Raw genomic sequence first — 72,089 nt, 5'->3', positions numbered from 1 at the left:
AATGTGGAGAACTGAACCAATGAATGGGAAACTGAGAAACTGAGAGAAACTAAAATGGACAGATTCACCAATCCCTATTTGGCTACATGCAAATGATGCTTGAGCAGAGTGACTTCTTGGTAGCAATTGCTTGCCATGAATCCATTTTCTAGTCATTCTACTTCTCTTTATGTGAAGGCTGCTTTTGAAGACTGTTTGGAAACTGCAGTTGGTACAAAATTTCACACCCAGACTGATGACAGGGACCAGACAGTCTAATAATACAACACCAATAAATTCTGGCTTGACTGCACTGATTTCCAATACGTTTCCTGGTTCAATAAAAGGTGCTGATTTTGACCTATAAAGCCTTACACTGCTCAGGGCCCCAGTACCCTACAGAACATCTCTCCCAGTTTGAAGCTTCCAGAACCCTTTGATCATGATCCAAGGCCCTCCCCTGAGTACCCCCTCTGACAGAAGTACAGAGGGATGTTACAAGACAAAAGGCCTTTTCAGTACTGCCCCCCAGCCCTGACTGAAGGTGGTCCACCTGGATCCAACATTGCTAGATTTTCAGTGCCAGGTCAAGACTTACCTACCTCTACTCCTATGTATGTGGTTGTTGAATTATATTCTCTGATAGCTTAGTTAATAGCTGTTTCATTGGTGATTATAATAATGCTTTATGTTTGGAAGTTTAAAATTGTTTTAATTTATGTATGATCAGTTTTAGTCTTGTGTTTTTATATTTGTCATCTTCTATGTAAATCGCCTTGAGACAATTTGCATAAGGCAATTTTAGATAGCCACATTTTTCTTTACCACACCATGGTGCAAAACTCAACTTCAGGCATTACAGAAGGGGAGGGGGATGCTTGGCACTGGGCCATCCTTTTCAGTGACAGCTCATATTTCATGTGAGTGTTGTGCTAAAATCTATACTCCAATGTTTTGGAAGTTATCTTCCTCTCTGAAAGACGCTTGCATTTTTCCACCTCATTCTCGGGGAATTTTGCAATTCCTTTAGAATTTTGATAGGTGCAGGGTTTTACCTTATTGCTGGGAGATGACCAAGTGTAGGTTATGTGTTTTTCTTTTGAGTAAACATTTCTCCAGCAGTTTGCAGCCTGCACTTCCTGATCTGAAAAAGCTCCATGGGAGGAGTGACCGCATGATGTCTCACCTCAGCTAAAGTGTGGGTACCCAGAAAGGCTGTGGAGTGCAGGTCACCAGTGAGATGATTGCCAGAGCTTGGAAAAGTTACTTTTTTGAACTCCCATCAGCCCAATCCAGTGGCCATGCTGGCTGGGGCTGATAGGAGTTGTAGTTTAAAAAAGTAACTTTTCCAAGCTCTGGATTTGTAGAATGAAATGACACTCACAAACACCCCTCAGCAATCTCAAAAGTAAGGTCTGTCAAAAACTTTGCAGTCCACACATGAGAATTTAACTGAAATTTTCTTTGCCCTTTCATAATTTTCAAATGCAATTTCTTTTCTCATTAATTGATGGAGAATGGCATTATTATTATTATTATTATTATTATTATTATTATTAATTAATAATTAATAATAGAAGAAGAAGAAGAACCTTTGGCACAGTATGATTGTATACCCTTTTAATCTCATGCTTAATATCCATAGTGTGTACTGGATTGTGGCCTATATTTTTCTGGCCTCTGTACATCACTTAGCAAGCTATGAGCACAAATTGTGCACATGAAAAGCAGCAGTGAGCAGGATGCTCCCTATTGTTTCTCACTTTTTGGCCACCCCAGTGCTGGCAAGCAGCCTGAGTGGAGTAGGCCAAGGGTGAATATATCCCTAAGGCCAACAAATGTTTAGCTACCACTAGTCTAATGAGCAGTTTTATTTATTTATTTATTTATTTATTTTGTTCGGCTTGAGCATGTTTAGAATGCCTTCCACAATTGGGAACAGTGCACATTCAAGATTCCCAATTGCAGGGAAGATTCTGTTTCTTTAGCGGAACATCTTTTGATTCCCTCTTCCAATATTTCTGCCCAATGCAGGAATGGCATCTGTGAGGTGGGTTAGTATGCATGGAGGACATTGGTGATGGGTCCAGTTTCCAAGGCCTCACATGCCCTTCCACAGTTTTGGCTATCATGTCTTATTTTTAATACCTGAATATGACTTGTTTAGATACTAAATTGCAACTTTCCTTCAGAAAAACATTTGTAACTGACTTCCGGGAAGGGTGACTTCGCTTGTGCCTGCTTTTTGAGACGAGCTCTCGTCTCAGAAGAAGCTTTTTCAGTTTTAAAATCAGTCAGAACGTTCTTTTTGACTGGTAAAGATTTTCTCCCGGGCAGGGAGAAACGTAGAGCTTAACCACAAAAGCCTGTTTTTGTTGGGAGGACTGGATATCATTAATTTATGAGAGAAGGTTCAGCCAGCAAATGCCGGACGGACTTCCATCAAGCTCTAACTGATTAAGCGACACGTTTATCTTTTCTTCAAAGAAAAATGGACTTTAACAGGGAAGCATCCTTCTTTCTATTTTTTTTTCACTTGGTTTAAATCGTTGCAGCAAAAAGAGATTTGTCAATGAATCAGCTATAAAGAATTTCTGGGTGAGTTATAACTCTTCTCTTTTATTCACGAAATTAAGGAGGAAAGAAATTGAAAAAGCTTATCTTTGTTTTTATTGCAAAAAGCTGTCCTGGAAGTGCATTCTAAAGATACCAACAGAAGAGGGGTTTCTATTTCGAGGAGGGAAAATAAATAAATAAATTTGATTTATGAACTTTGGAGTATTATATGTCCGGGACTATTTTCTTTTTGGTCTATTTCATTTTGACGAATCTACTTGTTCACGACGCCACTAACTGTTTTGAAGCTGGGAACTAAATTTGTTTTGTATTCCTGAACAAATAAGAGATAAGGCAGGCTGTACTGTCTACACTGTGATGTCATCAAGCCTGGAATATTAACCCAATTGTGGCTGAAATAATTTTTGTTTTTGTGGTTTTAAGAATGGCAATCAGGAAAGTGGCTGAGACCATGGAAGAAATTATGTTTCAGAAAATAATGGATGAGATTGAGATAACGAAACAAACCCTGAGACAGGGTAGACAGGAGATGAAAATTGAATTAGGCAAAATGACGCAGGAGCTTAAAGAAATAGGGGATCTTGTGAGAGAGGAGATTGATGAGATTAGAGATGAGAAAAGAAAAATTAAAGGGAAGATACAAGCCCTGGAGATTGGAACAAATGTGGAATTGGAAAAAGATCTGGAGTTTATGGATATTAGAAACAAAGTTTACTGTTTGGAATTCAACGTTGTCTCTGAAGAAATTAATGAAGATATTAGAGATAAAGTTATCAATGTCTTGGATAATTTTCTGGACTGGAATGATGTGATGGAGCTTGACATAGAAAAAATCTATGGAATTAACTACAGATATGTGACAATGGAAAATTCTCAAGAGATGAGCCAGTGCATTTTGTAAAAAAGAAGAACAGAGATATGACTTTACAACAATATTTCAGCAACATATTCAGAATTGATGGCAAGGAAATATTTGTGATAAAGGAAATTCCCATCAGACTCTTATTATATGACTATGGCTATGACAACAAGATTATTATGGGATACTGATAATGGAAGAATGGCTACTGAAATTACTGGACTTAACAGGATTATTGATAATGGAAGAATGGCTACTGAAATTACTGGATTTAACAGGATTATTGAAGATGGAAGATGGAATTAACATTGATAATGGAAGAATGGCTATTGAAATTATTGGACCTAACAGATTTGAACGAGATGGATTAATCGACATGTTTATTTGGAGAAAAATTGAAAGATATATCTCTCAAGGAATTGAAACCTCTCTTTGACTTTTTGTGGAAAGAATAAAGTAATGTTTATGAGATTTGATGATTAATTAAGATAACTACTGGAGGAAAGTGATTTTATAATATAATTTAAGAGACAGGATTGTTATATATTGTAGACCTATAACTGATCTGCGACAAATCGGAAGTCAACATTTTATTTTATTGTTTAATTATTTTTGTTTTGTTTCGTTTTTTGTCTTTGAAAATTTGAATAAAAATTAATGATAAAAAAAAGAAAAACATTTGTAACTGTACAGCTATTAGAAATGAAGGCTGAGAGGCTATACCTCCTTATTGCCTCAAAGCAAGAGTGCCAGCCCAGAAGCTGCCAATGTGCACTTTCTGATAGATTCTTCCCACATGCTTCCATCAACAGATGGAATGCAAATTGTGGATAAAATGAATGATGTGAAATCAGCCACCACTTCCAAGTTGGAGTTCTCTGATGAGATTGGTTTAGCACCTGTGTAGGGATGCCAGAGAATTCTGATGCAAATGGAACAGGAACAAAAATTGTCAGTGTTGTCCCATGTCTGGAACAGAAATCAATGCAATTAATCAATAGGAATACGATTGGTATTCGCTGTCACTGTTTTCAGTATGTAAACAATACTTAACTGATTACATTTTCCCTCGCCGTTTGAGCTGTATTTCCTTTGCATTGAAATTAATGGGGTGGAATAACATAATGACAATGTAATTTACATAATTAATTATGTAATTTATGTGAGTTACATAATTTTGGTGAAGCACACAGTGAGACAAATAACATAGCTTTGGGCAGAAGACAAACGGTAGAGAAATGGACAGTGCTACATGTGACGAACACACGGTGCAACAGAAAAAGATGCATTCTTACATCCCTAATTCTAAGATAAGTTAACTTAAGGAAGTTCACAAAAATCCCCCACCCGGCTGTGCCTGTTCAAAGGCTTTTCTAGAAGGTCCTCCTGAACCACATGTGATAGGGCATGGGGGGATTAGGTGCCATTAGGTGAGCTACTCTTGCTCACCTTCAGCTCCATGGTAATCTATTCCCACCACTATTGTTCTAGAGCAGGTGTGGGGAACCTTTGGCTCTCAAGATGTTGCTGAACTACAGCTCCCATCAGCCCCAGCAAGCATGAGCAATGGCTAGGGATTGTGGGAGTTGTAGTTCAGCAACATCTGGAGGACCAAAGGTTTCTCACACCTGTTCTGCTATGAGTAACATACATGGGAAACAGTGACATCCTATATAACAGTGGCCTGAAATATTCTGTCCAGTTTGTCTCCATTGTTGAGGGGTGGGATGAACCAAAAAGACATCGGGTGCTTCCAGATGGGTCTTAATTTGCAAATGGGTCATTATCAAGAAGTGGTTTTTTTTTTTTACATATTGGATTAAAGGTTAATCCAGATTAAATGGGGAAAATATGGGCTAGCATCATGATGTCAATGATGGGATGTGGATGCTGCAAAAAGACTGCATGTATGAGGAGTACTGATCTTAGAGTAAACACCCGTCTGGAAACATGCATGCTGAATGTTTGAAGGTGAGTTTTTTTAAAATAATCAGTAAAGTAGCCATTGGTACTTCTTCTGTGTACAATGTTATGCATGGAACAAAGCCACACCATGCCATGGTGTTGTTTTCATTGGGTCATTTCATAGAAAGAGCCAGTGACAGTCAGTAATGTATAGTGGTTAGACCAGCTTTCACCAACCGGTGTGCCTCCAGATGTTGTTGGACCACAACTCCCATCTTTCCTGACCATTGGCAATGCTGGCTGAGGCTGATGGGAGTTGTGGTCCAACAGCATCTGGAGGCACACTGGTTGGGAAAGGCTGGGTTAGAGTATCAGACTAGGACCTGAGAGACAAGGCTTCAAATCCCCGCTTGGTTGTGAAGCTCACTTGGGTGACCTTGGGCCAGTCACTGTCTCTCACCCTATCCTACCTTCACAGGGTTGTTATGAGGATAAAATTGGGAGGGGGAGAACCATATCTGGATGCCACCTTGAGCTCCTTGGAGGAATGTTGGGATATAAATGTAATACTAAAATAAATAAATGAATTGTCATGCTGCTGGACTGCCATGTGCACGTTCACTGCTGTTTGAAGCAGAAGCAACACTTTTTTGAAATAAATGAATGAATCTCTCTGTCATCTTGTCATAGCAACAAGCAATATCCTGAAAATGTTTAAATTTTAATATCCTGTGCCAAAGTGGCCAAAAATGCCCCACACTTTTATGAGCAGCCTCTTAAATATGCGTATGTGTGTGTTTGTGTTTGGGGGAGGCCTAGTGCTAAAACTTCAGGTACTCACAGCGATTGTTTCTTTTTTTATTTAAAAAATAGGAGTGACAACTGTCTGGAGATGGAACTTTCTGGTTTGTTTTGAACATTTTTTACCTCTCTCTTCCCCCATCATGGAAGTGAGAACTGCTCAGAGAAAACAAAGAGAAAATCCAGGCTATTGTCTCACCCTCCTTTACCCCTCAGCCCCCTCTCCAATATCTGCTCTTCCTTGCATGTTATTTTGTGTGTGGATTTTTTCCACTTTAAAATTGTTCTACTGTTTCCACTTGCACAGTGCAGCCTCCCCTTCCTCTTCTTTTCCCTGCAGCCATCCTCTACACCCACACCATCTGCCCTAGAACAGGGGTTCCCAAACTGTGGTCCGCGGACCACCACCGGTCCATGATCTTCATTCAGGTGATCCACGATGTGTCTGTAAAAATAAAATAAAAAACCATACACTACAACTGCTACAACAGGCAGTAAAAACATGAAGTCATCCTCCAAGCCCCTCAGCGATTTTCAAGTGGTCTGAAGGAGGGGGTTGGGAATCAGTGCCCTACAGATTTGGGGACCCTCTGGAGCAGATTTTGGAGTTGCATGGAGAGATGAGAGGAAGGGGAAGTCCCTTTGCATGAGTGGAATACTATTCACACAAGGGTTAGATACAACTCATCCTTATATTGCATATTGTGGAGGAGGGGTGCTTGTGGCTGAGACAGAGTGGCTTACAATACTCCTACAATGAAGTCCACTGTTAATATTGCAGGTCAGATGTGGGACTCAGGCTCATTTGGATTTCCAGCCAAAAGTCTTGCATGTAGAACATCCTTCAGCTTGCAGCAAAGGTCAGTCAGTTTACAAAAAAACCTGCTCTTTCAGGCCCCTCTCAGCCCAAACTCAGTGTTCCTCTTTGTAGAAGCATACAGACAGACAAGCTGTGCTTTTAAATGTTTAAAAGCTAAATATTCTGTTGGAAGTGGTGCAAGAGCAACTCCTGTTTTGTTCTTTTGTTTATGTTCCAGAAGGGAGATAGGGTCCTCTCGATGGATAGGCTTGATTACCTTTACCTGTGATGCTCTGACTAACTTCGTCGTTAGACTGATATGTCTTAGGGAAGCTTATCTGCCCATCCTCCTTCCACCCTTTCCTCTCTTCTCTTCCTCAACTGTCTGGGAGAGAGGAGACACCTTTGTCTCTGCTCTCTCTCTCCTAGCCATGAGGTCAACTCCCACGCCTGGGCATTGTGCCTCTAACTTAGTTAGTTAGAACTAGGTATGCCTTTCTATCTACTATGTATTTCTATAAAGAAAGTAGCTTTTCTTATTTTACTAAGTCTTAAGTCTCAGTGATCTCAATGAAGGGTAAAAGCCTGCTTTCTTAGGTAAACACACACACTGGCGCACATGCACTTCAGACAGTTGCCGTTCTCTGCTAACAAATATACACATTTACACAACAACATATTCCACCACCACCATCCCTCACACATGAAATAAGACCTGAGCTCTCTCTCTCTCTCTCTCTCCCTCTTAAAACCCCGGATTCCCCATGGTATCCATTGGCACCTCCCACTTCCATCTTGGAGGAGACCCAAAATGATGCCCAAGTGAACCAAGGAACTGAGCCATCTAGCAATTAAAAGTCTCTACATGTACTAACCAACAACAAGAAAAAAAAACATACATTTTCTGCACTCCCTTCCTTGTCAGTCAGAGCTCTGTTTATGTTCTTCTGAAAACCTTAGCTGAGAAACAGCAGCGTTCAGGTGTGTTCATGCTTGACCTAGCTTTTCTACTTCAGACACTTCAACTGACTTCTTAAAATAAGCCATTTGAAGGAAGGGGAATCTCAGACCCAATTGTGAGATTTCAAGTTAGTTCAGTCTTATCTTTAAGCCTGTGAATACCAACCCCACACGTTGTCTCTTTCACCTAACCCCAGTTCCCACTCACCTCCAATGATTTTGACCCTGAACCCTAAAGTGTACAAGGAAAACAAAAGAAAAACCCACAGTGATATTTTATGTTCTAAAAATGGCTGAAAATAGTTTGCACTGTTATAGTAAATTCATTCATTGTGTTTTTGTTTTGTTGGCATGACGCGTTAGTATCAGTGCCAGAGGTTTTTTTTAAAAGTCACCTAAAAGTCTTAAGTGTGTCAAAGAGGAAAAGCACCAAACTACATGCAGAAAGGAAACAGAAAGCACTTTCATGCTATGCACAGACATTTGTTGAGGATACTGTAAATTGAGGACTACTTGATTTAGAATGCAATGCTATATGCACAAATGTGGGAGTCATTCATTCATTGGCAATCACTCATGGCCGAGTAAGATTGTCTTCCAGGGTAAGGTCTTTAACAGTGGGTCCGTAAGTGACTGTGGAGGCCAATTCTGGATCCACACAGCCTCCCACAGTGAGGACATAGGTTTCCAGATGGAGGATGGTCACGATGAGGATTTGCTTGACGTGCCTTCTGCTTAGCTTGTTTGTCCCTTTCGTCCTGTACTCGTGCTTCTTCAAAGTCCATAGCACCTTTGATAATGGCCGACCTGCAATTGGGACGCTGATGGGCCAAGGCTTCCCAGTTCTCGATGCTCATGTTACATTTTTTAAGATTAGCTTTGAAAACATCTTTAAACCTCTTTTGCTGTCCACCGATATTCCACTTTCCATCCTTAAGTTGGGAGTAAAGTAGTTGCTTTGGAAGACGGTGATCAGGCATTCGAACAGCATGGCCGGTCCAGCGAAGTTGATGTTGAAGGATCATTGTTTCAACACTGGTGGTCTTTGCTTCTTCCAATATGCTAACATTAGTCAGCCTATCTTCCCAAGTAATTTGCAGAATTTTCAGAGGCAGCATTGGTGGAATCTTTCAAGAAGTTGGGAGTGGCGTTTATAGATGGTCCATGTTTCACAGGCATACAGTAAGGTCGGTAGTACTATGGCTTTGTAAATAAGCATTTTTTGGGAGTAAGCCCTATTGGACACAGTGGGACTTACGGGGTAGACCAAAACGATCACCTTCAATTTGGTAGGGGATTGCAAATAGTTTTAGTGGAGATGCTGGGGAGCTTAGAATTACAGAATGTCAAGAGATTTCCTGATTTATTTATCTAGTTTGCTTGTTTCCCATCCCTTATCCCCATTAGTTTGTTTACAGTTTTCAAAGCCACATGCAGTGGTGCATGAGCACCACTGAACCTCTGGCCACTATCCCAAGAGAAAGGGATGGCAGTGGCAGCCAGAGCTCCACTGCTGCCGCCAAGCCACTACAGCCACTGTCAGCTATAGAAAAAAGGGAGAGGAGAAGAGAGAAACAGAAACAAATATTGCCAATGGGGGTTGAATTGTGGCTGAGGTTATGTAATGAGTTCATGGCAGAGAGGTGAGATTTGAACCTCTCCATACTGCAATGGAAATAGGTCTCATAAAAACCAGTGAAATCCCAGGTAGGCTAGTGGGCATGCAAGGCCAAATTAGGGTTCTTGGGTCCCTGGTTGAGTTCCCAGAATAGCACCCCGTTCCCCAAAAAGTAATGCATGAAACAGGAAACCAGAAAATACATCCTGAGATATCTTAAAAATTAACACATTTATTATTATATAAGCTTTCATGGACTACAAAATATACCCTGAGCATGTGCAATTTCACCATTCTCAGCAAAACACAAACAAAAAACATTAATAACCTTAATAAACAAAAAGAAACTGCTCTGAGCCTGTGCATTTTACACTCACTTCTCATTGTTTTTGCTTACTTCCTAACTCGGGCCAGTCACCAACTCTCAGACTGACATACCTCACGTGGCTGACATGAAAGAGACATAAAATGTCTGCAGAAGGAGACTTACTGCTTATATGATTGGCATCAATTTTTGGTTCTTTTAACCAGAGTGATGTATCTTTGTACTATATTTTCTGGATAATCCACCCCTGCAAATTAGTATAGCCTCAAGGCTTTGACCAGTCTTAATCTAGCCCGATTATTGCATGTTTTACCAATGCATACGTCCTACTTGTGTTCATTTGGACAGGGAATTGATTCCTTAGAGGAGTTATCTTGTGCCTGTTGCCACTGAGGGTAGGGTGGAAAGGGTCTGTGGAAAGAAGAGTGATGTACTTTAATTACTGTATATTTTTACTTTCTACTATTTTAATTGTATAGGTAAAACAGTAAGGAGTCAGTATATTTCCTAACTGCCCAGTGCAAAAATAAAACTTGCTCCCATTTTACAGTGTTCTGCCCCAACAACAAACCGCTGAGACAACTAACAGGATTTTTGTTATTGAAATATTTTATTAATACTGAATTAATTGTGTTAAAATTATTGTTGATTTTATACCTGATTTATAAAATAATGTTTTATAACTGCCTGTATTGAAGTTCTGTTTGCTTTGTACATTGATACTGACTCCCTCACCATGAACCTTCTGCTCCTTCCTCACAAGAACGCCAAGGCTACAAGCCTGTACTATACACTGAATTCTATATGTTGCACTATACATTGACTTAATGACTGCCTGGACTTCAGCTACTTATTGTGCAGTAGCATTTGCAGAAAATGATCTGTAGGAGAAAACCACCAGAGGAAAGATGCACCTTGGCTGCTAGAAAGGAAGGAAGGAAAGGGGGGATTCTAGGAGGTCTTTAAAATGTGAAGATTTCAAGGACTAGAAAACGAAACAGAAGCAGGAGGAAAACTGCACTAATGGCCTGCCTTCAAGTCGATTCTGACTTATGGCGACCCTATGAATAGGGTTTTCATGAGGCTGAGAGGCGGTGACTGGCCCAAGGTCACCCAGTGAGTTTCATGGCTGTGTGGGGATTCGAACTGTGGTCTCCCAGGTCATAGTCCAACACCTTAACCACTGTGTCCAAATAACTTGCTCATCAATCAAAGTTCTTCACTCATTAGCCAAAAACCCTGAAAAGCAGGAGCAGCAGGCTTAGAAGGGTCCCCACATATTTTGCTTTGTAACTTTTCTTTTAGTAGAGCTAGAGGCATAATTTTTATTTTTAATGCAAGGGAATCTCGGCTCCCTTGTAGGCATGGGTCCTGGTAAAAGTGCACCATTTGCACCATTATAAATCTGGTTTGCACAGGACAATATTTCATACCTGACTATGCTGACTATGTGGACTTTCCATTTTCTTCTAACCAAGGCTAAGGGATGGTTGATTCTCAAGTTCAAGGCTTGGGAATAAAATAAGCCCCCCACCTCCATACTTGTGCTTGCATGTTCACTGAACAGATGCAGAGCCATGCACTGCTGAAGCAAGAAAATCAGAGACTGCAGGACACCACTGCTTGCTACATCTCTCTCCAAAAAAGGAATGTTGCCTAAACGGAAAACATGAGCAAATCTTAAGGTGAGCAAATGATCAAGTAAAACTACTTCCTTAGATGACCATTCCCCATGTTTTCAAAGTAGTTGCCAGGAACAGACATAGAGTGACTGGTAGACAAAGACCATTCAACAATGAATATGTTTGCTTTGCAGTTATAAAGCAAATTGTCACAATATACAAATTTGGCCACTGATGGGAGAGCGGAAATATGACAATCCTAAATAAGCCAGTTACTATTTGTTATGCACAACCACAGGTACTGAAAACAAGGGATTAATGTTTTTGCAAACAGTATTGTTGATACATCCTGGGTCATGTTGCTTTTTCAGAATTGTAGCAAGAAACTCTTGTTTCTTGTATGTCTGAAAGTCCGAATTACAATGTGTATTGAAACATCAGAGCAGACAAAAGGCCTTCATGTGAGAGAATGAGAAAAGAAATTAAGTCTCTTTCACAGGGACTAGTAAGATTAGACAAATAAAATGAGAAACCCTGGGCAACCAGTCAAGTAAACACCATTAATCTTTAAGCAGTATTTCTTTATGGGAGCCAAGAATTGAGGAAGAGACAAAGAAGCACACATTTTTAAAGACCCTGCAGATGGCACTCTTACACCATGCATTGTTTGCAGAAGCTAAATGTGTTATTATTTTTCTGTATCAATACATATTCAGCCTTCAGTTTGTTTACTTATAGGGTTAATTTATCCAGACAATGAGTTGAAATGTAGTGAATTCCCTTCAGTTAAAATAGTTTCATGTAAGGGCCATGGATTCATTCATTCAATTGACCTGAGAATTACACATAATTGTAAAGGAATAGACAGCAATTTTTAATTTAATATATTATTATGAATTTGACCAAGTACTATACAAAGAAGCTTTAAAATTATAGAAATTAGATGAAAAAAATTGCACTGTGCAGGTATTTCCATGCCACTGTTGGCGGTTATTGCAATTTTTTTTTTACCAATTCCTCTATTTAATAGAATCTGTGGTTTTAGGCATAATAATAAAAGAAAGCTGTTATATCTCTTTCCGGGTTAACAACTACACCGGTGTCTCAGTGAACGTTCTGTAGTGTGTTGTCATCAGCAAATGACACAGAATAAACAATTCTTTTTTTTTTTTTGTAAAATGCCAAATATTTTACAGGTGAGAGCTAAAAAAATAAATAAATCAACAAAACTGCACAGTTCTTTGAACATGGATTCTCTTGTTGGAAAAATATAACAAGGCAGCAGACAGAATAGACATTCATTCTTCTAGGTTTTTAACCACAAATAAAAGAAAAGAAATCAATTTTGTGAACACATCTTGTCTGAAAACTATGCCACTGAGTTGAATATATGGTGGGCCTAGTAATACATTCCCAATCACTGCCCTACTTTATCACAGGCAATTAGATCCGCAGGGTAATTTGGGCCACAGTAACTTTGTGCATTTACTCCCAAATCTTGTGCAGGGGGTATGAGTAGCAACCCAATGACCTCTTGTGCTGTCCAATAATAGTTTTATTCTTTACAAATGATTTACAGATCGTGACAAATGATGCAGTGGAGAGGAACCCTGGCTCCAATTATGAAACAAGATAAATTCCTGATTCCAGTGACCCACATACGTTAGCTTCCAATCTTAATAGCTCTTTGTCTCTAGGCTTTCTACTCTAATGCGGTTTCCTTCACTGCAGCTATAAAAATCCTGCAAAATGTTAAGCAATTCATTTCTATTTCAGATTTCAAAGGACAGACCAGCTCCAATTATTACTATGTATATATGTTATCCCTCTCAGTGCTTTGTAGCCTCTTTTCTAAAGGCACAAGGCAAGAAAACCTTAACAGTGTCTGTTCTAGTGTTAACATTGTGTTCTTTCTCTACTTTTCCTGTTATGCATTGTGATATTTTAACCAAGGTGCACATAGGGCTAGATTCTCCACAATCTTTCAAGCATCCAGCAAGAAATAATCCCCCTTGCGAGCAATATGAAATGAAAGTTTAACTCTTTGGCCATGACTAGCTGTAACACCTGTTAGGCCTATAAAGCTCATCGGTGTTAAAAGAATATATTGCTATTGTTATCTGATTTATTACCCACCCTTCACCATAAGATCCTAGGCCAAGTCACAGCAATTTAAAAATACAATATTAAAAATAGTATTAACAATGTAATAAGGCTAAATACGATATCCAGACTTGTGACAATCAGAATACTGGCTTGAAGCAGTTGAGCCAAACGTCCTTGCTGCTAGAATAAGATGCCCATGCCAAATTTCAAGAAAAGAGAAAATCTAATGATATGGAGCCAGAGAAAATGGGGCAGGCATATTTGTTTATTTAAGACCATTTCTAAACTGCTTAATAGGAAAATTCTCTAAGCAGTACAGTAAAACTCAAATGTACACTAAAACCATCAGTGTACACCACTAAAAGCAGCAGCAGCAGCAACTACTACTATGACTACTACTAATAATGTTGCGCGCCTCCCCCAATCTCCAAGTGGTGAGATTTCGGGGGTCCCTGTGCCCATCCAGGGTTTGGTTTCCTTTGGGAAGGTCAGCAGAGACTGCAGTGTCTTTATGAAATATGGTTTGTTTATTTACACATATTCCAACCTGAGCTTAGGATGGAGGGGTTCAAGGCATCAGCAGTCCAATATCCAGCTTTTCCATCTGGGTGCAGGGGCATCATATAGCCATGATGCAGAGGGATAGCCTATCTGCATACTTGCAGCCCCAGCCATTCTCTAGAACACACACTACAAACTCCAAACACACTTCTGCCAGCTCCCAGGAGTGGGGGGAGAGACTCTCCTCCAGTAGAGTTTAAAATGACAAAAGGATCTTCCTAGCCCCTTTCACCAGTTGCCAGGGCAACTAAATAGGCCCATTAACTACCTGGCCACTCTATTTGATTAACAAAGGAGATTCATCTGACTAGCAGAGCCAGCCTCCCGGGCATAGGATTCCAAATCAGAGGCTGGAAAGGTGACCCACAGAAATCATCCATTCCAACCCCCTATGCTCATAACAATAATAATGCCATAACATACAAGAGTCCTGGGTATAGAGTTCATCTTATGTAGAACCATTGTGCAAGTGGAAATCTTTGTGCTGACAGGAAACGTTATTTGGATACCACCCTAAATATATTGGTGAAATCAATGGGTCTACTGTGAATATGACTAGCATTAGATATCACCCATAAAATATTTTGAAAAGACTAGAACAGAAACTCCATCACAATTTAATTTAAAAGACCATGGGTTTAAGAGATATACCAAAGGAACAACTGTTCAGGACCTTTGTAAAGGATCAAATGTGTTCACTTGAGGAATGGGTGAGAATTTCACTGAATTTGGATTTAGCACTGGATTTTTCTGTGATCCACATATTCTTCATATTTGTGGAGTGATCCTATTTGCTCTGAACTTCAGTGACTTTTCCCAGACACTGGATTTCCCTCCCATGAATATTCCCTCGAATATATTGTTCTTTTATTGATTTTTTTGAACAGCACAGCTGTAGATCTCTCTCTCTCTCTCCCGCCCCCTCCACTTGAATAATCCAAGCTCCAAGCAGAAGGAAGAAAATCAGGTCCCAGCCACATTAAGGGCTTGCTCAGGAGAAGGTGGGGATGGGGGGCACTGACAACTGCTTTCCTCCTTACCTTTCCAAAAGGAAGCCAGTCTCTGCTGCTAATGAGAAAACTGTTCAGCGCCAGTCACAGCGAAGGAGGAAAAAGAGATGGCAAAGCCATTTTCCTTTCCTTTATCAATATTTTCTTATATTTTCTTTCAATATATTGATTTTTTTCAAACAATATATATTTTCTTTCATTGATCTATATATCCTTTCAAAATAATATTTTGAAAGATAATGTTTATATTAATATCACTATTTGGGGGGAAGGAAAAAAAATCTGACCGGTAAAAGCAGCTGATAGCAGGCAGAGAATGAGCTCAAAACGCTATTGCCTGTTATTTTGACTGAATACTTTTGAAGTGGCACTGGCCACCGGATCCCATCCCTAGTGCAATTTGTCAATCAGATTTGTTCAGTAACTCCGGTCCCGTTGAGCCATAAACCTTGAGCTAAGGACACCACTCTCCTATGCCAAATTGTAACAGTCTATTCACAGTTTCCAGTAGCCCTCAGACAAGGCAATTTTATGTGGGAGCTCAAAATTATAGTGGCTCAGAAATGCCTGAAAATAATGCATAATTCCAAAGCAATATACTGAGATTTTAAAATGTAATATATAGTCATGAATTGTATGGAAAGACCATTTCATACAAATATTGCCTCTATGTGATCTCAAGATCCTGACATAGGATTTATTGAAAAGCATGAACTTCTAATTTTAGGAGAACCTCTAGTGAATTTTCCATCTGCTCTAGAGCACCAAATGTAAGCAGGAGAAACAGGTAATCAAAGATTTAAAGCCAACACTGTGCCATTTTAACTTCAGCCACTCACTAAAAGTCAGCCAAAATTTAGAATGTCTTTGCAGTATTTCTGGAAGATAAACATGTGTTTTGCTGGGTTTTCAAAGGAAAAGAGTTCCCTTCAAACCTGGCTTAATTGGACATAAGTTCCCATTTAAAAACATAGATTTCATTTAATTATGAGTAGTTTCATATTCATAACCACAGATTTGCCTTAATTGTGCATTATTCCCTATTCATTGTTTCTCATGCCAATTTGAATTATTGTCTGCATACCTGTTGCCTGTCCTTAACACCAATCTGTGACAGTAAATATGCAGTTTTCACAATGAGAGCTGAAAATCACTGATATTCATGGCATTCTTACTTGAGGTCACTCTGCAGATTGTCAATATGGAGATGTTACCCAATTTATTTAACAGCTAAAGGATATTGTGATTCAAAGGTATGCCACTTTTTGCTGTTCTTGTGCTTTTATATTATAAATCCATTGTAAAACCCATTGTAGCCTTATCTACAGCAGTTTTTCTTACTGTCTTGTCAGAACAAAATGTAATGTTAAGTCAGTAACCAACTGTGGTGTTATAAAGTACATATATGGCAAATCTTATATTTCTTTTTCCATCCTAGGTCTATTACATACTGAGATATTAGGTGTAACCATTTATTTACACATCCCCCTTGTTGCTTTTTTTCAGGCTATCTGGCTACTGACTGTAGTTTTCTACTATGCAACTCTTATTTATCCTAATTTTTTATCTGGCTGTTTGATCTGATAGTTGCTATTTTCAGAATAAGCAATATAATGTGAGCTTAAAAACACACAGCAAAATAAGGCGTTCTAGGATATTTAGGTTTCTGCTAAATTCTAGCCAAATTGGGCCTCTTCAGAGGCATTTGGGCCTTGGCCAAGTTGGGCTGAGATAGCCCTATATCTCTACTGGTTGGGTATGGCAGCCCAGAGTGATCTGGGACTATCAGGGGATGGAGCATCGGGCAGAAAGGGCAGGCAGGCAGGCATGGGAAGGAAGAGAGAAAGTGGGAAAATGAGAAACCTCTTTGCAGGACTTCTCCTGCTTCCCACCAGGCCTCCCCAAGCCCCATGCACCAAATCCCCTTTGCAAGCATCTTCCCTGCATGCAGGGAAGATGCTCACAAAGGAGCAGCACCTCACAGTAGACAATCCTCTTGCTCAACAGCTGATAAGCGGGAGGATTCATCCTGTGCAGTGCTAGTCACTGCTCGTTCACAGATGGCTTTCTGGCATGCAGAAAAGCTGCTTGCAAAGGAACAGCAACTGGCAACATGCAGGATGGAAAGCAGATTGATTCTATCCTGCACAGTGCTGTTAGTTGCACCTGCCTGCTCTCAGTTGGGAGGAGGAGGAAGAGATGTAGCGTCTCCTTCTTCCCTCCCCAAACATTTTTTTTTAATTTTAAAAAAACTCCTAGCTGTGCCCCCAAATTCCTTTGGGGATGGATCCAGGGCAGGTGGTTCCCTCTTCGGGGTATTTTACTCCCAGTTCTTTCATTCAGTGTTCTTTGACATATAACACATCTTAGGAACATAGGAAAGCTGACTTATACTGAGTCAGACCACAGGTCCATCTAGCTCAGTATTCTGAGTATTGTCTACACTGGCTGGCAGTGGCTCTCCAGGATTTCAGACAGGAAGTCTTTTCCACCACAGCCTGGAGATGCTGTGGATTGAACCTTGGATCTTCTGCATGCAAAGTAGATGCTCTACCACTGAGACTCACTTAATTTACCTACTGGGCAATGATGATGAAAGCAACACAAGGGTAATAAACTCACATTTGCAAGGACACAGGAATAAAGACACACAATAATAGAACCATAGAATAGTAGAGTTGGAAGGGGCCTATGTGGCCATTGAGTCCAACCCCCTGTTCAGTGCAGAAATCCAACTTAAAGCTTACCCAACAGATGGCTGTCCAGCTGCTTCTTGAATGCCTCCAGTGTTGGAGAGGCCACCATTGTCATGCCACTCCAGCAGGAACTTTTTCCTGATGTTCAGTTGAAATCTGGCTTCCTGTAACGTGAACCCATTATTCCATGTCCTGTACTCTGGGACGATCAAGAAGAGATCCTGGCCTTCCTCTGTGTGGCATCCTTTCACGTAGTGAAAGAGTACTGTACTACCATATCTCCCCTCATTCTTCTCTTCTCAAGGCTAAACATGTCCAGCTCTTTCAGTCTCTCCTCACAGGGCTTTGTTTCCAGTCCCCCGATCATCCTCGTTGCCCTCCTCTGAACCTGTTTCACTTTGTCTGCATCCTTCTTAAAGTGCAGCGTCCAGAACTGAACACAATACTCAAGATGAAGCCTAACCAGTGCAACTAGTACTTTACACAATTTAGAAACTATACTTCTGTTAATGCAGCCTTAAAATAGCATTTGCCTTTTTTGCACCTACATTTCACACCTCATATTCAGCTTGTGAGCAACAATTCCAAGAGCCTACTTGCATGTAGTATTGCTGAGCCAAGTATCCCCCATCTTATAATTGTGCACTTAGTTTATTTTTCCTAGGTGTAGAACTTTGCACTTATCCCTGTTGCTTTCAGCCTAGTGCTCCAGTCTATCAAGATCACTTTGATTTTTGTTTCTGTCCCCCATGATATTAGCTATCCCTTCTAATTTTGTATCATCTGCACATTTGATAAGCATTCCCTGCACCTCCTCATCCAAGTCATTAATAAAAATATTGAAGAGCACTGGGCCCAGGACTGAGCCCTGCAGTACCCCACTTATTACCTTCCCCCAGTTTGAGAAGGAACCTCTGATAAGCACTCTTTATGTATGCTTCTGTAGCCAACTGTGGATCTACCTGATAGTTGTTCAATCCAGCCCACATATAGCTAGTTTGCTAATCAGAATATCATGGGACACTTTGTCAAAAACTTTGCTGAAGTCTAGATATATTATGTTCACAGCATTTCCACAGTCTATCAGGGAGGTTCCCCAATCAAAACATGAGACAAGATTAGTCTGGCAGGATTTCTTCTAGACAAATCCATTTTGGCTTTTAGTAATCACTGCATTATTTTCAACGTACTCACAGACTGACTGCTTTATAATCTGCTCCAGGATTTTCCCAGGGATTGATGTCAGGCTGACTAGTCTGTAGCTCCCAGGATCCTCCTTTTTGCCCTTTTTGAAGATAGGGACAACATTAGTGCTCCTCCAGTCATCCGGCACCCATCCTCCACAATTTCGCAAAGATTAGACAGCAGTTCTGAGAGTTTTTCAGCCAGTTCCTTCAATACTCTAGGTTGCAGTTCATTGGGCCCTGGAGATGTGAACTCATTCAAAGCTATTAGGTATTCCTTGACCATTTGTCTATCAATCTCAAGCTGCTGTCCTGCCCTTTACTTTCATATTTGCCAAGAGGACCATAGACCCTCTTTTGGAAGAAAACTGAGCCACAGTAGGAATTGAGCATTTCCTCCTTTTCTTTGTCATCTGTTATCTTTTTGCTATCTGCATTGAGTAGCAGTGCCATCATTTATTTTATATGTCTTTCACTATGCATGTACCTGAAGAAGGCTTTTTTGTTGCTGATGGCATCCCTCATTAACCTCAGCTCATTCTCAGCTTTAGGCTTCCTGAAGCCATCCCTACAGTTATGTGCTATCTGTCTGTACTCTTCCTTTGTGGCCTGGCCTTCCTTCCATTTCCTATATGTGACCTCTTATGTTTCCAGGTCATCTCTAAGCTTTTTGTGAAGCCACGTTGGCTTCTTCTGCTGCCATCCTTCTTTTTTCCTTGTTGGAATTTTTTGCAATTGTGCCTTTAGAGTTTCCTCTTTCAGAAACTCCCACCCATCTTGGACTCCTTTTCTCATTAGGGTTGCTTGCCATGAAACCTTACTTATAATTGTTCAGAATTTATTAAAATCAGCTTTCCTGAAGTCCAGGGTACCCATATAGCTACTCTTCGCTTTTGCTTCCTTTAAAATCAAGAACTCAAGTATAACATGGTCACTTTCCCTCAGAGTTCCTGTTAACTGCCACTTCATCCACTAAGTCATCTCTATTGGTTAGAATCAAGGATAGCTGATCCTCTGGTTGCTTCCTCCACTTTCTATAGGGGAAATTTATCTCTAACACAACTCAGGAATTTCTTGGAAGAGCCATATTTGGCAGAATTTGTCTCCCAATAGATATTGGGGTAATTGAAGTCCTTCATGACTACTACTACATCATGCCTCCTTGAAACATTGGCAATTTGCTTTGCAAAAGTTTCATCCTTATCTTCTCCTTGATTGGGTGCTCGATAGTAGACTCCAACCACCGTGTTCCTTTTATTCCTTGCCCCATTAATTTTAATCCAGATACTTTGGATGGGGCTACCAAGTTCATCCTCCTGTATATATTTTAGTATGTAATGTAACTCTGCATCCCTTTCTGTTCCTTCTGTTCTTTTTGAACAAGTTATATCCTTCAATTGCTGTATTCCAGTAATGGGAGTCATCCCACCAAGTTTCAATTATATCTACTCTTGTCTTTACTCTCCTGCATTAAGAATTCAAGTTCATCCTGTTTGTTTCCCATACTCTAGATATTAGTATACAGACATCAAAGACCATGCTTTATAGTCTGGCTTACTTTTTACATTTTTATGCTGATATTATTGAGCCCCATTAGAGCTGTTCTCTCAGTTCCTGTGCATAAGCTTTTGTCAATTATTATCTCCACGTTTATGTCTCCCTCCCCTGTAGGATTCAGTTTAAAGCCCTCCTGGTGAAGTTCTCTTTTTTTTTTTTCAATAATTTTTATTCAGATTTTCATAAAACATACAAGACAAAATCATAAAACATTCAAAGACAAAAAACAAAATCAAAAATAGTTAAACAAAAAGAAAAAAAGAGAAAAAAAAAAAACAAAAATAAAAAATAAAGAGTAAAATATTGACTTCCCATTTGTCAAAGATCAAATCAGTTATAAGTCTATAATATATAACAATCCTGTCTCTTAAGTCATATTATAAAATCACTTTCCTCCAGTAGTTATCTTACTTAATCATCAAATCTCATAAACATTACTTTATTCTTTCCACAAAAAGTCAAAGAGAGGTTTCAATTCTTTAAGAAATATATCTATCAATTTTTTTTTCCAGATAAGCATATCGATTAATCCATCTCATTACTAATTATGATAATCTTATTGTCATAACCATAGTCAAAATAAACATTTCAATTAATCCATCACATCAGAATCTGTTAGGTTCAGTAATTTCAGTAGCCATTGTTCTATTATCCCTATTAGTTCCATTTTCCATCTTCCATCTTCAGTAGTTTTGTTAAGTCCAGTAATTTCAGTATCCAATCTTCCATTATCAGTATTCCATAATAATCTTGCTGTCAAAGCCATAGTCATATAGTAAGAGTCTGATGGGAATTACCTCTATCCCAAATATTTTCTTGCCATCCATTCTGAATAGGTTGCTGAAATACTGCTGTAAAATCATATCTCTGTTCTTTTTTTCAAAATACACTGGGTCATCTCTTGAAAGTTTTTCCATTGTCACATGGCTGCAGTTAATTCCATAGATTTTCTCTATATTGGGCTCCATCACATCATTCCAGTCCAGAAGATTATCCATGTCATTGATAACTTTATCTCTAGAATCTTCATTAATTTCTTCAGAGATAACATTGAGTTCCAAACAATAGATTTTATTTCTAAAGTCCATAGACTCCAAATCTTGTTCCTGTTCCACGTTTGTTCCAATCTCCGGGATCTCCTCTCTCACAGGGACCCCTGTTCCAGTCTCCAGGGTCTCCTCTCTCACAGGGACCCCTGTTCCAGTCTCCAGGGTCTCCTCTCTCACAAGGACCCCTATGTCTTTAATCTCCTGTGTCTCCAAACAATAGATTTTGTTTCTAAAGTCCATAGACTCCAAATCTTTTTCCTGTTCCACGTTTGTTCCAATCTCCGGGGTCTCCTCTCTCACAGGGACCCCTTCCAGGGTCACCTCTCTCACAGGGACCCCTATATCTTTAATCTCCTGCTTCATTTTACTCAATTCAATTTTCAGCTCCTTACAACCCTGTCGCAGGTTTTGTTTCGTTATCTCAATCTCATCCATTATTTTCTGAAACATAGTTATTTCCAGCTTCTCAGCCACTTTCTTAATTGCCATTTTAAAAGAAAAATATAGGAAAACCACTTCTTATTTCAGCAACAATTGGGTTAATACTCCAAACTTGGTGACATCACAGTATAAACAGAGCAGACAGCCTTATCTCTCCATGCTTAAGTAAACAAAATGCAGTTCCCAGGATCGAAACAATTAATGGCGGTCGTCAGGAAACAGATTCGTCAAAATAAAATAGACCAAAAAGAGAGTAGTCTCAGACAATATAATATTCTTCAAAATAAAAATCTGGAATAGAAATCCCTCTTCTGTGTATATCTTTAGAATGCAAATCCAGGACAGCTTTTTGCAACAAAAACAGAGATAAGCTATTAATTAGTGAGTAGCAGAGAGAAGTTATGGCTCCCCAGTGAGATGTCAAAAACCGATCAATCTGGCAAATCTCTTTTAAACAGCAACAATTTAAGTCAAGTAAAAGAAAAATATAGAAAGAAGGGTGCTTGCCTGTTAGTGCGTTCTCTCTTAGAAGATAAGATGAACGTTCGCTTTATCAGATAGAGCTTGTTGTTAAAAATCCGTCCCACCTTCGTCGGCTGGACCTCGTCCCATAAATTAATGAGATCTGGTCGTCCCAACAAAAATAGGCTTTGAGGTTAATCTCTTCGTTTCTCCCTACCCGGGAGAAGTTTAATCAGTCAAAAAAAGAAAAAATCTGACTGATATATCTGAATAAGCTTCTTTTGAGGCAGGAGCCCGTCTCAAAAGCAGGCACAGGCTAAGTCACCCTTCCCGGAAGTCCTGGTGAAGTTCTCCATGCTGTGGCCAAACACATTCTTCCCAGTCCTTGTGAGATGCAACCCATCACTTGCTAGCAGTCCATCTTCCAGGAAGTGTAGCCCGTGGTCCCAGAATCCAAATCTCTCACATTGGTACCACCTTTGGACCCAGTCATCCACCTAGAGTATGTTTCTTTCCCTCTTCTGAGTACTGGAAGGATGGAAGAGAAGACTTTCTGGTCCCCAAAGTCCTTCAGTTTCCTTCCGAGATCTTCTTTCATGATTTCATGATTTCTTCGTAGCTCCGCTTGGCAGTTATTCATTCAAACATGGATGAGAAGAAAAGGATACGTGTCAGTGGGCCTTATGAGTGATGGCAACATTTCTATCCCATCTTTAATCTATTCTTCAGAGAGACAGCATACTTGGCGACTCTATGGGTCTTCTTGGCATTCTTGGATTTCAATGCCACACATTAGGGAGTATCCCACTCCTCCTCCTCTTCTCTTCTATTTGTTTATTTATTTATTTAATTTAATTTCTATACTGCCCAAAGCCAAAAGGCTCTCTGGGCGGTGTACATAAGAGTAAAACAGCAACATAAAATAAAAAAACATAGAAATAAATAGCAAACTCAACAGAACAAATAATTAAATAGCATTAAAATACAATAAAATACAATTAAAGTGTAGTTAAAATGAGCAACGACTCACATACACACACCAATCTCATTCACACCACACAGCATACATCCGGCGACAATGTCCCACACCGAAGACTCTCCTCGCGCAGTGTAGCGGCAACAATGAAATAAGCTGGGACCTGGTCCTGCAGGGCGTGGCAGCTGTCAATAGCAGCAGTCCAGCAGGAAGGGTGGTGGTGGTGACAGCCAGGGGAAGCAGCACAGCAGCAGCTGACGACGAGGGGCTCTCCACCCCCCGGCAGTGCAACGCTCCTCTCCCTGCAGGCAGAAGGTCTCCCAGGCCTCTCAGCCAGCCAGCCAGCCTACACATCCCTCCAAGGAGGGACAGGTGGAAAAGGTTAGCCACAGCTGGCTGAGTACCTGGGACCCGGTCCTGCAGGGCATGGCAGCTGTTAATAGCAGCAGTCCAGCAGGAAGGGTGGCGGTGGCGACAGCCAGGGGAAGCAGCACAGCAGCAGCAGATGACGAGGGGCTCTCCTTCCCTGGCAGCGCAACGTTCCTCCTCCTACAGGCAGAAGGTCTCCCAGGCCTCCCAGCCAGCCAGCCCACACATCCCTCCAAGGAGGGACAGGTGGAAAAGGTTAGCCACAGCTGGCTGAGTACCTGGGACCTGGTCCTGCAGGGCGTGGCAGCTGTCAATAGCAGCAGTCCAGCAGGAAGGGTGGCGGTGGCGACAGCCAGGGGAAGCAGCACAGCAGCAGCAGATGACGAGGGGCTCTCCCTCCCTGGCAGCGCAACGTTCCTCCTCCTACAGGCAGAAGGTCTCCCAGGCCTCCCAGCCAGCCAGCCCACACATCCCTCCAAGGAGGGACAGGCGGAAAAGGTCAGCCACAGCTGGCCGAGCACCCGGGACCCGGTCCTGCAGGGCGTGGCAGCTGTCAACAGCAGCAGTCCAGCAGGAAGGGTGGCGGTGGCGACAGCCAGGGGAAGCAGCACAGCAGCAGCAGATGACGAGGGGCTCTCCTTCCCTGGCAGCGCAACGTTCCTCTTCCTATAGGCAGAAGGTCTCCCAGGCCTCCCAGCCAGCCAGCCCACACATCCCTCCAAGGAGGGACAGGCAGAAAAGGTCAGCCACAGCTGGCCGAGCACCCGGGACCCGGTCCTGCAGGGCATGCCAGCCGTCAACAGCAGCAGTCCAGCAGGAAGGGTGGTGGTGGCGACAGCCAGGGGAAGCAGCACAGCAGCAGCAGATGACGAGGGGCTCTCCCTCCCTGGCAGCGCAACGTTCCTCCTCCTACAGGCAGAAGGTCTCCCAGGCCTCCCAGCCAGCCAGCCCACACATCCCTCCAAGGAGGGACAGGCGGAAAAGGTCAGCCACAGCTGGCCGAGCACCCGGGACCCGGTCCTGCAGGGCGTGGCAGCCGTCAACAGCAGCAGTCCAGCAGGAAGGGTGGCGGTGGCGACAGCCAGGGGAAGCAGCACAGCAGCAGCAGATGACGAGGGGCTCTCCTTCCCTGGCAGCGCAACGTTCCTCTTCCTATAGGCAGAAGGTCTCCCAGGCCTCCCAGCCAGCCAGCCCACACATCCCTCCAAGGAGGGACAGGCAGAAAAGGTCAGCCACAGCTGGCCGAGCACCCGGGACCCGGTCCTGCAGGGCGTGCCAGCCGTCAACAGCAGCAGTCCAGCAGGAAGGGTGGCGGTGGCGACAGCCAGGGGAAGCAGCACAGCAGCAGCAGATGACGAGGGGCTCTCCCTCCCTGGCAGCGCAACGCTCCCCCTCCTGCAGGCAGAAGGCCTGTTGTAGGCCTGTTGTAGGGTGTGGTTTCATTGCCTCTAGCTTCTTGCTCACTGTCACGTGGGATCTCCTGTAATTCTTCCTCTGCAGGCTGTCCTCTCCTCTCATGCTCAAGTGCCTGAAAGTGGTTCAATAGTTCCAGTGGTGCAGATGTCTTCTAGCTCTTCTGCTCCTAACTGTCACCCTTTTCCACAGAGTTTCATCTACCTTGTTGTTCCTCTCCTCAACACTCACCTCTTCTGCTTCAACATGCTGTTGTTCTTCAATGTCCTATACTTCTCTTTGCAGTTGTTCCAGTGCTCGGTCTAAGAACTCTTCATCTTCTCTTACACTCTTGAGTGTGGCCACCAGCCACTCCAGGTCTCTTACTTTTTCTTCCAACAGCACCAATAGCTTGCACGTGTTGTACTTTACGCTATGTTGCTCTCAGGGAAGAAAACAAACATTGCACATACCTTGCAGGTCACGACCACCGGAGTGTCCTTTCTGTCCATAGTTGCTATTACTTTTTGTTTCTTTCCCCCCAGCTTGTATGGGAGTAGTCTAGGCTTTGTCCTATCCTCTTTGATGGTTACCAGGAGAGTCCCACTGGTATGTGGTGCATGCTACAAGAACTTTGTTTTGTTAGGGACCTCCTCCTTGTCCTCCCCTGCTGAACTCCACTGCCAAAGTCCTGTTAGCTCTCCCTGTTTGCTCACTCTGTTTTCATGCTCTCTGAGAGCTGAGTCTCTTGTATATCCTCTAGACCAGCTGAGATAGCTCCCTCTGCTCTGCTCAGTTAGGAGTTACATAAAATGAGTGGTCCTAAGGACACATTTTATTAACATCTGCGGAGGAAATGAGAAGTGCTGGAAGCTAATCTCAATTGTCAACCTTGGGTGAACCAAATCCTACCCATGTCGAAGGGCATAACAAGTCATAGCCCTAAAGCCTGGGCCTCACTTTCCAGTGAATATGTAGACTTCCTGCTCCCACCCTCTCCAAGGACTTCACAACTCTGGGCAACCCCTCTTCTGCTGAATTTGCCCAATCTGTGGACAGGTAAAAAATTCCAACTCATCTTCAGCACAATTGGAAATTCTGAATTGGAACTGAGGGTAAAATGGTGGACAGTAAAACTATATAACCTGATGCAGACATGGATGTGCACATGTTCTGCCATTGCTGAGTCTTGCGTCCCCCTGGCTGGCAACAAACTATGCTTCTGGGCCACAGCACTGCCTTGCCAAAAGAAATGTATAGAATTTTCAGAGTGGCAAGCTTTAATCAATTTAATCAGATGATAATCATGCTTTAATCTGTGGGGCTTGGATAAAAGGGAACACTTTCTGCATCTTATCAGTAACAAGACTGCAAACATGTGAGCTGGGGGCTGTCTTGTTATTTCTCTATGCAGCATTTTATTTATTTACTTATTACATTTAATTCCCACCTTTCCTCCAAGGAGCTAAAAGTGACATACATCTGTATTATACAAATACATAACAATAAATAACAACAACATTGCCACACAGACATGCCAGCTTCCTCATACAGATGATAAATTTTAAGGCTGTGTTTATATCTCTGCCTCCGCTTCCTAAAGATTTCAGGTGGAGTTGCTGCTTCTCTTACTTAACCTAATAAGGTGGTTAAGAATGGTGAGAGCCAGGCTGGATAGGTGTAGTCTTGGTGAGAGCCAGGAGGCTGAGAGATGTTAAGTGTGGAAATGCGAGGGAATTGTTTTGGTATTTATTTGTTGTTTTGTATTATGTATGCATTTTCATTACAGTTTTATTGTATATTTTTATAACATTTATTGTTTTTTACACTTCCATACACTGTTTAGAGTTTTTTATGTATATTAAGCAGCATAGAAATATCCTAAGCAATGATGATGATGATGATGGTTTTCTCCTTGTTTTTTCCCTTGTTTTAAAACTTTAAAAAAACCACCTGTGCCACTCACAGAGGTGCAAGGCTCTCTCTGGAGCTTTCTACCTGCTCCACTTCCTGGAGCACCTTGGGAATGATACCACATCACATCACATCACATCGCATTACTCCTAAGGCCTTCGAGGAAGCACATATGGTGGGAAGCTGCAGAGAGAGTCTCACACTGCTTCTTAGCCACACTTCCCAGAGTGCCTTGAGAGCAATGTGATGCAATGTGAGATGGCACTGTTCCCCAGCCATTCCAGAAAGTGTGGCAGGTGAGAAGCTGCTGAGAGAGCCTCACACCTCTGTGAGCTTTTTCAAAATTTGAAAAAGGAAGAAAAATGCAAAAATCTCAGCCACTTCATGAGTTAGCAGCAAAACCCCTTCCTCCCACTGATATTTTGGGAAGGCTTCATTTTGCCCCCTGCCCACACACACACAATGAATGGTCAAAAATGAGCTGGCTGAAGTCTTTGGTTCTGCCCCACTAAATTTGATGATAGATTGTAAGATTGTAAGAACTTCACTGTTGATGCTAATAATATGGAGCTCTGATCAATGCCTGTATCGCAACCACCATGGAGGTCAATTGAAACTACACTGAGTTTTACGAGGAAGAGCAAAAGCTATAACTTTGCATCCCAAGTGTGTGCCTGTCTATCTTCTATCCTAACTATTCTTTTCAAGTTAAGCTAGGGTTGCCAGATCTCCAGTTTTCGGCCGGAGATTCTGGATTTTTGGGCTCCTCTCTGGATGAGTGACTTAATCTCTGGACTCTCACCTTTCATTTTTTTTTTTTAAAAAATAAGTTTCTAGGTAGTCTGCTTCACGAGATATAGACCAAAACATCAGCCACCCCCCCCGCAACGTCTCTTAAATAAGCTCATAGCTGGCTGCTCTAACCCTGCCCTTTCAAGTTTGTAGCCAACAAGTGAAGTCACGGTTGTGATAGCTAAGGGATTTGTCAACTCCAGGCAATACCTAGAACCCATGCAAGGCCAGAAAACTGTTGTATTTTCCTGGTTTATAGCTTTCTCTGTGTGTGCAGATCAGGAGGTATAGAACAAAAAAAACACAGCAGAATCTTGGTAAGCAAGCATGCTGTCACTTCAACTGGACCTGGAAACACACTGATTTGGCTAAGATTTCTATCTTAATTTCCAATCAAATTTTTTTTTTGTTTGAGTGGTATGCTCCAATCAACTGTGGTTGATGCTTATTCATTCTTAATGACATCACTAGGGGCTGTGCCTGAGATCTCAGGGTTTGGGAAGCTTCTGGCATGGCAACCCTAGGATACACCATTATGACATTCCTCCTCTCAATAAGAGCTACAGGCACAATAGTATTTAGCTATTTTGGTGATGATACTATTCACTGTCTCATTTGCCCCACTTTCTCTATTCCTAATGTCTTGGAGGGGAAAGAGTAGTATGGTTGACTGTAAGGCTTTCTAATCATCAGTATAAAAGGCAAGATATTTGTTGCCTACCTCCCTTTGAATTGCACACACTTCTGCAAATTCCCCTTTTCTTGGACTAAAAAAACTCAGCTGAAATGTTGAGGAATTAGCATCCCTCAAGCTCAATTCCAATTTTATCCATTAGTTTTCTTTGTAAAGAAGGGCTTGAAGTCATGGGCCAGCTGTTATTTCTTGCTTCTAAGACTGATCGATATGTCAGTTCTCCCTCTCTCAGACATTGCCTCTACATTTCTCACCAATTTCGGTAAATGGCATTGAATAATGAATGAACAATTAATGTGGATCATCAACAACAGTGATGTGACCAATAAGACTACATGTTTGCTTAAACAGAGATCTAAGATGGGATCCAGACAAACACCAGGATAAATGAACAAGATGTGATTTTAAAAAAAATCTAGAAACTATAAATTTCTTTCCCTCCCTTGCTGTCACAGTTCCATAAGCTTTCCTTATGGGTCCTTGCTTTCTGTGGCTATGTGCATGCATATCTCAGATAGAGTAAGATGACACCATTCTGCAACTTCCAGATGCACTAAGGAGTTTTATGTTGCAGACCTCCCAGTCTTCCTGCTCCTTTCTGCTGCTCTGCCCCATGATGATCAGGTAGATTTCAAAAATAATCTATTGCCTGTAAAGCTGGGTTGACACTGACTGGACACCAGATCAGTGTAGACAGCACTTCTGACATTTAAGCTTTTGTAAGAAGAACCCCACACTGCAGTATGTGAGCATGAGAAGGGTTGGGGTTTTTTGGCTACCAAGATCACTTTGTATATGTTTAACATGGTAAATGGACACTCTACGCCTGCCCCTCGAATGATTGGTAAAGTTCTTCCTCTCACCTGACCTCTTCACAGAAATGATCTGACAGTATAAGGCAGTTTCACATAGTCCACTGAATGGTAAAATAAGCACCAATATAGTATTTCTGACATTTTCACATTCACCCTTCATAAAAACAGGAGAAATCTCCTTGGGAAGCTGGTACAGGGTCAGTTTTCTTATTTAGAGAGAGGGCTTAAGAGACTTCTTGCCAGCCATCTGCAATAGTCAGACTGGTTTCGTCTTCATGGGATACATATGAACAGTGAACTGGTTCTCTTCTGTCATGCAGATAGACAGAACATTGGTATCAACTATACACTTCTGGCTCTGCAACCTCAACTGGTCATCAGTGTCCACAAAGCAAGCACCAGCTATGCAGGATAACAGTGTTAAAGATGATATAAAAATGACTAGAACACTGACTGATCTTTTAGCAATAGATTTGTTTGGGGCTTTAACTGTATCTTGAAATGAATGTGGGGAAGTAAGAATTTCCTTTTCCCATTTCCATTTTTTTAATCTAGCTATGTGAGCTGGAAACTAAAGCTTTCAGATGTGTTAACTTCAAAAGCCATTACTCCCCAGGGTTTGCAGTTCTGTCTGATTGTGAAAGGTACTCTTCTCAAAACACTTACGCTACGAAAGTCTGAGGGACTCTAGTGTCTCTTTAAAATGAAAATTATACTTTATTCAAGGAATAGCCAGAGCTTTCTTTGTACAAGATTTTTCTGTGAGTGATCTGCATCTAGCCTTATGTAAGCCACATGTTCTCTCATGTTTCATTAGTCAGCTCATATAGAAATTGTTTAAGGTTCTGGGGCTGGGATTACCAGAACACAAGAGTTGTCGTGCTGGACTCAGCCAAGGTCCATCTAGTGAAGCATCCTTCTCTTGCAACAGGAGCAAGCCAGGTACATCCACAAACAGAGTGTGAAGGTGATGGTTTTCTAGAACCATCAAGTTGAGAAACCAGAAGCCTGAAAGCAAGAATTTTGCTGGCTGAGGCTGATGGAAGTTGTAGTTCAAAATATCTAGAAGACCTCCAGTTGAGGAAGGGTGCTGTAGGTGCAGGGCTGGCTCCAGGAATGCCGGGGCCCTTGGGCATCAGCTTGCCCTGGCCCCTGACGTGTGTGTGTGTGCGTGCGTGTGCGCACGTATGCACATGCACGTGGCACCCCTAACCTCACCTACCTGTCTCTTGTCTTTTACCATTGCCCTTAACGAAGATGATGGCCGCGGTTTCCCTAAGGGGATGATGCCTCTGCCACCATCTTTGTTGATGGCACGTGTGTGTGCTATGTGTGCGCATCTCTGCCATCAGCTAAGATGGCGGCAGGGGCTTCAGTACCTTAGGGAAACCGCGTCCGCTGTCTTCGTTAAGGGCAATGGTAAAAGACAGCAGACAGGTAGGTGGAGGGGTATGGGGGACCATTGGATCGCAGAAGGGGAGTGGAGGGGCGGCTGAGGGGGCCCCTGTATCTCCAGGGCCATCGGGCCAGTGCCCAACCTGGCCGCCCTTTAGAAGAGGCCCTGTGTAGGTGGTACTGACCTAAATGGACCTACAGTTTTCACTTGATGCAAAGTAGCTTCTTACCTTCAACTTTAGAGCCAGCTACAGAAGTTGTTGTGTGGGAGGATGCAGGAAAGGGACAGCTGCCTTTCCCCCCTTTGCCTCTATTGAGGACACAGAAGTGGAGGCAGCCCCCATTTGTAGGGGAACCAGCACTAGATACATACAGCCTCTGTGGTAATGCCTTGCTGATTTCTCTCCCTCCTCTTTCCAGCTGCCAAGCCTGAAAAACTGGTCAGTTATTTTATGCCTGGAGAGGAGGCATAAAATGATTGGCCATTACCCTTGAGGACCTTGTAGGCTATGTAGTCCAACCTCCTGATTCTTGCAGGAAAAAGGTCTATAGCATCCTCAACAGATTACTGTCCAGCCTCTGCTTCAAGATCTCTAACAAGGGAGTGCACACCATCTCCTAGGTAATTTGTTCCATTGTCAACTTACTGTTGAGAAGTTTCTCCTAATGTTGTTGCCATTGTTGTTATTTATTAAATTGTCATCCTGGCCTTCCTCGCAAAGGAGTCCAAGGCAGCAAACAACAAAGCAGTAAAATCTAATACATTTTAAAATAGAATAAAGCATATTTAAAACATTTAAAAACAATTAGGATTATCTAAATATTGTTGTGCCTATCACCTGATATTTAGAGATATACCATTCCTATACATGGCAGTTCCATTTAATTATCACGGCCAATGGACATTGTTAGATCACAAAAATTGCCCAAAGCCCTTTAAAGCAATCTCAGCTAGTGGCCATCACCACTCCACATGGTAGTAAATTCCATAAATTAATTTTGAAGAAGTTCTTTCTTTTGCTAGTCCAGAGCCTATTGCCAGTCTTCTTTACTGGGTGATTCACAGTTCTAGTATTATATGAAAGAGGGAAGGGAAATTGTATAAAATTTGCTCAAGTTCCCCCTCCCTCCCAAGCCATCTTTTTTTCTAACCTAACAAGTCTTCCCTTGCACTGCTTCATCCCTCATGATCATTGATAAGGATCATCATAATGCTGATGGAAGGTTCTAAATCCAGGAAATGAAATTCATGCACACACACAAATGCACTCAGGTGTTTGCCTGAGAATCAGGGCCGGTTCTAAAGGGGGGCCAGGTTGGGCACTGGCCTGAGGGCTCCAGAGCTACAGGAACCCCTGAGAGGCCTTCTGTTCCCCTTCCATGATTCGCACCCTCCATGTCCCCCACTTACCTGTCAGCCGGCTTTTTAGCATTGCCCTTAATGAAGATGGCGGCTGCAGCTTTCCTAAGGTACTGAAGCTGCTGCCGCCATCTTAGTTGATGGCAGAGATGTGTGTGCATAGCACGCACGTGTGCCATCAACAAAGATGGCGGCAGAGGCTTCATTCCCCTTAGGGAAACCACGGCCTCCATCTTCATTAAGGGCAATGGTAAAAACTAGACAGGTAGGGGGGGCGGGGGGGCACACGGGGGCGCATGGGGGCCTGCACGTGCGTGCACTCCCACCCACCAGGGAGCCAGGGCAAGCTGATGCCCAAGGGCCCCCACATGCCTGGAGCCGTCCCTGCTGAGAATGTGTACAGACAGGAGCACATTAGCCTTGTTCCCCGACATTCCCATTGGCAGCAGCCTCAGACCTGTGTTCTTTATGCAGAAGGTCCAAAGGGAATTCTTTGTTTAAGCATGTGTAGAACACTGTCTGTGATTGGGAATCCTGTGTGATCAAACAGATAGCCAAAATGCTGTCAAGACCAAAACCCACCTGCTGCTCCTTCTTACAATGACCAGTCTAGCCATCACTGTCAGTAGTAAATGTGCTAACAGCATTCATAACACAAGCAGTAGCTGTATTTATCATAACATGAATAAAAACAACAGAAGATATTGTGTGATAACTAGGTATACATCACAATGATCATATATACATTTTCATCACAGCCATATCAAGTGTTGATTTGCATGTGTGGATCAGTCATGACAGATAGAATACTCTACACAGAACGTTCATATATCATAATGTATCATAGCAAGGCTTTGGGGCAAAAGTAAGAGTGCCACTCAACAGAAAGAGAAGGAAGACCTCCAAATGCAGCAGAGCTGGCTCACCACATTTTGAAGTAATGCACATTCCCATCTAAACAGCCCCCACCCCCCAAATAAGGCCACAAAATCCACAAAATCACCTAACTGCACCACTGCATCACTGCAGATGCTAACACTTTTCAGCAGAGTTAATATACACATTTAGCTGCAAATCATCAAGTGCTGAATAATCTGTTGAGTAATCAAATAATCAGAGATCGGTTGTGTGTGTGCGTACAACACATGCATAGAGCAGGAATTCTGATCTAGCTTAGTGCATTGCTTTCCCATTATTCCTAGCTTTTAAAGAAATCAGCTGAAAAAGAAAAACGTTCCGAACAAAATTTTCTCCTTGCAGCCAGGGAGAAGTTACTTTGTTTACCAATGTATTGACATTTGTTAGCTACCACACAGCGCTTATTGGGAATCAGCAAACATTCTGAATTATACAGTCAACTAAAATGAATTATCAACAGCCAGACTTAACATTTCTGGATTTTATATCATTTGTTCCCTTTGAAAGAATACCTTGCACTTCTTTAAACGCTTTTCAGTTGGATGATCTGAAAATGCACTGTAAGCATTTCTTTAATAACCGCCAATGCGGCTATGTGAAGCCAGGCAGTGTATTCATGTAACTACTTTATTGCTGGATAAGCTAAATATAAATTAGATGACCAGTCTGTGTTCACAAAGAAAGTGAAAAAAAAGAGTGATAGTGGTAAGAATCAAGCAAGTAAACCAGCAATCAAATAACTAAACAAAAACAGGAAAAGGCACCCAATCACATCAAAATTGGGGGGGGGGAAGCAAAAAGCAAAACACCCTACCTCATTCCCTTCCCATTGTTGTGGAATTTTCTCCTTAATGGAGTCCTTTTCCAGGGAACGACTCTGAGGCAGGTTGAAGCTTACAGCTGTTTATTATAGTTACAATTGTAAGGAGTCCCTGCTAGCATGTGCTATGGCGGAAGACTGCCTTCTTCCCCAAATTGAGGGCCTTTTATAGGTTTTTACAATGTACAGTCATGTGTCCCAAGGTACCCAATAAGGGGCTTTACCTGTTTCCCACTCTCACAGTCATGTGTCCTAAGGTACCCAATAAGGGGCTTTACCTATTTCCCGCTTCCGCCTGGGCCTGTGATTCACCAGATAATTCTCCATTACAGGGAAGTAAGGACGCACATACTCATCTTTTGTCTGCCCAGTCCTGTTGCAACATCCGTCCCCTTCCATCTTATCTACATACCAATAACGACCCTCAGAGGTGGAATTTTCCACTTCATCATCGCCTTTAAGATGGAAGTATATGTTTGGTGTGAATAGTATGACTTGAATGCAAAGGGGTGCTTAGACTCACATGAGGTGCTTGTATTAGCCTAGTGAAATTTTTGACCTTTAGTTACCCCCACTTCCCCAGCTATTGTATCATAAACTGCTTTTGAAACTTTCCTAAGTTTGAAGACCACTTTGTTACATGGTATTCTGTGTGTATGTAAGTCAAACATGGAAATAGTTTGCGATGGAAGGATGGGATATAATTTTAACACATAAAATAAATAAAAATATTTTTTTATATCCTAGCATACCTATTGCACATTTTACCATTTTTAAAAATTTTCACTGCAATTCAGTCACTATTACTCAGAAGTCTGTGTTGATTTCATTTTCAATGGAATTTATTTCAATGAAATAAATAACTTTTGTTTATTATTATTTTAAGAAATTATAAACTGTCCGCCACTCAAAATTGTGATAGTTTACAAAAAAATGGGGGGAAAATCCAAGTTAAAACAATAACAATACATTAAAGCCATCAGTAAAACCAAAAGGAACAATATTCAGCAAGGCTACACTACAAAAAAGCTTGGTTGAATAAATAAGTCTTAAGGAGATGCCTACAAGAACAAATTGTTGGTGCCATCCTAATTTCCAGGGGCACTGTGTTTCAAAGTGTGGGTGCCACTTTTCTAAAAACTCTCTACTCTTAAAAACAATATTCAAGTTTCATTACTGCCACTGTTCTGCACAAATTCCTGACCTCCAAAGCTGCTCGCAGTGTAACAATCACAAATAGCAGCTCCAAAGTGACTCAGGAAGCATCCTGATTTTCCCCTGCCTGCAAAAATGTTTCAAGTACTCAGTAGTTCCCATACATAATTAGCAGGCTGAATTTGATTTGGTGGGTCGCTACCTGTGCAGGCATACACTAGAGCTATGCTTGTGTGCCATGGCATGCCCCTTGTTGATGTCAACTCAGCTGATGCAGTAGAGCTGAAGTTCCTAGGATGTACTTGTGTCAAAGCACTGAGATCACAGAGTATCTCAAGGGATGTGAGAACAGAAGTGCTAATAATCTGCCCTTTCTATATTTGCTGTCAACCCTTGTTGCTTTTGCTAAGTCTTTTGTATAACATGCCCTTTCACCATCACAAAGTTCCTACTTGTGTGCTCTTAGTTTTATTGGCATGAGGCAGAGTGGTGTAGTATCTTGTATGTGGTCCTTTACTGGGGCTTCCATACTTCTGATGAGGAAGGAGGTAAGGCAGGGGTGAGGTATCTTCCCTACCCCTGGCAGGGCAGAATGGTATCTGACCTACTCCTTGTGGGCCAAATTTGAAAGGTGGATGGGGCTACCCATCCATTAATCACCTGACTTCACAAAGATGTCAGGTGACATGTGAGACAAGAGCACTGTTTGTAAACATGGTAGAGTGTTTACATTAGACTTCTCATGAAGAATGGGGCTGCTGGCCATGATGGCTATGCTCTACTTCCATAGCTGGAAGTGATATGGTCCTGAGTACCAGTTGCTGAAAGCTGCAGGAAGGGAGAGTGCTATTGCACTCAGGTCCTGCTTGTAGGTTTCCCATGGGCAGCTGGTTGGCCATTGTGGGAATAGGATGCGGGACTAGATAGGTCACTGGCTTGATCCAGCAGTCTCTTCTTATGTTCTTATCTCTTTTACAGAACATCAGGGGCAGGACTGACCACTGACCTCTGAATGTGCACAGGATTCTGACCATATTATGCTCCTCTCCTGCCATTATTCCAACTCTATGAGCTTTTGCCTCTTGGTCTCCTGTTCACTTGGGGGTAGTGCTGCCAGTAGAACAGTGTTTCTCTACCACCTTAAAGCTACTGTGCCAGTGAAATCATTTATTCCACTGGCATGGCTGTATTTAATAGCCTATTGTTGCTCAGCTGGCACAACTGAGGATATGACTGCGTTATATCTGGCTTGTTGTTATAGAAGCTTAAACATACTGCATTTTAAAGAAATGTATTTTGGGAGGAGGTAATCCTGAAGAGATATTTAAGCCAACTAAATAGCTTCTGGGTGTAGAAGGCGATTATATTTTGTGACAATGGTATTATACCCTTCACATCCGCGGGACCTCCTGCCATCACAAATCTCCCCAGAAGATGTCAATACAAGTCTGCAACAGAGCACATTACAATGTCAGAACTGCACTAAATCAGTCTGTGGAGATGTCAAGGGGATGGTTACAAAATCAAGACAAAATGAAATGGTGTCAGTGAGAGTCTGCGGAGACTGCATTATCATGTCAAAACAAATGGAAATAATGTGGAAGTTACATTGCTGCTAATAAAGATGAAACTATTTAAAATGCAGAGGATGTTGCAGCAGAAGATGTCCCCCTCCTCTTCCCCTCAATTAAACAGTAGGGATTCTGGGATTGGAGGCTATATTTATTAATGTACATCTGGTGTTGTTTGGGCCAGAGGGTTAGATTGTGCTGCTGGCTGAAGGCCTGAGTGTCACCTTTGCTCATGCTGACACATTCAAGTAGTCTCCTCAGCATGAAGCCTCATTAATTCCAGAGAGAGTAGTCATGAGATGAGATACTTGTCAGTGTAAAAATGGCAGAATGTGGTCAGAAGTGAGGAAAGTTGCATTTTTCCACTACTTGACCCCATCTAATTTTAAATAGACATTCAGATTTTATAAAATGAAGGAAACAATAATGGGCATTTTGTAGGATACTTATTAGCAGAAGGTGTGGAGAGCACCAACTGAATCTCAATTTTAAATATCAGTTTCATGATAGTGTGGAAGGGAAAGGCATCATTAGGCACACTAATGTGGACATTTAGAATGGAAGATGCACAACAATGAATTCAATGTTACACTCTTAGATTGAGAGGCCATTTTCATGATCAGCTCCAGTGAAATAGCTGCTAGAGTGAATTGCCAACGCCGCAAGTGGAGGTGGCTGCATGATAGGAAAAGTCTGCACATTTTGTGTTTTAGAACGTTGCTGTCAGTGGGGCTTTTCAAAGCATTTGCTAAATTCAGCTGTAATCCAACTGTAATAGTAGGCATGTAGTCATCACCATCAGAAGATGTATCCCAGTCACTCATTAGGGCTCAAATGAGCATTGCAATGTGGGTGGTGATGTGCATCACTCCAGGTGCACATCTGCAATGTGCACAAAAAGCTATTTATGTGCACAGATTTCTCTTGCTAGACTAACTAGGCTAGGTTCTTTGCAACATAATTTGCCCTCACGAAAACCTCTATTTGTTGTATCAGCAACTAGGTGAGTTGCATGAATCTTCAAAACAGGGCCAGCTCTAGGTTTGAGGGGACTTTGTACAAAAGGTCAATTAGTGTCCCCCCTCTGTTAGTGGGTCCTGGAGATCTTACCTAGTTGTCATGGTGATGTTCCAAACAGTGCTGGAAAGCTGTATCAAGCTATCTCTGTAATTTCCCACAATGCCGCAGAATGATGCTACATTGGGGCATGGTGGGAAATTTGAAGGGTAACTAGATTCAGCCAGATGGCCCTAGTCTGTGCTGTTCTAGAAAAAAAAGATTAAAGGGTAGGTCAGGCATTAGCAGTGGATACTGCAGGACTCTGGGACAATCAAAGCTACCCAAGGATTCCTTACGCTGACATGTAACCTGTACCAAAGCTTCATAACTCAGCTCAAAACAGAGTTCCAGTGAAATGTTGGTATAACCATACTCTATACCAAAACGAGTGATCATAGTGACCCATTTGCATCTCTGTTTCATAATCACACCCAGAGCTTGGAAAAGTTACTTTTTTGAACTACAACTCCCATCAGCCCAATCCAGTGGCCATGCTGTCTGGGGCTGATGGGACTTGTAGTTCAAAAAAGTAACTTTTCCAAGTTCTCATCACACCAGACAACAGCAGTTTTTCTGGAGTGTGGATAAAATATTGTCACAAGGCTACCAGTCTTTGTGGCAAATGTAATGTATAGAAATCTACGGAAAAGGAGAAAAAGGGAGGACCCCAAATCAATAAAGAAACCACAGAAGAGTAACCCAACAATAGACTATCAAAGAACATTGAAAGTGTATATATTGCCTGCTGAGCAGAGCTTGGAAAAGTTACTTTTTTAAACTACAATTCCCATCAGCCCCAGCCAGCATGGCCACTGGATTGGGCTGATGGGGGTTGTAGTTCAAAAAAGTAACTTTTCCAAGCTCTACTGCTGAGCAGTAAAAAGTATCACACATATAACCAAGAAATCTTATAATGTGAAAACGTTTCCGATAGTCCTACTAAATGGTATCATTGCCTATGTGTCTGAATGGATTGCAAAACAATTCATATACAACGTTCCATAATCATACTGCAAATATGCCCTAATACACTCAGATCCTTACTGAAAAAGAAATCTACAGAAAGGGAGGAGAATATGGGTACCCTATTATAATAAAAGAGCTACCACAAAAGGTAGTTTCTGTATAGCTATAATTTTTTTTGGTGTCCCCGTCTTCCTCTCACTGTTGTTAGATATTATTTCAAAGGGACCTGAATGCATTGGACCACATTTGTAATAAGATTATGGAGCATTCTTTTTCAAGAGGATTGCATTGCTCTTTGAACATACAGGAGATTTGTATTATACTGTTCATTTGATCGTTTAAAATACTCTATCTTTATGTTGCCTTTCTACTACAATGTGATGTGCAGGGCACCTCAATGAAAAATAAAGCATCTAGAGCAAGAAAGAAAACAAAATAAATACAAATGCTGCAACTTCTTGGGAATGGTTTTAGTTGGTGTGGCCTGATGACGTAGACAAGGTGCTTGAGACGATGTGGCCAGCAACGTGTCCTCTAGACCCTTGCCCTTCTTGGCTTATTAAAGCTTGCCGAGGAGGTTTGACTGAGTGGATCCAGGGTGTGGTCAATGCATCATTGCGAGAGGGAGTGGTCCCAGCTGCCTTGAAAGAGGAGGTGATCTGACCACTCCTGAAAAAGCCCATCCTGGACCCATTGATTTGTGACAACTTCCTTTTTAGGGAAGGTGATTGAGAGGGTTGTGGCGCAGCAATTGCAAGTACTCTTGGATGAAACAGATTATCTTGACCCATCCCAGTCTGGGTTCAGGCCTGGTTATGGGACTGAATTGGCTTTCGTCGCCCTGATGGATGACCTTTATTGGGAGAAGAACAGGAGGAGTGCAACCCTGTTGTTCTTACTTGATCTCTCAGCGGCTTTTGATACCATTGACCATGGTATACTTCTGGGCCGACTTGGTGAGCTGGGTATTGGAGGCACTGTTTTACAGTGGTTCCAATCCTATCTCCAAGGTCGCTCTCAGAGAATAGCATTGGGTGATTGTCTTTCAGCCCCCTGGCAGTTGTGCTGTGGGGTGCCGCAAGGTACCATCTTGTCCCCCATGCTGTTTAACATCTATATGAATCCCTTGGGAGCAGTCATCAGGAGCCTTGGGGTGAGGTGTCAGCAGTATGCTGATGATACCCAGCTCTATTTCTCTGTAACATCTGAATCGGGAAAGGCCATGCAAGCCCTTGACCGCTGCCTGGACTCGGTGGTGGGCTGGATGAGGGCTAATAAACTGAGTTTGAATCCTACAAGATGGAGGCACTGTGGGTTGATGGGTCCTGAGTTTGGATAATTGGTCAGTTGCCTGCTTTAGATGGGGTTGTACTCCCTCTGAAAGAGCAGGTCTGTAGTCTGGGGGTGCTCCTGGATCCATCTTTGTCACTAGAGGCCCAGGTGACCTCCGTGGCTAGGAGTGCTTTTTACCAGCTTTGGCTGGTGTGACAGCTGCGGCCATTTCTGGACCGAGATAGCCTGACCACTGTTGTCCATGCACTGGTAACCTCCAGGCTGGATTGCTGTAATGCGCTCTATGTGGGGCTGCCCTTGAGGTTGGTCCAGAAGCTGCAGCTGGTGCAAAATGCGGCAGCAAGACTGCTCACTGGGGCAGGGTATCGCCAACATGTCACCCTGCTGCTGAAAGAATTGCTCTGGCTGCCCATTTGCTACTGGGCCAAGTTCAAGGCTCTAGATTTGGTGTACAAAGCCCTATACAGCTTGGGACCAGGATACCTGAAAGACCGTCTTATCCCTTATATACCCAGTCAATCACTGTGCTCTTCAGTTGAGGGCCTCCTGCACATACCATCTGCACAACATAGGAAATGGACCTTTAGTGTGGCAGCACCTACCCTGTGGAATTCCCTCCCCTTAAACATTAGGCAGACTCCATCTTTGTTATCTTTCTGGTGCCTTTTGAAGACCTTCCTCTTTCAACAAGCCTTTTAAGTTGAGACCTATCCCAGTCTGCGTCTGTGTTGGAATTGCTTTTAATATTTTTTTAAAAAAAAAACAATATTTTTAACCCTTTTCAAAAGATTTTTAAAACTTTTTTTAAAAAAATGTTCTTAAAGTTGTTTTGTTTTAATGTATTTTAAGGTCTGTTTTTATGATGTTTTTATGCGTTTTTGGCGCTTTTGTTTGCTGCCCTGGGCTCCTGTTGGGAGGAAGGGCGGGATATAAATCAATAAATAAATTTTCCCTAATATGTATGATATTTTCATTAATGTATCTTTAACTACATTACTAATAAACACTTTTATTCACTTTCCCCTAGCACAGCCTTTCCCACCTAGTGGCCCACCAGATGTTGTTGGACCACAACTCCCATCAGCCTCAGCCAGCATTGCCAATGGTCAGGAAAGATGGGAATTGTAGTCCAGCAACATCTGGAGGCACACTGGTTGGGAAAGGCTGCCCTAGCATATGCATTTTTGCATCCATTACTTGGCTGGAGAACTGCACTACAAAATTCAGGGATGTGCACATTTCCAGCAGACTGAAAGCCACCAGTGCCTACACTGAGACTTCAGACTTGGTTGAAAGTAAGAACAGTTACTTTATTTATAGAAATACATAGGTGACAGGAAAGGCAGTGTAGTTTTAACTAATGAACTAAGTTGGAAGCGCAATGGACATACTACGGGGAGAGAGAGAGAGAGAGAGAGAGAGAGAGAGAAAGCAAGATGTCTGCTCTCCCTTCAGTGGTCAGAGAAGAAGCAGTAGTCAGCTTCCCTAAGGGGATCAGTTTACAATGGAAGGAAGACAGGTGAGATAGACAGCCCAGCCATCTTAGAGGACTTTCTCTCCTCTTCCCTTATGGCATGCAGACTTCAAACCCCAAATTTGAGTTGCAATCTCCCACACTTCCAACAAAATTAAACTAATAAAGAGAAAAAGCGCAAACTTGAAAATGTTTCACCAACAAAGACTTGTCAGAAGGAGAAAGGCCCTTAAAAAGAAATCTTAATGTATTTAACCCCACAGAAAGTCACCACTTCAAGGGCAGGTTGAACACATTTTCCAGCAGTTGATGTGTCACCTCATAGCCCCTTACTAACTTTCTTGTTTTCAGAGCCTTTCAGACTGAACTTTGAAATAGTTTCAACATCTGTTTTAAAAAATTGTTTTAAGAGAACCTGGATATAGAAGAAGTGCATTAAATGCACCTGGGGTCAAATGTGTAGCTGGCAAAGGAAGGTAACCACAACCCAGGTTTTAGAGTGTTCTCCTGACTATTCTCAGCATGCCTATGGCTTGCTAAGAATGGACTTGACTGTAACATAAACAGATCCATTTAAAACTTAGTCACGTATGCCATTTAAAAATGATGGCACTAGCAAAGATACTTCTTGCACTGCTCTGCATTTGTACATATTTTATTATCATAATAAAAGATCAGCCTCAAAAGGCCTTCTCTCTATGCCACCAATTAAAGCAGCTAGACTGGTGAGGACTAGGGAGAGAGCCTTTTCAATTGTGGCCCCCCTTTGTGGAACTCCCTCCCAAATGATCTCCGCCATGCCCCCGCTATGATGAACTTCCGCTGGGCCTTGAAGACCTGGCTTTTTAGGCAGGCCTTTGGGGAGGGTTAGGTTTTTATTATTCTTGGTTGAGATTTTCCTGTTTTAATGTATTTGTATGCTTTTTCTGTATGTCGCTCAGAGTGACTGGACAACCAGCCAGATGGGTGACTAACAAATCTAATAAATAAATAAATAAATAAATAAATTTCATTTTCTTTGGGAATATTTATGGGGTAAATATAAAAGCAGAAAATGAAGGCTTCTTATTGCAAAAAAACCCAAAAATCATCAATATACCTGGCAGCTGGGTATATAAAAGTTTTTCTTCAAGTACTCTTGAAGTGCTTTCCTTTAACTGAAGTTGACTATGCAGCTATTAGACTGGGTTTTTTGGGGGTTTTTTTACCAAAGGTAAAAGGCAGCTTGTTATGAACGCATACTTGTAATATTGAGCCTTAGGTGGGTGGGTGGGTGGAAGGGAAAAAAATCCCTTAACATCAAATTGTTTAAAGTTCAACTCACTGGACAAATTAGAGTGTTCAAAGCCCACAAGGTAAAAAGAGAGAAAAATATTTTATTAAGATTGAAGGCTATATTTTCAGTCATCATGGACAGTGGGCTCACATTTAGAAGCAGCATGGGATAGTGCTTCGAATTGTTATTGGACCAGAGACCTGAGTTCAACTCTCATGATACTCTCTGGGCAGCTCAAGTTTTTCTCAGCCCAAGCCCGCTCTGCTCAATCTCAGACAAGTTTAGTGAGATTCAATTAGGATAGTTCCCTAATTGCTTCTCTGAGCTGTTTGGAGGACAGGTGGGGTACAAATATGATTGAGAACCAGTATTACTTCAAACAGATATATTTGTGTCAGGCTGAGGAGACCTAGTTTCAAATCCCTGCTCAGCAATAGAGTTCACCCCCACGCCGGACAAATAATCCTCACTCAGTCTAGCCTACCTCACAGACTTGTGGTTAGGGTAAAATGGGCCAATCTCCATGCAGAACTTCTGTTATAAAGAAAAGGATACCAGTGACATGAGTAATAAACTAAGAACTGATAATAAATAAACCATTTTCCAAATGAGTTATGTCCAAATATTAACCTAAGTTACATCACAATTTACAATTTGAGCACAGTTGAGAATCCCTAAAACCAATGGTTGTTTTGGGAGTAGAAGCAGTCTTGTTTGAAGCTAGACTAAGGGCTCACTCACACGGCAATTTAATATGAGATCGAGGCTGGCTGCATTCCCTTTTAATTTGCAGTGATCACATGACATTTTTTGGAAAGGGAAGGCAAGCCGCTGCATTTTCCTTTAAATGCAAATCAAACCAATCCGCTGAAAATCCGAATAGTTAGGGGGAAAAAAGCCTCTGCTTCACTGTGTCCTGCTCATGTAGTCCCTTATTCCGATGTTTCCTGCTGGGATGGGTAGATTGTAACTTGCAGATACTCCCCTTTCTCCACCCACTAAACTCCCCATTAACTCCATTTCATTTCCATCTGCTTAGCCGGCTACTTCCGCCGCTCTAGCCTTCCTTCCCCCCTTCACTCCCCCCGTAACATTAACACAGGTTTGTGGGTGTGCAAAAGGGCAATGTTAATGCCCCCCAAGTGCAAGCAAAATAAACATCTGGGTTGTTTCAGGCTAGGAAGAAAAGAACACAACTTATAGTGCGTGTGTGCATGCATGCACGCACATGCACGTGCGCGCGCACACACACACACACACACACAGATCTGTCTGCCTGGAGGGAGAGAACCTGATTTTCCCTTCCTTACATTCCCTGATTTTTAGCTCCCCCTCCCATCCCCATCAGCTGTTGGGCAGGAAAAGAGAGGCTTTTTAGTCCAAGGAAGCTCAGTTGAAAACCTTCTCTACATTTTGTTTGTGTAATATTGCACGATTGCCGTTGTGGAAATATAATTCATTTAACATTTGATTTTATGTTTGATCACAAAATGGTAGATTTTTTAAAAAAACAGATGTGAGAGGAATACTCACTATCACAAGCAGGAATGAAAGAAGGCTCCCTGTCTCTCTGCCGCCTGCAAAAACTGTCCTACTTTGCTTTTACTCACTCCCCTCATGTTTCATGTCAATTTCCCCCCCCCCAGGCTGTGTGTAATTAACAAGAAACAAGGAAACTGACAAAAAAACCCTTTCCCTTTTCAATAGCAAAACCGAGAGAGAAGGATAGTAATGACTTCAGGAGAGCCCAGAGTGCATAAGAACTAACAACTTTGATGGTCTATCTGTTGGGAGGAACCACTCTATGGTTATCAGTGATGAGCTCTAAGCAGAGGGTAAGCACTGTTGAGGCTTCCTTCTGAGTAAGTAAGGACTGGGTAGTCGCTTGAGGCTGCAGAAGGCACACACTCACTCATGCACGTGCACACACACTTCCACTAAAAATTGCATTTCATAAATACTTTGAAAAGGGGTGGTTCCCCCTCCCATGCTCTTCCCGCTTCAGTGCCCAATTGACAAGAAACAATAAAAACCCTCCCCTTCTCTATTGGCAATACTCCAGAGGGAATAAACATGCAGATTTAGGGGCGGGGCCACAAGGATACAGCGATACTAACCCTTTCCAGAGGAACGCCATGTGAATTGAAAGTAAAAAAAATGTATTGGAAGTGGGGAGTGTAAACCTTCCAAAGCTATCGCGATGGCAAAAAGTGTGTATTTACTATGAAGTCAAGCTCCCATGTGAACTAGCCCTAAGCCTTTACATGGGCAGATGAACTATTTCTGTGCTGTGGAATGCTATATTTGCCTAGTAAGTGAATTCACTCTTAACTGTGCATGAAAATCAGCTATTCGCTTTAAGCTGTTTTACATCTCTCTTCAGCAAAAACAAACAAAAACTCCTAAAGCAGCTTACAAATATCAATACTCAAACAGCCCTGCCCTCAGTTTATAATCTAAAAGACACAACACAAAAGGAAGAAGGGACTGAGCGGAAGGAGGAAAAAAGCAAACTCTAGTTCTAAGTTATGGAATTCTTACAATTACCAGCTGGAATGGAGACCGTTCAAGGAGAGGAGGAGCCAAAAACTGTTGGCCTCTCAGCTGAGTTGATGGAGAGGTCATGCAAGTCTCTCTCTCTCTCTCTTTGCTATAGCCATGTAATGGTTAGTGGTTTAAATGTGAGATCACACCACATTTTTTACATTTTAAAAGATGTTCTCTGTGCATAATCACTGTGTAGGTTCTGGTTCTGAAGTTTATATTGTCCAAATGAACTTACCTAATAGCAATTCTGATTGTGATTCCGATAATCATCTAGCCATAGAAGAGGGGGCACAGAGCAGTTACTGTTCCAAATATTTACTTTTGCATTTATATATTCCAAGAAAATAATGGGGGGAGGAAGGGGAATGAAAGGATACCATCAAATCGTTTGTTTTGTGTAGATATTATGGGTTGTATCCAATGGTTACCCAGGCAGAAGGCAGCTTGCCCAATCAATCTTTCTCTTCCCCTCCTCTCCCTCTGCACCCCCATACATTTTTTCAGTGTAGGTTGTGTTGCATGGGGACTGGCTGCAGTGAGAGGGGAGAATTACCTGAAATTGAGTGTAATTGATCTCCAAATAAGTAATCTATCAATATTTGGATTTTATTATTTCATATTCAGATGAGAATTTGAAACATCAGGGTGCAGGTGTTTCCCCTTTTGTTTTATTTCAGTTATGTACTCTACTGGATTTAGAGAATATGTAGCTCTAAATTTTCCTGGCTAATCAAATATGCCATGGGGCACAGTTCATACATTCTGGACACATGCAAAGGAGGGGCTTTAGAGACACTGCTGGATATAGTGCCCTGATTCACATGGGAGTCCATGAATAAGCCTCTTTATGGTGATAAGGTTCTGAGAGATGGTTGCAACCAGGTTTCAAACACACACACACACCAGCACCACCTGCTGCCCGCACACATTCTCCCAACCCTCTGGCAGTGTTTGGCTTCTTCTGTCTTTCTTCTAAATAGCAGAAAGGAATAAGGAGACACTCTTCTCTTCACAGTTCCTGTTCTTCTGTCTTGCTCAAGATCTAAGAAGAAATTAAGTTATGCCAGAGGAAGATCAAAAGGGAGAATAACAGTGCTGAGAAAGGGTTGGAAGAGGTCTCTCTAGGTGTGACCTTAGCAGCTATTGGAACCCTCACTGCAGCAATCCCCCAGAAGCCTCTTACTTTGTAGCACCTCATTCACAGGCTCCACATAGGTGAGAAGTCTCCAGGGGATAGCTGCAGTGAGGATTCCTATAGTGTTGCCCCTCACAAATACAATCATCTGCCTCCTCTTCCCTGACAAAAATGCTCCAGCACTCTTATATAGGTACTCAGATTTGCTACATCATGCTTCCTGGCCCCTAATCCAATTGAAAAACTTGTGTTCTCAAATTGGACAGGTCAAGCTTCCAGTGTATTGGAAGGTAGCAGCTAGAAATCTTTGTCTTCTCCTATTAATCCATTATGGAAGGGGGTGCCTTCCCCCCACCCCCATGCTTTGTTGCCAGTCTACCTGGCATGCACCAGAAGGCTCTGCTGGACCTGTAAATTCTCCAATATCTGATGTAACATTTTAAACAAGTTACTGTGACTTAAAAGTGCAATACTTATATAGACAGCTACCCAAGCTGAAATGGACCTTGGCAGCATGAAACTGGGCAATCTTTCCATAAGAATAAGTGCTTCTTGAACAATTTCTTCAATCTACAAGGCACAAACAGACTCTTTATCAACATCAAGCAGCATGCATGTTTCTCTTCCAATTACTTTCTCTTTCTTGAACAAAACATTGGTGGAGAACAATGCGGATGAAATTCTACTCCCCATTTCTCCTCGGTCCCCTATCTCTCTTCTACAATGTCTGAGTTCAATGAGGCAACAAAGTGTATCATTCCAGGACCGCATCTTTGTCAAATTCCTGCTCCAGCTTCAGTGCCAGAGGGAAACAATGAGCAACTATTGACCTTCAGAACCAATAATGTAATATTTTGGCATTCAAAGTGGTTGTTCAATGCCTGCAATTGGATCAAGGCTCTTCCTGAGCATCTGTGCTGGACAACAGCAGTGTTTGAAATATCCAGTACAACCGCATGAGGCCCACAGGCCTGTGGGCACAAAAGACGTGAAGAGAAATGCTGCTGGATCAAAGGGAAGTTCCATGTAGTTCAGCATTTTATTTCCAAAAGTGGCTAGCCAAATACTTCTGAGAAGCTTTTTATTCAGGGCATGAAAGGCTACAATTCCATCCCTGGTGTTTGTTCCCAGTATTTGATATTTAGAAGCATACTGCCCCTAAACATGGAGTTTGCGTGACTAACACCTGCTGACAGAGCTAACTTCCATGAATCCGTAGCATGCATTACATCAACCATTTGTGTCGAGAGAAGCACAACTTTTGTTTGTTTGTCTTACACCTTTCATTGCCCTTTCTAGTGCTATAGTAACCCTGGGGGCAAGGCCCTTTAAGTATAGAAGGGAGTAGCACTTTGAGCTCCATATTCTCAGTGAGGCCTTCTGTTTCGGTGTAGAGACCTCATGCTGGTTGCTGTGGAGATCAAGCCTAGCTGGGAAGAATATCCAAACTTCAAACCCTGAATGCCTTGGTTGAGGTAAATTAAATATTCATAAATTATAAGGGGCATGGTATTTTTCTGTGCTTGTTGTGTTGAGGTTCAGAAGAGGGCAACCAGAATGATCAAGGGGATGGAGCGACTCCCTTACGAGGAAAGGTTGCAGCATTTGGGGCTTTTTTGTTTAGAGAAAAGGCGGGTCAGAGGAGACATGATAGAAGTGTATAAAATTATGCATGGCATTGAGAAAGTGGATAGAGAAAAGTTCTTCTCCCTCTCTCATAATACTAGAACTCGTGGACATTCAAAGAAGCTGAATGTTGGAAGATTCAGGACAGACAAAAGGAAGTACTTCTTTACTCAGCGCATAGTCAAACTATGGAATTTGCTCCCACAAGATGCAGTAATGGCCACCAGCTTGGATGGCTTTAAAAGAAGATTAGACAAATTCATGGAGGACAGGGCTATCAATGGCTACTAGCCGTGATGGCTATGCTGTGCCACCCTAGTCAGAGGCAGCATGCTTCTGAAAACCAGTTGCCAGAAGCCTCAGGAGGGGAGAGTGTTCTTGCACTCGGGTCCTGCTTGCGGGCTTCTCTCCCAATGCATTGGTCTTTGCTATCTCTCTATTCAATAAACTCTGTCCTTTGGAGCAGAATAAATTGACTGGAAAGTTTTTTCCTTCCACAAACTGAATCAAAATTCTCACCCAACCCTAGTGGCTACTGCTGTCCCTTACTAGAGCTACTGGGAAGCGCAGACAGTGATAGTAACAGAAATCGTGCTTCCCCTGGCTTCCTTGCTATCCTAGATGCCACTGCTGATTTTGACTACTGACAGTGGATCCTCACAGCTCATATGACTATTTAAATTTAAAATCACCCTCAAATGATACACTCAACTAAAGCTTTTGTTGTTTAACCTACCAATTACACTGATATAATTTTATACCCCCTTTTTAAAAAAGAGACAGAGATGTGCCTGGTTGTTTAAACATTGCAGATGAGGTGTTATGAAGTGTGCTGTTTCCACACAAGCCTGCAGTTCTCACATGCAACCTGGAACACTCTCTTTAAGATCTTTTGACAATGAGTCACTCCAGAATTTGCCACTCCAAGGGTTAACAAGGACAATGAGGACATATTAAAAGTAATTTTATTGTATCGAAAGGGAAATAGCATATTTTAATGTGTGTTTTATGTGAACAGATGTTAATTGACCGAGACTTTTGTAACAACACACTAATAAAGGATAATTTTAAGGAATTAAAGCTAGTCATGCAAGCTATCAGTTCAAAAAGCATGCTTAAAAATACATAGAAAAGGCAGGAAGCAGTAAAAATTGTTAGGAAAGAGATGGGGTGGGGAGGATGTTGGCTAAAACTAGAAGAAGCTGGGTGGGTGGGATTTGACTGAAGGGATGAAGGGGTTATCGAAAGGATGCTGACGATAGCCAATTGATTTAGAAGGAAATTTTACTTCAGCTCATCCTCAAGCAGTGACACCATCTTCTAATAATGGGGAATTTTATATATCCACACATAATAAATATCGATATTAAGAAGGTATATGTTTTAGAATCACAAGGAACTAAGCAATAGGCCACAGGCCATTTTGTGACCACAAAATCTAGTCTCACAGAGGGGCAAATTAAGTTCAGGCTGAACCCTTCAACCCTGGATCCCTGACTCCATTTTATTTACAAGTCCCATAGATATAGATATATTAAGAAATATATTTAGGGAACCCTAAAAAACCTAAATCTTAGCATTTAATTCAGACCTGTGAGCAAGGTTTGAAGAAGCAGGCAAGTGAACTGAGTTTGAACTCTTGGGTTCTTGCCAGGACCGGCCGGTGCATGACTGACATATATTAATTATTGTTTAGAATCAAAAGAGCATTTAACCTGTGACAAGCTATGATTTATAGAGATATTGGGTGCTTTCACACTGCACTTTATTCTGTTATTCTGATGATTTCTTACCTGGTAATTTGCGCATTATATTTGAGCTTTCACACGACATACCGGGTAGCTCTGGAATTCTGGTGGAATGTAGTGCAAGTGTAGCACTAATTTCTGCAATAAATGATACCAGAAATAATCCGTTAGTAAGGCTGGGAACCTGGAAGATCACAGGAGTTTTTCACTAGCTGCTGCCGCTCACGAAAAAGGCATCCCAAAATGCAGTGCATTCCCGCCCTTTAGTTGCACAGGTTTTTTTTTTTTTGCCTGCCGAACATTGTACCGGTATTCCAGCATTGGCACAGATACCAGCAGCATTTCCCACCCACCCCGTCTTGAACAACTAAAACAATTTAAAAAGTCAGATCCTAAAGGGAGAGGGCTTTCATGGTGATGGGACAATATCTTAGACCTCCTACGCAGTGGGGAACAGTGTGCATGGGTGAGGGATGAAAACGAGCTGTGTAAAAGACAGTTGTGCGAAATGCCGCTGTATCAGCTGAAAAAGTACTGTTCCTTATCGCAAAAGGTACTGCAGTGTGAAAGGGATTTTAGAAATCGGGACAAAAGCGCTACCTTTTTAATCCATTAAACTAGTGCTATTAGCCCCATGTGTCAAAGCAGCCATTGTTTAACCTTGGGAAACTGAATTTTAGTGATTCTTGGTTTTGTATGCTGTAAAGCAATAGCCCCATCTAGGGGAAAAACTTTACAACATAATCAAAGTTGAAATGAAGGTTTAATACTGATTTTATAATAATATCGGGGGGTTCTATTTCACTTCTGATAAATAGAATAAGAGGGTATTCATGATGAAAAGGGTACAAACATAAAAAGCAAACATAAACAAAACAATCTAACAAGAAAAAGAAAAGCATACTAAAACAGTTTAAAACATTCCTAAACGCAATCACAAATCAAAAACATTATAAAGCATAGTTAAAATATTTTAAAGCACAGTTAAAAACATTATTTCATCAGTGATCTTCAAGTTACCAGGAGCAGTCACCTTCAGCCATCAAATGCCTGGGTAAACAGGAATGTTTTCAAATTCCTTCTGAAAGGCAATAGTAATGGATACAGCTGCACCTCACTGGGGAGGTCAGTCTACTGACAACACTGAAAAGGGAGCCAAACTGAAAAGGCCTTGTCACCTGCCAATTGTAGAGTTTGAGATGGCTGATACTAGGGAAAGTGCTATTTTAGATATTTGGGTCCTAAGTCATTTAGACCTTTATATGCTAGTACCAACACCTTGCATTGGGCCCAGTAGCTCACTGACAGCCAGTGCAGTGCTTTCAGGACGGGTGGCACTTTGTCCCATTGGGCTGCCCCACTTACCAGCCTAGGAGCTGCATTCTGCACTAGCTGCAGCCTCTGGACCATCCAAGGGTAACCTCACACATATCACATTACAGTAGTCCAGATAGGAAGTCACCAGAGCACGGACAACGGAGGCCAGGCTAGCTCACTGGCAGCCCATGCAGCATTTTCAGGACCGGTGACACTTTGTCCCATTGGGCTGCCCCACTTACCAGCCTAGGAGCCGCATTCTGCACTAGCTGCAGCCTCTGGACCATCCAAGGGTAACCTCACACATATCACATTACAGTAGTCCAGATAGGAAGTCACCAGAGCACGGACAACGGAGGCCAGGCTAGCTCACTGGCAGCCCATGCAGCATTTTCAGGACCGGTGGCACTTTGTCCCATTGGGCTGCCCCACTTACCAGCCTAGGAGCCGCATTCTGCACTAGCTGCAGCCTCTGGACCATCCAAGGGTAACCTCACACATATCACATTACAGTAGTCCAGATAGGAAGTCACCAGAGCACGGACAACGGAGGCCAGGCTAGCTCACTGGCAGCCCATGCAGCATTTTCAGGACCGGTGGCACTTTGTCCCATTGGGCTGCCCCACTTACCAGCCTAGGAGCCGCATTCTGCACTAGCTGCAGCCTCTGGACCATCCAAGGGTAGCCTCATATTTAAATTCTGACAGTCCGGCTTTCAGTATCGATCCACCATATTTTTGTTCCCAATTGTTTTCGCAATTTCTGATTCAGTGTTTTTCCAGTGGGAAAAAGCATAATTGCTAACGAAAATGCTTATGCTATAGGAACTTGTTCCACAGATTTTTTTCCCCTATTTAAATATCACTTAGCTAGCTAATCACCCATTAGTTATGTCTCTTGCTAATGTCTATTATTATCACCTAGAGAAAAGTTAAGAATGCATCAGCTTAGAGGATAGCTGATTTCGAACACTGTAATGTAAAATTCGGAGCAGATTTTTTTTAAAAAAACTTGCAGATCAGCTGCGACCCGCTGCAAAAAATCAATGCCAGTCCAAAAACAATGAAGATTATCGGATTTTGTCAAACTCCAATAATAAATCTGATTTAGTGAATATTCTCGCCATCTCTATCCCAGACTACAAACCCGTTCCTTCAAGGGGAACATGGCCCTCTCAGAACAGGCCACACACCAAATTCCTGGACACAGGAACCACCCACTCACCTGGAGAGGTTCTTTCCTTGCCTCTCCAGGCCAAAACAGAACTTCCCTTCTCAGGTGCAGGCTTATAGGAAAAGCTGGAATTTAGGGGAACTTTGTACCAAAAGGATAGAGAGAATCCCAATTTTCCATTTATTTCAAAGGAACCACAGCTGAACTTTTCTCATCTAAGCAGACTTGCTTATTTGGAATAGGACTGTATATAATTGCCTTCTCCTTGGTACAAGGACCCTACAGTGGTTCATACATCCATTGGCCCATCTTCTGATAATTGCACAAGGCCCTGAAAGCTCATAGTTTGGCCAGCATCACGTGGAAGTGTCATTTGTATGAGCTGGAACCTCTGCACAAGTAGTGAACTTGTGCCATCCCTGATTCTCATTGTGGTGCTGGCTTGAAAAAGCACTTGTAGTTGTGATGAAGGTGCAAATAGGCATGTATAGCTGCCATACACCAGGAAAAGTGTTCCTATACAGTTCCCCCAACTATGCAACCCCATTGGTGAGAAAACAGGTCAAGGTGAGAAAATACGAAAACCAGCGTAGTTTGATATGTTTATTCTAAATTATCCTCTCCCCCCTCCCCCAGCATTTTGCTGTTGGGCTGCATTGCAAGCAACTCTGATCCTTGATACAATTTCAAGACTGAAAGCATTTTAGATAGATTCTATTTGTGCAGTGCTGGGTCTCTTCAATCATCTTTCATAGATGCCTGAAATAGACAGCACAACCACTGCATCATGGCTTGGACATTATCTTATGGACAGCTTTAAAAACTTGCCGCTCTGCCAAAGGGCAAAGCTGAAAAAAAATAGTATAAAAATGTTTTTGCTCAATACAATGTCACAGTATTTGCCATGTGTAAAAAGCCATTTTTACCTGTTAGAACATCTGTTTGCAGTGTGGAAAAAAATATTATAGCTCACATTGCAGAAGGCAACAGAGGTTAAAGGGAGAAATATTTATTTCCGTCTGAGTTCTTAATAATGTGAGAAATATTAACTGTGCTGCCAGCTTTCCTTGATAATGACTTATCATGGTTTTCCTTAAGGGAAAATTCTTCCTAAAGTTTCATTCATGGAGCATTTTTTTCTCTTTCTGAAACCAGTTCTGACTCGTATGTTTCATTTCCTGATATGACGCATGGTTTAGGGACAGCTAAGAGCCAGTTAACTTTTGTTGATCTTCACTTGTTGACTCTAGCATCAAGCAACAACTTTAATATGTGAATGAGTCATCACAGATTAGCAACTGCAAACTGAAGTTTGATATTCACTAATAGGCAAAAAACCTTGTGGTTTAAGAATGTACCTATAGCCCACAGATATTTCTATCAAACTTTAAAAAGCAGGGAAATTGGGCAGCTATAGTGAATGCACCAGGGGAGCAGGAGACTTGACCTCCTCTCTGAGATATTATATTGCCCTACACATTTGTCAAAATGCAAGCACAACTTGGGTTGATCTTTCACAGTCCAATCCACTTCCTGTGTAGCTTAGAAGAACTTGGTAACATGTGCCTCTGAGCATATGGTGAGTGGTGGCAATACCTGCCATCTCCAAAGATGGAGAATTACATTTTTGTATGTTTGTTGGTGTTCTTCTTACTTTGCTTCATTCCTGTGTAACTATTGTTTCTACAGAGAATCTAATCTAGAAAATTTTATTTCTCTCATTATTCATCCTAGAAACCTGTGTCAAATTTATTTTTTATTAATTTCAAAGCATTTTTATTGGTCAGTGTCATATGATGGTGAAGACAGTCTTTTGTGTTTCAATTTAAAGGTTATGTTCTATTTCTATTTTGGGTGCGTTAACAGGCACATGTAGCCTCCCACCCAAATGTAAACCAAAGCTGTCCCAGGCCACATCCACACTAGGCCTTTATTTGACTTTGGACAGTCATGGCTTCTGTCAAAGAATCCTGGGAAGTGTAGTTAGTGAAGGGTGCTAAGAGTTGCTAGGAGACGTCCTGTTCCTCTCACAGACCTTCAATCAGAGTGGCTGTCTATTAAACCAGTCTGGCCACTGGAGCTCCTTCAGGGGAATAGGAGTCTCCTTTCAGCACCCTTCACAAACTACACTTCCCAGGATTCCCTGAGGGAAGCCATGACTGTCTCACGTGAAATCAAAGTCTGGTGTGGGTGTGGCCCCCTGATTAGCCAAGCAGCTGTGAGTCTGGCTTTTTGAATGCTGTCAGTTGATTCTTACTGAGCATGCCCGACATTATCATTGACTTCAATGCAAAATTTATTAAATTAATTAAAGATCAGCCAGGCATTTTTTTAACTTTTAAACTGCAGAAGTTGAAGGTCAGAGTATGGGGCAAGGTCAGTAACAGGATTATGGGTACTCTGTGAACATGGCTGATTTTTAATGAATTTCAACAGATTATGAGAACTCTGACAGAAAAAAGTCCAAAAGGGCTCTGGCGTTGTTTTCTCTCTCTTTAGACGTTGAACTCTCGATTCTCTCTGACTGTTTTGTTTATCACCATGAAAATTGACAGGGTTGTTAAGCAAGCGTTTCTGAGTTCAGGAATATAGGTTTTGTAAGGTTTTGTTTTCAAATGAACTTATGGGAAGCATCAGAATGGGAAGGGGGGTATTTTCAATTTAACATTGCTGAATGTGAAAAATCCACGCTGGCTATAGTATACAGTCACTCTCGTGGCTGTATAATCAGTTTGATGTCAACTTGTACACAAAGTATTTCAAATGAGGAGAATTCATACTTTCACCTGAGAGGCATTTCCACAGATGAAGTTACTGTTGTGACTCATATAGTAAATCTATATAAAGTTGACCTACAAACAAATAATCACAAATACAGTGGGAAAGTGTTTCACTTGATTATCCATATCACCTCTCCTACCAGCAAGGGTGCTATGGACAACAACCAAAGGAGAATACAGTATAAGGATACTACCAACAAGGACAGATTCCTGGGATTGATGTAAAATTTGGCTATGCTTATTTGTAGTGCTGTAAATCACACAATAGCCGTTTACTCCATTTAATCTGGCAATTTTTTACTGAGGCTGCTTATTCCATGGGCTTATTGCGTTAGTTTAACAGATTAAAATGCTAGCACTTCTGTCCCAATTTCTAAAATTCCTTTCACACTGCAGTACCTGATATACCGGCATGTTTCACAAATGTCTTTCACACTGCTGCCATTGGAGACACAAGGATCAGGTGCAAAAAAGGTAAGAAAAACAGCAAGAAAGCAAAACATCCAAAAAGAAAGAGTCAGAAACAAAGCATTGAGGGAAAGGGGGGAAAGTGGTTACTTTAAAAATACAAGCTGCTCCAGCTCAAGTAAAAAATGTCTGAGAGAAGGACTTAAAAGACAGTAGAAAAGGACTTTAACAAACATGAACAGCAACTTCTGCAACTATTGCATACAATAACCCTCACGTCTGAAAGCAGCCAGAAGAAACTAGCTGGAGTAAAGTGAACACAGAGAAGAGGAATAAGGGGGTAAGATATTTTAGATCTTTTAGCAGACGCCCAGCTTTATGGGGGGGGGGGAGAAGCAGGAAAGAACAGGACTTCCAAGGCACAAATCACCAGACATAAGACTCAGAAAAACAATGTAAGGAGGATTCACCAAAGGCAAGCAAAGGCAAATAGGGAGCAGGCACAGGGAGGAACAAGTTAAAAAATACAGTAATATAGCAAGGCTAGAGAGAGGAAGCTTGGATACCTGTCACGTGACAGGCTGCAAGCGCAAATCTTATGCAATCTTCTGCATTCCCAGCCTTGCAAACAGATTGATTATTTCTGGCATTATTTTTCATGGAAATTAGCACTAAACTTCCACTATATTCAACTATATTTCTGGAACTAGCTCGTATGTCATGTGAAAAGTCAAATATAATGTGCAAATTACTAGGTAAGAAATCCTCAGAAAAACAGAATAAAGGGTGGTGTGAAAGCAGCTTGTGTGATTCTTTGATCTAACATCTACAAAATACCTGTGAGGATCTATAGTGTTTTCTGGGGGTGTGCATCAGTTTTGGATGAAACTTGAATCAATACGCACTGCTTTGGACACATGTGGAGTTAGTCCAAGCTCACATGGGATCACTTCAAAGCACCCTGAACTGAAATGGGGACATCTGAAGCAATTTAGGATGATTCAGATGTTGTTAAAAAACTTGCTCAACATGCCTGCAAAAGTTGTAATATCCCCCCAACCCATCTTGTCATTCAAGGAAAATGCCAGGTTGGGGAGAGGAAGAGCTCTTTGTGACTGACAGGTCTAGCTTCTAATCAAAAGGAATTATTTTACCTGGGACCTCCAACTGCAATGTTCTGGGGAAGTGTTGTTGAAATAATGTATCACCTTGTTCTTGTCTGTTTTGTGCCCTTTGCTTGTTCTGCTAGTGATGCATGCTTGAAAAATATTGGATGTTGAAGCTCTTCTGCCTCTGCTACTTCCCACGTATGCACTCATATTAAATCAGCTTTGCACTCAATTTCTGTCACTTACCTTTTGGTGCCAATTGACCATAACACAAGCCTTAAGCTGTCCCCCCACCATTCAACTTAATTCCCTAGCTCTGCATCTATTTTTCCAATTTTTTTTTCAGGTTACCTTTCTAGAAGTGTCTCTATGATGCATCTTTCTTGGAAAGGTGATTGAGAGGGTTGTGGTGGAGCAGCTGCAAGTATTATTGGATGAAACTGATTATCTAGACCCATTTCAGTCTCGGTTTTGGGACTGAATTGGCCTTGGTGGACCTGATAAATTAGAGACAGGAGACAGATATAGGGAATGTAACCTTGCTTCTGCTGCTTGATCTCTCCACGGCTTTCAATACCATCAACCATAGTATCCCCCTGGAATGGATCTCCAGGATGGATGTCAGAGGCACAGTTTTACAGTGGTTCTGGTGGTCTCTGCAGAGTCAGTTCCAGAGAGTAGCATTAGGGGAATGCTGTTCACCCATCCACCCCGGCATGTGTATTATAGAGTGCTGCAGGACCAGAGCTTGGAAAAGTTACTTTTTTGAACTACAACTCCCATCAGCCCAATCCAGTGGCCTTGCTGGCTGGGGCTGATGGGAGTTGTAGTTCAAAAAAGTAACTTTTCCAAGCTCTGTGCAGGACACTCTTTTGTTCCCCAATGCTGTTTAGTAACTATATGAAGCTGTTGGGAGTAGTCATTACAGGTTCTGGAGCAATGTGTCATCACTATCCTGGTAGTACACAGTTCTTTGTATCTGTGACAGATAAGAACATAGGAAGCTGCCTTATATTGAGTCAGACCATTGATCCATCTAACTCAGTACATTTTACACTGACTGGAAGCAGCTCTCTAGGGTTTCAACCAACCCTACTTGGAGATGCTGGAGACTGAACCAGGTACCTTCTGGGTATAGATGATCAATCAGCAATGGTTGTGCAGGCTCTGGACAAGTATCTGGACAAAGCAGTGGTCTGGGTAAGGGCCAATATACTGAGCTTAAATACTGGCAGTACTGAGGTCTTGTGGGGTGTGGTTCCTGTGTCCAGGAGATAGGATGGTTACCTGCTCTGGATGGGATTGCACTCCCTTTGAAGCAACGGGTACATAGTATGGAGGTACTCCTGGATCCATCTTTGCCACTTGAGGAACAGATAGCCTTGGTAGCTAGGAGTGCCTTTCACAAGCTTTGGTTGGTAAGACAGCTACAGCCATTCCTAGACTGGGATAGTTTATATGTGGTCCTGCCATGGGCAATTTAAAGACTAGATTACTCAATGTGCTCTATGTGGGGCTTCCCTTGGGCTTAACCCAGAAGCTGAAACTGGAGCAGAATGCTGGAGCTACATTGCTGACCGGAACATCCTCTCTACACCATACAATATCTGAGGGAGCTGTACTGACAGCCAATGTGCTACTGGGCACAGTTCAAGGTTTTGTTTTTAGCATTTATAGCCCTAAACAACATGGGAACAGGTTACCTAAGGGACCACCTCATATCCTTGCCCAGCAACAGTGCTCCTTAATGGAGCATTACTGAGGATACCATATGCCTCAGAGATGTACTTTGTTGTTCTAGACCAGCCTTTCCCAACCAGCGTGCCTCCAGATGTTGTTGGACCACAACTCCCATCAGCCTCAGCCAGCATTGCCAATGGTTAGGAAAGATGGGAATTGTGGTCCAACAACATCTGGAGGCACACTGGTTGGGAAAGGCTGTTCTAGACACTGGACATTTGATGTTGCACCTCCTTCATTTTGCTATTTCTCCTTCTCTCCAAGGTTAAATGTCTGCTAATCAACCAATTCAGAGTTACACCTCCACTTATTTAAATTATAATTGAATCCATTTCTGAAGAAGTCAGATCTGCCCGTGGTGACACATGCCATAGTTACATCTTGACTGAACTAATGCAGTGCACTCTATGCATGGCTGCCTTTGAATATGCCTGAAGTCATCATCATTTTCAAAATGCAATATGTATTGGGATCATGTCATCACATTTGCTGAAACATTGCACTCACTCCTTCACTGCTTCTGGGCCCAATCCAAAGTCCTGCTTATGACCTCTAAAGCTGTACTATGTATGAGTAGTCTTGGGGATAGGGACATTGTAGGGATGATAAAGGGACTGGACTAGTGTGATGTAGTGGTTGGAGTGTCAGACTGGGACCTGGGAGACCTGGGTTCAAATCTCTGATTGGACATGAAGCTAACTGGGTGACCTTGGGCTTATCACTGTCACTCCGCCAAACCTACCTCATGTCCAGTATTCAGTAGAGATGCAGCTTTACAGTAAGTTACCACTAACCAACACTTACAGTGGCCTGTAGTAATGAGATGTGAAATCAATCCTAGGGGTACCAGAGGGCCTCGTGAATGTATTGCCATACACTTGCCTAGGTTTAAGAGCCAGTATAGGCTGGCTGTTCTGGGAAATGCCAGAGCTGATATGGTCCTGAGAATGAGCCGCATCCTACAAAATAAAATAAAATAAAAAATCCATTGAAATATTTCCTCCCTTTCCCCCCCTCTGGTGCTTTGGAAGAAATATATTTATCCTATCTTACCATCTAATCTTTATTACAGCTTCAAGATTTATTCTTAAAAGAGGCTCTTCTCTCTCACTTCCTCTGTCACTTCAGAAGACCCGTTGACAAATGAGATAGCACTTGCATAATGGAAAAGAAGTCATGCTGGTTAGCAAAAGCAAATCGAATCGCCTTCCATGGCAGGTTATCGCTATCGTTTAAAGCATTTAAACTTAACTTTAACAGGGTACTAAAAGGATAACTGGGGTTTGTACTGCAGTTTAATTTGAGTCTACAACAATCACACAACCAGAGTTTAACATACAGCACTCTTGTAGAACAGAAACATTTTCATTCAAACCTGTGCCAAGAGCTGTAAATGATGTGTTTCAGCAGGGGTATCTCTGGGTAGCGGAGTTTTAGCACCGCTGTCAGTCAGAAGGTTCTTTTTATCTCCATTCCTCAGCCCTTATAGTTTCAAGCAATTGAATTCAAAGAATCCTAAATATGTATTTTCTCAATAATCAAAACGGCTTTTGTGTGTTTGCAAGCTGGAATAGTATCAGTGAGTAGCAGATTTTTTTAAAAGAACACTCAGCAGAGCTCACCCTACCATTAGGCAGAGGGAGGTGGCTGCCTTAGGCAGCTAATTTTAAGTATCATGACAAGACAGCATATTGTTTGTTATTTAATTCATTACTATTGCATTTTTACTCCCAGCAAGAGTTACTTGTGGGAGTTTCTGCCCCAGGTGCCAATGTAACTTGACCAGACATTCTGAACCACGTTCTACTTGCTTTAATAATCCTTGGATGGGGAGGGATCATTTTCAGTGGCAGCCAGGAATGCATGTCTGGAAATGCATATTTCAGACAAACATTTCTGGCTGCCACTGTAAATGTGTCCTCTTTATCAGAGGACTGTTAATATGTGTGACAGTGGGGAAGAACAACACCGAGGGACTGACCCTGCATCAGAGGAAATCACAGAAAATGTAACCATTAGACTTGTCAATTATTTATTGATGAATTTAATGCCCTGTACAGTTTGAGCTGGAGCTCTTCCTCGACAGAATCAATAACAGCATTGAATATCACACAAACAAAATGGTCATTTTATACAAACAATTCCTATATACTCATAATTAAATGTTGCTATTGACAAACCCCATAAAATAATAATTAAAAGAAACAAAATAATTGCATATTTGGACTGACCATTTTATCAAAAGATATAACTTACTCTTAAGAGCACCACATAAATATATCAACTTTAAATGTTAGTTATAAATATATATAACCATATTCAAAATATTATATGCACAGCTTTGTAATACGGCAGTGGACAATTTAACCTTGTGTACAGTATATGTGTGTCAAATATATCATTGACCAGTTATATGGTCAATGTCAAATGAAGTATACTTATACTATTTGAGTTTATTACATATTTCTGGAAGAAACCTATTTCCAGCTTTTGTAAGTGCATATTTTAATACACAACATAATTTACTTAACATTTTCCAAAGGTCATTGAATGTACATTTCATGGTGCAATCACATTGACTTGTTAATTAGAACAGAGATGGTCAACTTCTGTTTTCTTGATGGGCCACTATATTTTCTAATGACCACTAGTCCATGTACTGGAACAATCCAACTTCCTCAGGATTACTGATTGGCAAACGAAGATAGTTGATTCAGAATGAGATCTGCAATTATAGATATCAGAGAATGCTATTTAAAAAAAAAGAAATCTGAAATGGCTCAGTTGTTTGTCCATGCAAGCTTCCTTCTGCGAAATATAAAAGTTCTCACACTGCTGCTTTGGAATGGTACTCTGGGGTTGTGGAGTTGTAGTTATCTACACCAGTCATGGCAGAGGTCCACTTATAAAGTCAACTGCCCATTCCACCCACCCCACCCTAAATAAAGATACCTGGGAATCAGAGAGTTTTACCACAAGCATTGCATGTGGATTGTATTATGCATCATTTGGAAGCCATTATGTATATAAAGCTAATTTATCCTGTTACATATATGAAGCTTCTTATCTTTTGTAAGCTGCTTTGGGGAGGTTTTGTCCTAAAAGGTGGAATATAAGTATCACACATAAATAGTTCTGGATGGGGGACAGCAACCACATAAAATATCTCCAAGAAATAACAGAGAAGCGATGCAAAAAAGCGAAGGTATTAATCAAACAAAGGGTATTGGTCATGCAGATTTCTACTCATGTTCTTCATAGCAATAACAGAGTTTTATCAAAAGTAAGTGGTTAGCATTAATAAACTTATCTGCATGCATCTGCAAAACTTTGTGTACAGAGTTTTGGAGCAAACCCCAAGATTTTCAGTGAGAGCAAGTGACTGAAGAAGAATGTGCATGAACTTTGGTGCCTGGTCTGCTACACACAGACTTTGCACACTAGGAATCTCATTTTACATTTCAAGCTGGAGAAAAACATACTGAGGGAAATGATACTCACCCTGGAATACATCCAGGTATGAGCTGGGCAACTCTGTATTCTGACATAATCAAGTAATTACAAATTGTGGCAACATTGCTATTTAGGAGTGGGCTGGCTCTGCAATAACATTTGCATCACTCATTAAGAATTCCTTCCTTCAGGGATTCAATGGAGCATCCTTTGGCGGGAGGATCTCCTCCTGGAGGTTGAGTTGCAGGTCCATTCAGATGCAGCTGGGTCTTTTGCCTTTGGGGTGATTTTTGGTGCTTCTTGGTGTAAGAGTAGCTGGGCAGAGGCATGGGTTCGGGAAGGGTTAACCAGGGACTTACCCTTCCTCAATTTTTTTCCTATTGTGGTAGCGGTGCACTTGTGGGCTGTTAGGCTACAGAATTCCACTGTTCATTTATGGTGTGATAATATGGCCACTGTTCAAGTTATCAACTCCCTTACATCCAAGAACCCCAGTGTCATGTGCTTGGTTAGGGTGTTTGTCCTTCAATGTCTTCATTTCAATATTCTCTTTCAGGCACAGCATGTCCCTTGCATTGATAATAGCATTGCTGATGCTTTGTTGCGGAACCAGATGGAAAGATTTCACCAGCTGGCACCATTTGCCAGGGCTCAGCTGGATGTCATCCCGCCCTCACTTTGGGAGATTGGAGAGCAGTCAGAGAGGGCAATAAGTCTATCACTTGTCCCCAGCACACCTGTTATAGCAGTTATAACAGAGCAGGTCTGGAACTTCATGACTTTAGAGCCATCAGGGGCTATTTGCAGTCATGGCCCATTCCAGTTGATCATTTACTGGAATTCTTTGTGGAAGGCAGACAATGGGATCTTTCAGTCAGAACCCTAAGGGGTAAGTTGGCTAGTCTTTCCTTTCTTGCCGAAGCCCGGGGTGCCATAGATTCCTCGGAGGATTTCCGAGTGTGGTGTATGCTGGATGGCTGGGCCAGGGAGCACCCCTCTTCCCCTGATACTAGATGTCCTTTTTTGCCACAACTGCTCTTGGGGTTGTTAGGGCAATGGAAGACCTTATGTTCTTCCCCCTTTGAGGCATGTTTGTTTCATATCGCTGCCCTTACATTGTTTTTCAGGGCATTCTGGGTAGGAGAGGTGGTTGCCAGGTCAAAGATGGATGGATCCTTTCGTGCCTTGCTAATTTTGGATGTTAATTTTGTCGAAGGGTGGGCTAACATTAGGCTGTGGTGATCTAAGACCAACCAGCAGCATAAAGTCCAGACAGAGTTTTTGTCACCTTCCTCACAAGTTGACATTTGCCCAGTGAGGGCACTGGAGTGTTTTGTGTTGGCTTTGGGATTGGGGCCTGGTTATCTGTTCATGCATGAAGGGGGTTCCCCTCATACAAAGTTTCAATTTTGGGCCCTAACAAAGTCTGCCCTTTGGGGCCTGGGGGTGGACACCGCTAGATTTGTGACCCATTCATTTTGCATTGGGGTGGCTTCCACTGCGTCTTGCCTTGGCCTCTCGTGGGACCAGCTTCAAGTTATCGGTAGATGGCAATCTAAGGCTTAGAAGTTGTATGTTCGACCATGGGGTAAGCTGCGGGATCCGGAAGTTTGAATTGTTATTTGTTTGTTTTTATATCAGCAGGTTGCTGGATGGGATTGGAGTGAGTGTGCATCCTACTCTGTGACCATAGCATGATCTTCTGGGCTGGCCATAGGGTGGCGAAGTCAAGTATTGGTTCACAGCTTGGTCTCAGCCAGTGGGCTATGGTGCAATGGCTTGGCCACCAAGGGATGCACTAGGATGGGCTCGTACCCCTGTTCTTCCAGCAAGGTTTGGTGCAAGCAGTTCCACATGTCCTGGTCATTCACCTGGGCAGAAATGACCTAGGTTTGTTGAAGGGCAAGGCCCTTATTTTACAGGCATGCCATGGCCTTCATGTCATCAGGCAATGTTGGTCTCAAGTTTTCTTGGTTTGGTCCGACATCCTACTGCATAGGGTGTGGCATTGTTTTGGGGACCCAAGGGGCATCAATAGGGCATGCAAGAAGGTCAACTGGCAGCTCGGTTTGGCTCTCTTCTGCCAGGGGAATTTTGTTATATAGCATCCAGCCATAAGTCATGCTAGGGTTGAGATTAAAAAAGCCGGATAGCTTTCCCCTGACTGATGCGGGTAACAACATCTTTTTGACAGACCTGCAGAGGAGCCTGCAAGGCTTGGTCCTCAGCAGCAGAGCAAAGGGTGACTAAATAGAGATTTGACACCCTTTTATGACAGGAAGGTGTGGGAAGGGAAGCTGGTAAGGACAGCTAGGTGGCACCCTTAGGCACCTTTGGGGGTGATTGGCGGATCCAGAGGCCTACCATTTAGAGCTGTACGGCTTGGGGGCAGGATATGGGCTGCCTTTGAGGCCCACTTACCTCATCCATCCAGAGTTGTAGGGCCCCGGGGGTGGTGATGTGGGAAGGCCCCCCTACTCACCCTTGGGGTGGGGCGGGGGTAGGGGGTAAGCAGAATGGCTCTCTCTTGCCCAGGCAAGGGTGGTTGCCCAATAGCTGTAATTAGATACATCAATTATAACCTAGCTCCAAAACCTATGTTCTACCTCTGCAGGTTATTTTAAGGGTTTAGTTTAAAGTTTAATAAAGTGGCCCTTAGTTCAACCCAGCCTTCATGCCTGTGTGTTTATTTCAACCCTCAGCTGCAAATGATATTCACCCTGGTATGAGCTGGACAACTTTGTATTCTGAAGTAACCAAGTAATTAGAAATTGTAGCAACATTATGACTTAGGAGTGGCCTGGCTCTGCAATAACATTTGCATCACTCATTAAGAATTCATAGCTCTGCATACCAATTCTCTCAATTCATCAATTAGAAAAGCTAAGGAATGAATGTGTTTCCTGAAAGATCTCCTCAAGAAGACTATCAACTGATCTTTGCCTCTCTGGGACATGTATGAAACAGCAGTATAGCAATAAGGTGACATGCACATGGATTTTCCTCCTTTCCTGAGCATTTTTTTTATACACTATCATTAAAATTGGGTAAGTACAACAGGGATCAGAAACAATTGCTTCAGAAGACAAATCTGGACTGTAGACTACTAGTTTGCTATATCCCTGAGTTGAAATTTGGCTTTTATTTCAATGCTTGTTTACATCATGTATGTACAGACCAGGCTTAATTCAAACGGAATAATATTCTAGCTATGGAAAAGGTTTCATATCCATTATAACATCATGTCACTAATATGGCACCAATTAACTGCATAAGAGTGGTGAGGAAAATAATATTTACATAATTAAATGTTCCTAAGCAGAGAATATTGTTGTACAGTTAAATTTTAAGTTGAATGTAGACTGTTAGAAGAAAACATTATGCAGTTAATTTGAAAGCATCTGGGGGGAAAAGCAGATTCATTGGGTGGTTCATACATGCATGTTTATCTATTTATTTAACAAGATTTACAAACCCCCACGATGAAAAAAATAAATACTTAAGCAGTTTACATAAAATAGTATAAAATATTCATAACAAAATACAGACTAAAAACAAGTAGACATAATAAACATGTCAAAATATGGTTAAAATCAACAGAGTTTAATAACAAATATACTTAATAAAATTATGGGTTTGGGTAGGCTTGTATAAACAAAAATGTTTTAGGAGACGTGGAAACAGTACAACAAAGACACCTGCCTGATAGGAGAGAGTTCCAGGGCACAGGGGCAGCCACACTAAAGGCAGATTCCTCTCGATTCTGGGACAAACATTGGCATATGTTGATTTCTTGATGGCTTATATGTGCAAATGAACTATTATGAATCTAATAAGGCAGAACTTTTGCATAACACTTTTCAGTGGCATCCATTCACACACTCAGCTAAAAGCCATCAAGTGCAGATAAGTGTTATGACTCTATGTGAGAGTCATCCCATCGCTGGCAAACCATGTACTGTCAAACCTTATAATATTTTTCATTGGCAGAATTACTAATGGACAGATGAGAAACAATGGACAATAATATTGAGCAAGCCATACAATACAGTTCTATGTTTCTGCTAGAATCCAGAGCTACCTGTAGAGTCTTTTTCCTGCCCTCTCAGAGCTGGTCCCAGATATGCTGGGGCCCTTGGGCACAAGACTGCCCTGGGCCCCAGCATTCCCCTTCCATGATTCATGGCAGGAGTGCTGCCACAGATCGCATGGCAAGAGCTTTGGAGCCCTCGCCATTCCCTTCCTCAACCTACCTTTCATGGCTGTGTTGTGCGGTTGTGCATGCAGCGCTGCCCTTAACCAAGATGGCAGCTGAGGTTTCCCTAAGTGGCTGAAGCCTCTGCTGCCATCTTGGCTCATGGCAGGGATGAGCACGCATAGCACGCATGTGTGCCATCAGCCAAGATGGTGGCAGAGGCTTCAGCCCCTTAGGGAAATTCGACCTCCATCTTGGTTAAGGGCAGCGCTGTACATGCAACCACACAATAGCTGAAAGGTAGGTTGAAGCAAGGGAATGGTGGGGGCTCCGGAGCTCTCGTTGTGTGATCTGCAGCAGCTATCCTGCCGCAAATCGCAAAAGGGGAGCTAATGCACTTTGGAGCCGGCCCTGCCTCCCCCACCTCTTGGAACAACAAACTCTTGTGCCATATGACAAACAGCTTTTGAAGGTCCTATGATATCTCAAGCAGAGTTTGGAAAAGTTACTTTTTTGAACTACAACTCCCATCAGCCCCAGCCAGCATGGCCACTGGATTGGGCTGATTGGCATTGTAGTTCAAAAAAGTAACTTTTCCAAGCTCTGATCTCAAGTATGGTTCACCGTGCAGCATGGCGGGTGGGCAGTTTCAGCCTGAAAAACACTTCCAAAACCTTGCTGAGCACATGGAGTCAACAACAAATGGAGCTGAGAATCAAAAGTAGCAAACGTGATGTTTTATGCCAGCTAACTAACTACAAAGAAATGCAAGCTTGCTACATGGCCTGAAGTTCTAGCAACAGTTGCAAAGAAATAAGCCATAGAATTTACAATGAAATAATGGGGCACAGGCCTCTGGGAGGTCTGCCTGTTATGGCACCATTGATATTAATTGGAGCTGAGCTTGAGCAGGGAAATTTCCTGGTGGATTGTACTGTACCATTGTACTGGTCCCTTGCTGAGCAGCTAATGTTCCAAGGGCAGCACAAGAGGATTAAGGGTGACCTTTGCACAAGAGAGCACTGAACGCTTAAGGTGTCTTTGTAAAGTTTATTTCTTTTATAAATAGACAACTTGAGCGTAGTTAAAGCAAACAGCAGATTCCCACATAACTATTTGTGCAATTCTTCCAAAGACTACACCCCCAACTAGAAACTCCCAGCTCCCTCTATCTCTGTCAAATCAAACTGTCAATCTGCCTTTTGCTGTTTCTCTTTTCCCCTCCCCTCAGCTTCTTTGACCAATGATGGGGATCTCGTCCCAAAAGCTGGAGAATGATTTCCAAGTTTCCAGTTATCAGGAGACTATATCCTGTCATTAGCATTCAATAACAGAAAATCAACTGATAATGAGCTATTAGCAACCACTCTGTTGGACAGAGGGGGTCTATCAGTAGTCACAATATATGTGGTTTAGCTCAGTGATTTTTCCTTCAGGGAAGCCTTTCCATATCGGCTTGTTTGCCCTAGAACCTCTGCACACTGCAGATGATTTTGGGAAACATTTTTAGTCCAAACAGGAGGCCTGTTCAGTCTCATCTTCTCTCCATCCTAGAAAATGCTGTACGTTCTTTCAGGGAAGTTTGCCCACAATTACTGATTTGCTCACTAAGCAACCCTGATAAGCCTTTAGGAATCGCAGAATTCTTCAGAACATAGTCTGAAAGCCATTGGTTTATAATTGGCTATTAATTGCCAAACACTTACTTTTGTAGTCTAAACTACAGTAAAGGACTAAATATCTCTCTCCCTTCCCTCCCCCACCCCTCTCTCTCATCTAAGAGTAGATCTTTTTCATAGGCTTGACTGAAAGGCTTGAAATTTGACTGAGAGACAACATGCAGGTCTTAAAACTGTTTCCCATTTGGCCTTCTGCTAATGGAACCAGGCTTTACTGCATTCACTTAAAATGTTTGTTTAGTTTGTTTTGTTAAAAAAAACATATCCCAACCTGGAGACATTGAAATAAGCATATTAGAAATGAGCATCTGCTCCTCTATCAAAATAGTATGATTCATTTATATTTCTCACTAGCAGACTGACAGTTATTTTACTAGCAGCTGGTTAACTACCCTATTTAACTTCTCTGTAGTATTCTAGGGTGCCATTGCTATGTTGGCCCAGCAGTGAGAGTAACTTGAACAGGCAAAGATATTGTTTTATTGTAACAACTTCTTCAAGAACACTGTACGTGTTGTGTTTCATTGTTAATGCTTTTGAAAATTCAATGAAAATATTTTTAAAAATCATTTTTTCATATCTTCAAACTACACATAAATTCTTCATTAGAATATATTGATTCTGATTTCTTATGTATCCTAGGTAGTGAGTGTGCTTTGGGTCTTTTAGTCTAAATTATTTGGAATAGATTTTTCAGATAAATAGTATGACAGCTCTGTATTCCAAATCCACCCTCTTCCATCCCAACCTCAAATGTTTTCTTTCCCTATAAATAGAAAAAATATATTAACTCAATTATGGCCAAAATCCGAATGTAGCATAGCATGTAGACAGCTTACAGAACAATCCCATGCATGTTTACTCAGATGAAAGTCCCATAGTGTTCAGTGGGGCCTACGCCCAAGCAAGCAAACATAGGATTGTAGCTTTAATCTTGTGATTGTTGTGTGAAATAAAGTGTGAAAATAGAGTCACATATACTATTTGTGTGAAAATAAAGTGTCACATATACTATTAAACAGAAACTAAAAAAAGGAAAATAATAAGCAGCTTTTTTATTGTTTTCAGTTTTTGGAAGTCAGTTTTGAATTTCCACCAGGCTTACCAGGGCTGAGCTGAGGATCTGCTTTTAATGCTAACGCTTAAATCTGAAACATGAAGTAAGACTAGATAGATGAAAGGGCCCTGAGCAGGTGCATTTTGCTCATGACTGAGTAACCACTGAAAGGCCCCATATGCCATTATTATGACACTTGGGAGACACATTTCTAAACATGCCTATAGACTCTTTCTCTGTGTTTATGAAATAAACCTTTCTGGGTACATGAATACTTGGGGAAATTAGCTCATATGTAAAGGAAAGCACTTCCCAACACACCCTTGGCTGTATGCCACTGGAGGAGAGGCTGCTGTCAGATCAGCAGAGTTGGTCCAAACTAGCTCACTCAACAAAAATACCAAAAAGATCCAGGATAATATACTTATTGCTTACTGGAGACCAGAAGTTTTCTGAAAATGAAGTTTCTCTGAGTGAATTTTAACAAAGAGCAGCTAAATTGTTACCTGTGAAAGGCTTCCCAGAAAGAGAGCAGAAGAGGAGGAGAGATGGGGGTATAACTGCTGTGGCTGCATGGTTTAGTTTTTGGCTTTAGAGGAAGAAAGGGGGAAGCTGCAGCAGGACTTAGGAAAAAGGCAGGAAAAATGTTTTTATGCTCCGTCAGGAACACCAGGAAAGGGGCAATGATTCAAGGGGTGCGTGATGGACATAAACTGGGAGCCCCAAACTGCTGCCCTGGGTTCCTGCTGGGAGGAAGGGTGGTATATAAATCAAATAATAAATAAATAAAACTTAGAGAGCCAGCGTGTCTGCCAGCAAAACTAATAAAGTGCATGCATGGAAAACTGAGGAGACTGACTGAATTCAGGCTAGTTACAGACTTGAGTGGAAAGAGAGGTACAAAAGCAGTAAGTTCTGGAAAGTCGCTTCCAGGCACAGAAAAGCTATGGTTCTATGCTGATTAAGAAAGGAGGTGGTTGGTTTTTCTTTGGATTTTTTCATGTGTTTTCAGTACTTCAGTACAGCATCTTTTACTTCTCAGGATGGTGTATAGCGAGGCTTGGCTAGATTGGGATCAGAGACGGATAAGGAGTTTATGTTCTGCAGAGGGCCCATACCAGTTGAACAGCTGGTGAGGATCACACCACTGTCCATGTTTGGGTAGGAAATGTATAATCACATTTGTGTTTTCTGCTATGCAACCAAGGTTCTGTTTAGCTTTCCTTTCCAGGAAAAATGGAACCTTTTGGAACTAAGGCTGCAATCCAGTATACACCTGGGAGTAAGTCCCATTAAACCCAATGGAGCTTACGCCTGAGTAGACATGTATTGGACTACAGCCTAGGTTGCTAGGAGTACTCAAAATGGTGGCAGGACTTGCTGTCGATTAGGAAGTACAATTTTCAGGAAGATGTTTACATCTTTGTTTCTAGAAAATGAATAGATGCAACAAGAATGTATCAACGGTACTACTACGGGAATCTTGAATGTTTTATCTCCTCATTCCATGAAATATTAAAAACGGACCTGTACAAGACCAGCTGCACCTTTGAAACATACACGTCATACTATTTAATTAAAAAGTCAATAGCTACAGACAGGACACTTCTGCAGTTTCTGACATAAGCAGATTCTGATGATTATGAAAGGTCCAGAAAGTTCAGGTGATGGCTGAAGATACTGAAACACTATTCTCAAATCATTTTAACAGTATATAATTCTTAAAGAATTATGGTGAGTCAACTCTTATGTCTTGTATGACAACAGGTGCCCATATTAAGTTCTCTCTTTTTAATGCAATATGCTGAGTGCTAGAGTGTTCTTTTTTTTTTTTTTTTAAAAAGGGACATTCATTGGATTCCCTTATTAAAGTATATATTGTACAGTTTTCACAGAACTCACTATGACACTTAATGCTAAAATATCTATACTGCAGAGGTGGTGATTTTTATCAGCTTATTTTTTAGAAGTATTAGAATAACATAAATTCCAAATAGCCCCAAAGAAAGAATACTGTTCAAATTATCTGGCAGTCATCAGAATAATAATTATAAAAATAGCAAACATGTGGACACACTGATAGGGGTTTTCCACAGCCTGATCCTTTATGGATGAACCAGTTTTATTCCAGACTGATTACTCTGTCATTCACCAGAGCCTATCTTGTCTTCTGCTGTCATGCTTGGTCTTCAACATTAACAATAAAGATTAGCACAACCGCTGACTGTCACATATCTTGCTGGAGCCCAAAAGATACCACTGAGCTTGCTTTTTGATACAATTACATTTAAAGACAGACTGTTAAATCGTTATGTACCTCGAAGCAATGTGCATTGATGCAGACTTAGGAAGGATATTGAATTTTAACTGGTATTTGGAGGCCTAGATATCATAAAACAGTGAGATTTTAATGTAAGGTCCTTAGGGTGCATAGACAAAATACACTGTGTTGACTATAATCAGGGATGTATGTATGCTGCAATTTTGTAGGAACACATGAAAAGCAAAGGGCATGCTATCTGGTGCAGAATTCAGCTTCCTGAGAATCTCAGCATTCATCTTTTTTAAAGAAAGTGTGGTTTCTAGTCCATTTGACTGCAAAGATACATCCAAAGAAACACAAACACTGTTCTGCTGGTTCTAGTGTGTCTCCACCACTCTCTTCTGAAAACAGGGGTACGTGATGCTAGTCAAACCCTACCCCTTTTAATGTAAAACCTGGTGGGAGCAGCTTGAGTGTTGTTTTTTTAAAAAAAACAATCAGCTTCAAAGAGATGTCATAACTGATCAGCAGATTAACCTGTTCCCCCTCCTGGTGTGGCTAATGGAAATGGGTTGATCTGGCGACTAGTATGTTTACAGTCTCATAAACCAGAAGATGGCTGAATAAGATTTTCACTTCTTGGATGTGGGTCCTGCAGAGCTCCTTACCCCTTCCCATGACTGGACAGTAAAAACTGCTGTACCAGTTTTGTAAAATGGAAAATTAGAGGTAATTTTATCAACTTACATAATTTATACAACCTTTCATGATGTAGCATTTGGATTGTCTGAGAGCAGAATGTTTTATCTCTGTCTATCAACTAGGAGTTTAAACCACCCTGTCTCTACAGTGATTTTATATAATGGTCAAAAATAAAGATGTACATTATTATTCCAACCCCCACACTCATAAGATCTCTTTATTCACCTAGAGGTATTATTTCCTTTGGCAGTGGTGTTCAACTGTTCCAGACCCAAGACCCACATCTGACACCTAACCTCCAGTACGGGGCCCATTTTCACATTTGATATTTAATAGCACTAATAATGCACATTGCAGCCAAAACCATGAAATAAAGAGGCATGACATAGTTGAAGTTGGGTGAAATC

The sequence above is a fragment of the Rhineura floridana genome, chromosome 5 (genome assembly GCF_030035675.1).
Source record: "Rhineura floridana isolate rRhiFlo1 chromosome 5, rRhiFlo1.hap2, whole genome shotgun sequence".
In the NCBI taxonomy this organism is placed as follows: domain Eukaryota; kingdom Metazoa; phylum Chordata; class Lepidosauria; order Squamata; family Rhineuridae; genus Rhineura; species Rhineura floridana.
The sequence above is the reverse complement of the archived record's forward strand: the minus strand, read 5'-3'. Positions refer to the sequence as shown.